General features: G+C 50.3%; 1 protein-coding gene across 1 annotated transcript; it reads right to left on the minus strand.

The window, feature by feature from the left end:
* Nucleotides 1-20503: 20503 nt before the first annotated feature.
* SYNDIG1 (synapse differentiation inducing 1) lies at nucleotides 20504-53290 on the minus strand. The gene is made up of 4 exons (XM_054169037.1): nucleotides 53166-53290; nucleotides 32181-32757; nucleotides 20640-20777; nucleotides 20504-20533 (listed from the first exon to the last, which is right to left on the minus strand). The coding sequence occupies exons 2-4, from the start codon at nucleotides 32658-32660 to the stop codon at nucleotides 20504-20506; spliced, it is 648 nt and encodes a 215-aa protein (XP_054025012.1). The 5' UTR covers nucleotides 32661-32757; nucleotides 53166-53290.
* Nucleotides 53291-70723: the final 17433 nt, after the last annotated feature.

Consider the following 70723-nt stretch of genomic DNA (forward strand, 5'->3'; position numbering starts at 1 on the left):
GGCAGCCTGTTCCAGTGCTCTGGTATTCTCACAGCAAAGAAGCTTTTCCTCATGTTGAGCTGGAACTTCCTGTGTTCCAGTTTGCATCTGTTGCCCCTTGTCCTACCACAGGGCACCACTGAAAAGAGCCTGGTCCCTTCTGGACACCCACCCTTCAGGTATTTATAAACATCACTAAGATCTCCTCTCAATCTTCTCCAGGCTAAACAGCCCCAGGTCTCTCAGCCTTTCCTCATCAGACAGATGTTCCAGTCCCTTCATCACCCTCACAGCCTCCCTTGGACACTCTCTATTCCTGTCCCTCTTGAACAGGAGAGCCCAGAACTGGACACAATGCTCTAGCCAGATGTGGTCTCACTAGAGCAGTGTAGAGGAGGAGAATATCCTTTCACCTGCTGGCCACCCCCTTCTTAATGCAGAAGAAGAATTCAGAAGGACCCAGCCCTGCATCAGGGTCTGGCCTACTACTCAGAGTATAGAGCTTAGAGTCATAGAATCATTTCAGTTGCAAAAGACCTTCAAGATCATCCAGTCCAGGCTGGAGGTTAGGAGGAAGTTCTATACAGAGAGAGTGATTGCCCATTGGAATGGGCTGCCCAGGGAGGTGGTGGAGTCACCATCACTGGAGGTGTTCAGGAGGCTTGATAGGGTGCTTGGTTGCATGGTTTAGTTGATTAGGTGGTGTTGGGTGATAGGTTGGACACGATGCTCTTGAAGGTCTCTTCCAACCTGGTCTGGTCTATCCTATCCTATCCTATCCTATCCTATCCTATCCTATCCTATCCTATCCTATCCTATCCTATCCTATCCTATCCTACTCTATTCTATTCTACTCTATTCTATTCTATTCCCTAACTTGACCAAGGCTGGTCCCTCAGCACCACATCTCTGTGTCTTTGAAAGCCCTCCAGGGATGGTGGTTCAACCACCTCCCTGGGCAGCCTGTTGCAGCCTTTGAGAACCTTTCCACCCTTTCATTGAAGAGGTTTCTACACTTTCTAAACTAGATGCTAACCAATCTAAACCTCCCCTGGCAACAGCAGGAGGGAAGGGCTGGCACAGGCAGAGATAATGACACACATTCTGCTGAATTTTATGTCAGGACCAGAAGGTTCTTTTATGACATGATTTTCTTCTTTACAGCTCCCAGCAGAGCAGCAAATGAATATATTAGACTGTAAACCTCTACAATGCAATCTATGTAAATCACAAATATAAAGGCATGCAATGTTCCCTTGTGGTGGTCCAGCATCAGTGTCATCAGCACTGTTGAAGCCAAGGGAGATCTGTTACTGCTTTTGCTGGCATGTCCTCACTAGCAGAGATAACAGAAAGGACTTTTCCCTTGCTTGGGTTGCATCCCCTCAGCCCAAGTGTGGGCAGAGTCCAGCAGCATGAGATTTAACAAGTGTAAGTGCAGGGTTCTATAGAATAGAATAGAATAGAGCAGAGTAGAGCAGAGCAGAGTAGAATAGACCAGGTTGGAAGAGAGCTTTGAGATCATCGAGTCCAAACTATCACCCAACACCATCTAATCAACTAAACCATGGCACCAAGCACCCCATCCAGGCTCTTCCTAAACACCCCCAGTGATGGTGACTCCACCACCTCCCTGGGCAGCACATTCCCATGCCCAATCTCTCTTTCTATGAAGAATTTCTTCCTCACATCCAGCCTAAACCTCCCCTGGCACAGCTTGAGATTGTGTCCTCTTATTCTAGTGCTGGTTGCCTGGAAAAAGAGACCAACCCCCACCTGGCTACAACCTCCCTTCAGGGAGTTGGAGAGAGCAAGAAGGTCTCCCCTGAGCCTCCTCTTCTCCAGGCTAAGCAACCCCAGCTCCCTCAGCCTGTTGAGGATGTCCTTGCTGACTGCAGAGGGGGTTGGGCTGGATGAGCTTTGGAAGTCCCTACCAACCCAGACCATTCTGTGATCCTGTGACTCTGTGAATCTGTGACTCCATGGGAATGCTTGCAATCCAGGATGCAGGTGGCACTCTTCCAGTGCTGGCAATGGCTGTGCCTCTTGCAACACCTGCAAGGAAATTGCCCACAGCCAACACTCTGTTTTTGCACTCTCCTCTGAGGACGTGGACTCACTTGTTGTGAAAGATGCTGCCTGAAGAAATGTCACTAAAGGAAGAGTGGCTTGGGAAGCAGTCAGGGAGCTCTGAGTGTGGAGCTGAGATGTAATTTCATGTTAAGAGGCATTTGCCTCCTGGGGAATGCTAATGGAGTCCGACTGGGTGTTGATTTAGTTATCTTTCTCTGCTAGGCTACCCAGATAGCATTCTCCACGGGCAGGTGGGCTGCTTGGTAATGCTCCTTCCTCCCAGGGGCTCAGAGGCTGTGAACTCTTGCCACAGACAGCTAATCAGAGAAGTCAGAGCATCCCTGGGGCGTGTGTGTGTGTGTCTGTGTGTGTGTGTATGTGTGGTAGTTTTAGGCTGTACCTTTACCATTTCCCCCAGATCTTGAACAGAAAGTGGTAGAATGTCAATAAACCACTATTGGATGTAAAAAGGAAACCACTGATAGTTCTAGACAATCCCATTGGACAGATTGCAAACATAAGCTGGTTGTGTAGGCTAATTTTTTCCTCTCTTTTTGGTCTCCATGCTCTGGGAAACACTAACTGTGCTTCTGCTGGCTCTTGGCTGGCCTTGGCTGCATTGCTTTGCTTTGGCCAAGTCTAACAAAGCAATTCTCTGCTCTTTCCCTTGTCTCTTTGTGTCCAGGGCTCTAAGGAGGGAGGGCAGGGAAGGGGAGGCTATTAGCTCCCCTGGGTTTTGGCCAGGTGCTGTTTATCAATTGTAAATACCTGTAAATATTGTAGCTGCTGTATATTTTGTACACATTCATTGCATTCCAGTGTAGCTTGTAGTTTTGCTTGTAAACACAGCTTTCATTTGCTTCCAGCTGGGCTGGGCTGGGCTGGGCTGGCAACTTTGATGTTGGGGAGAAATGTCAACCACAGCACAGGAGCCTCAGCGGGAGGGTGGCTGTCCCAGTCCCTCCTGCTGCAGAGGGGAAGGCTCAGCCTGTCTGTAGCCTGTCCACATGCAGCTGAGGTCACAGGAAAGGTGACCCTGGGAGCTGAGGAGTGAACTCACCAAGTGTCCTGAGAGCAGAGTAGAATCACAGAATCATCAGGGTTGGAGGGGACCTCAAGGATCATCCAGTTCCAACCCCCCTGCCATGGGCAGGGACACCTCACACTACAGCAGGTTGCTCACAGCCACATCCAGCCTGGCCTTAAAAACCTGATGCACATCACCAGAGATCTAATAGCTTTTCATGTCTTGTCCCATGGAAAATGATTTCCAGTGGGTTCTCATGAGGTTAGAGAACACCTGTGGCCATGAAAGAAGCAAGCTGGGAAGGTAACCATCCAAACAGATGTGCTGGCATTTGCTGGTGAAAAGACCTCTTACCATCTCCTGCAGAAATGCTCCCAAATACAGCACCCAGAGGACTTGGGCTTGCAGTCAGTAGTGACAGCAGAGGTGTCAGAACAGCAGTAATGAAGGAGTAAGGAGGAGAGGCAGCAAGTATGAGTCACTTATGTGTGATTTCAGCTCCTGAGAGGCACTGCTGCAATGCACCTGCTGAATAAACATGCTGCCCACCTGTACTGCACTTAGGAGCTCCAGATGTCAGCTGGGATGGCCACATCCCTGTTAGGAGGAGGTGGTGAGTATGAGGTAGGACCACCCTTGAAGGATGGCCCCTGCCCCACAGAAAGGCACTGACTTGAAGTGCTTCCCTTAGTCTTAGGGACATCAGGGGCCAGGTGTGCCAGGGGCTGTACAAGGGTGTGAGAACAGAGCCTTTCTCCTCCACTGGGTTGCCTCTCATTCTCTGGAGTGCCAGTGGATCATCTTTCTTTCTAGTAGCTGTCACTTTGACTGCTGAGCCTGAGGTGTTTCCACTCAACAGATGCCACCTATGAGGGATGCTCTAGGACATTATTGCTCCCAATGAGTTCAATCAGTGTTCTTGCACACAAAAAAAACCCTGTAGCTTGGAGAAGTAATCCAGCAGATCTAAAAGGGAGCCACTAAAAGTGACACATGACAATGCAGTGGATGATCTTTGAGGTCTCTTCCAACCTTGGTGATTCTGTGGTTCTGTGAAATGGGAGGTTATAGGTAGGAATGAAAACAAGCTGTGCCCCTGTGGAAAGGCAGCCCAGAAAGAAGAGGTCTGTTTCAGGCTGGGATGAAATTACCACACCCACACCCACAACCCCCAACTAATTTGGAGAAACTACTCCCAAAATAAAATTGCTCAGTTTGGGATGGAAGCAAATGCAAAATATACAATAGATGTACAATATGGAATAGAATAGACTGGAAGGGAAGAGACGAGGAAGAGAAGAGAAGAGAAGAGAAGAGAAGAGAAGAGAAGAGAAGAGAAGAGAAGAGAAGAGAAGAGAAGAGAAGAGAAGAGAAGAGAAGAGAAGAGAAGAGAAGAGAAGAGAAGAGAAGAGAAGAGAAGAGAAGAGAAGAGAAGAGGACTAAACCAGGTTGGAAGAGACCTTTGAGATCATGGTGTCCAACCCATCACCCCACACCATCTAATCAACTAAACCATGGCATATATACAATTCATAAACAACACAGAAACTCCTCAGAACCCCCTGGATGGATCCAGGGGACCTGTTCACCTCTTCCCTTACTCCCTCCCTCCTTCCTGTTACCCCACACAGCAGTCAAAACATAGATACCCCTGGCAAGGCCATGGAAGAGGGAGAAAGATAAGTTGCAAGCAGAAGCAGCAGCAGAAGAGAAGAGAGCAAGAACTGTTTGTGCCTCTCCTCTATATCCCATTAGCAAGCCAATGAATTATGTAGACCTTATCATTATTTTCCTTTTGTATCCAATGGTAATTTGATTTTAGTTTCAGTCCTTGCAGCCAGGGACGAGGCTGAAGTTCCCCCTTCAAACTGTAACACAGCCTTATTTCAAAGGATCACAGAATGGCAGGCTTGGAAGGGGCTTCTACTCCAACCCCCCTGCTAAAGCAGGTTTGTCTAAATCAGGTTGCACAGGAATGCATCCAGGAATGTTTGGAAAGTCTGCAGAGAGGGAGGCTCCCCAAGCTCTCTGTGCAGCCTGCTCCAGTGCTCTGGCACCCTCAAAGGGAAGGATTTTTTTCCTTAAGCTCAAGTGAAACCCCTTGTGTTGAAGTTGGTGCCCACTGCCTCTAACACTGGGCACCACTGAACAGAACCCAACCTACTCCCTTGTCTTCCACCCTTTTGATATTTATAAACATTGATCAAATTCCCTCTCAGTCTTCTCTTCTCCAGGCTAAACAGACCCAGCTCTCTCAGCCTCTTCTTGTCAGAGGTTCCAGTCCCCTGATCACCTTTGTGGCCCTCTGCTGGACTCTATCCAGTAGTCCCTGTGTCTTTCTTTAACTGGGGAGCCCAGTACTCCAGGTCTGGCCTCCTCAGAGGGGGAGAAGAACCTCCCTTGACCTGCTATCCACACTCATCCTAACACACCCCAGAATACCCTTGGCCATCTTGACATTGTGGGCTCATGTTGAACTTGTCCAGCAGCACTCTCAGGTCCTTCTCCCACAGAGCTGCTTTCCAGCAGGTCAACCTCTCACCTGTACTGGTGCCTGGTGTTATTCCTCCTCAGGTGCAGGTCTCTACACTTGCCCTTGTTGAACTTCCTGAGGTGCCCTTCTGCCCAGCTCCCCAGCCTGCCCAGCTCAGCCTGATGGGATGCCAGCCACTCCTCCCAGTGTGGTATCATCAAGCAAACTGGCTGCAGGGCCACTCTGTGCCTTCACCCAGGTGCTTGATGAAGGTATTGAACAAGACTGCACACCCAGTACTGATCCCTGGGGAACACCATTAGCTACAGGCCCTCCAATTAGATCCTGCATCATCCATCACAGCCCTCGATTCGCTGCCACATGACATTGACTTCATTCACATTGACTTCCCAGTGGCTGCTCTCAGGCTCAGGGGAATACACACAAAAGGCTGAGGAATAGCTTCACCCTCTCCATTCTTCAGGAGAACATTGTGTCTGTCTCTAATGTGGTTTGCTTGTTTACCAACTCAAAGTAACAACCTGGTGGTGGCAGATAGATGGGCAAGATGGATCTGAAGGCCTCTGCCATGCCTGATGTCTGTGATTTTATGAGTCATTTCAGGCAGAAAGGGGGAAAAAAAAGGAGGAGGAGATGGAATGTCTGAATGGAGCCAAGAAGACATGACATCAGATTTCTGTTTCCCTTCTTTGGAATTAGTATGAAACTGAATTATGCCTGGCCACTTATCATTAACAACAACAACAAATAATCTTTAACTTGCTGTCTTCAAAAATATGATTCCCCTCCCTCCTCAATCAATTCACCAGAGAGGAAGGGAAAAGCAAGCAAGAGGCTCTTTCTCTTGTCTATGCAAAGCAGAACAACTCAGTCTGCAGGCAAGTAATAGGATTTCAGGCATCACAAACAAATCAGCAGTGACTTGGCTGTATGCACGCCCAAGCAGCAGCTAAAATACTTAATGGCAGCCTTCAGCAGCACTTTTTGTTCTGGCTGCTTAGTTGAACATCCTGTCCTGCTGGGATGGCTAAAATGCCTGGTAGGATCCTCTTGGCATGGCTGTTTATGCCTTGCAGGGGTCTGCTCTCACTAGCTTAGTTAATTTGAAGGTGAGAAGCGAGAAGGGCAGCCAAGCTGGTGAAGGACTTTGAACACAAGTCCTGTGAGGAAGAGCTGAGGGAACTGGGGTTGTTTAGTCTTCAGAAGGGGAGGCTGAGGGGAGACCTCATCACCCTCTACACCTAACTGAAAGGAGGTTGGAGAGAGGTAGGAGTCAGCCTTTTCTCAGATGAAACAAGTGACAGGACCAGGGGAAACAGCCCCAAGTTGTGCCAAGAGAGGATCAGGTTGGATGCTAGGAACAGTTTTTCCACAGAAAGGGCTATCAGGCACTGGAACAGGCTGCCCAGGGAAGTGATGGTCACCATCCCTGGAGGTGTTTAAAAGATGTGTGGGTGTGGTGCTGAGGGTCGTGGTCCAGTTGTAGCAGCTTAGCAATTGTGAGCTCTACATGAGCTGTTGGACTTGGTGAACTCAAAGGCCTCTTCCAACCTCAACAGTTCTATGATTCTAACTTGAGTGTTTTCCTCAGCAGACTTTATGGCACAGTGAAACTAGCAATGACATGAAGTGGTATCCACCTGTAAAGTGCCTGAGGCACTTCATGAGCCCCACACAAGCAGGGGCTCACCCCCCTTCCAACACCTTCCTCTTCTTTCTCCACCACCTTGGAGCACAGGAGCTGTTCCTCCCAGCACAGCCTTCTCCCTCCTGATATCTCCCAACCCCAGTCCTGCTCCATGACTTTGCTGCAGAAAGGAAGGCTCACAGCTTCCCAAGAGTGACAGAAGGAGGAGCATGGCCCATCTTCTGCTTCTCCCACACCCCATCTCACTGAAGCTGCTTGAAGCAGTGCTTGGTTACAAGAAAGAGTGTGAGACAAAGGCACACAGAGACAGTGGCAAACAGCTGTAAGCTGCAGTCTCACCTGTAAACGTTTGCTGTGAGAGCACAGGGACACTGAAGGATAATTCACCTCCTCTTGAAAGACTCCCCTTTCACTTCTGACAGCTCAGTGACCCTCGAGGCTTAACACAAGGTGTGAGGAGATGGAGCCTTCCAGTGCAAGCACAGGTTGTCTTAGTTGACTTGCTCCTTCTCTACTGATTAAAATGCTGATGATGAAGGAGGGAAAGAGCTTCCCAGCTCATGTCAAGGTTGCTGCTTTGATCTTTCTTCTCTGCTTGTCTCCCCAGACAGACTTCATGGTTCTGTTATGTACGTGGTGTGTAGAATAAACAACAATAGTTGCTATATATAGCAGACTGTTGGCTTCAGTACCCACAGGGCTGGAGAGCCCATCCCAAAGATGTCATTTTTAAACATGACATCTCACCAGGGCTTCTTGTCTCCCCTCTGTCACCAGAGCCTCCTAAGCAAAATGAGAGGGCCACGGGAGATTGTTCCTCTGTGCTCAGCACTGGTCAGGCCACACCTGGAGTCCTGTGTCCAGCTCTGGGCCCCTCAATTCAAGAAAGATGTTGAGTTGCTGGAAGGTGTCCAGAGAAGGGCAACAAAGCTGGGGAGGGTTCTGGAGCACAGCCCTGTGAGGAGAGGCTGAGGGAGCTGGGGTTGCTTAGCCTGGAGAAGAGGAGGCTCAGGGCAGACCTTCTTGCTCTCTACAACTACCTGAAGGGAGGTTGTAGCCAGGAGGGGGTTGGTCTCTTCACCCAAGCAAGCAGCACCAGAACAAGAGGCACAGTGTCAAGCTGTGCCAGGGGAGGTTTAGGCTGGATCTTAGGAAGAAATTCTTCACAGCAAGAGAGCTTGGCCACGGAAATGTGCTGCCCAGGGAGGTGGTGGAGTTCCAATCCCTGGAGGTGTTTAAGAAGAGCCTGGATGAGGCACTGAGTGCCATGGTCTGGTTGATTAGTTAGGGTTGGGTGATCAGTTGGACTTGACCACCCTGGGAGTTCTCTTCCAACCTGGTGGATTCTGTGTCTGGCCCTCTTTGCAGAGCAGGCACTCTTTTCATCTTCCTTCTGGAGCCTTTGCTTCGCCCCCTCTCAAGCCCCACTCCTGAGCCAGGTTTCCAGCTGCCATAACCCAGCCTGTGTTCGTGGCAGGTTCCACAGCCACATTGCCTGCAGGAGCAGGGCAAGCATGCATCCTCCTGAGAGATGCTGCAAAGGCTCCCAGGCTGGACACTGGAATCATGGAACTGTCGGGGTTGCGAGAGACCTTTGCGATCATCGCCTCCAACCTCTCACCCAGAGCTCCCAATCACACCACTACTGCCACAACTACTACCTAAGGGGAGAAGCAGCTCACACATTTGCCAGCTTACAAATGGTGGCATTCCTGCATCTCACCCTTGATCCTTAGCAGCTGCTGAGGAGAATGGTTTTATTTGTTCTGTCGACAGATGCAAGCCCATACGGCGAAGACTCCGGGCTGGGAAGGTACAGGCTGGGAAGGTACAGGCTGGGAGATTGAAAGGGAAGCTGAACACACTGGGAGGGTGATTTTAATGTCAAGCATGCTGTCACCACTCAGTGTCAGACTGGAGAGAGCAGATGAGGCAAGTTCTGCCAAGGAGACTTGAGAGAGGTCGTGATTTTCCTTCCCGGGGAGCTATGACAGCGATCTCGCAGCTTAATTAGCCATTGCCAAAATATGTCACACTTGGGAGGAGGTAAATTGTTTTGGCCTTATCAAATCATTGCCAAACATGCTGTTTCCTTTGTGGTCACAAAAAAAAAATCCCCCACCCAAGCCACCCCCATTACAGACTCCAATCCACAAGGGAGCTGTTGCAGAGAGGGGCGGGCTGGGAGTTTTTTGCGGTAGTAATGGAGGGAGGTTCTCCTTCTCCTCTACTCTGCCCTGGTGAGGCCACACCTGGAATATTGCAGCCAGTTTGGGGCCCCCCAGTTCAGGTGAGACAGGGATCTGCTGAAGAGAGTCCAACAGAGAGCTGCCAGGATGATGGAGGGGCTGGAGCACTGCCCTGTGAGGAGAGGCTGAGAGCCCTGGGGCTGCTTAGTCTGGGGAGGAGAAGGCTGAGAGGGGACTTAATCAATGTCTACAAATATCTGAGGGCTGGGGGTCAAGAGGGAGGGGACAGGCTCTGCTCACTTGCACCCTGGGATAGGACAAGGGGCAAGGGATAGAAACTGCAGCACAGGAGGTTGCAGCTCAACATGAGGAGGAACTTCTTCACTGTGAGGGCCACAGAGCACTGGAGCAGGCTGCCCAGAGAGGTTGTGGAGTCTCCTTCTCTGGAGACTTCCAAGCCTCATCTGGATGTGTTCCTGTGTGACCTGTGCTGGATTCTGTGGTCCTGCTCTGGCAGGGGGGGTTGGACGTGATGATCTTAGAAAGTCCCTTCCAACCCCTACCATCCTGTGAGCCAGTGCAACAGCAGGGCTCTACAACAAAGCAGCAAATGCATGAAGACAGGAATGTCTGCTCCAGGTTTCGCTGTGGCATTTCACTGTGAGATTGTTCAGGTCTGGCTGACAGCCCCAAAATGAGAGGCAGCAGCTATTTCCCCCAAATCATGTCATGGCAAATGGGAAGTCAACATCATTATCTTCACACACACCTGAATCCAAAAGTGAAACAGAAGCTTCCCAGCTCCAACTGGAGCTGGAAGTCAGATCTACAATTTTCAGGTCACAGAATCACGGGACATTAGGGGTTGAAAGGGATATCAAAAGATCACCCAGACCACCCCCCCTGCAGAGCAGGACCATAGAATCTAGCACAGTTCTGCATCTCTAGACTCTGAAGAGAAGCAGAAAGGTCCCTGGCACCAAATGACAGGCTCACAGGGTCACAGGATGTCAGGGGTTGGAAGGGACCACTGGAGATCATCAAGTCCAACCCCCCCTGCCAGAGCAGGACCATACAATCAAGCTCAGGTCTCACAGGAACACATCCAGATGGGCCTTGAAAGTCTCCAGGGAAGGAGACTCCACGACCTCTCTGGGCAGCCTGCCCCAGTGGCCTGTGACCTTTACAGTAAAGAAGTTCCCCCTTGTGTTGAGGTGGAGCCTCCTGTGCTGCAGCTTGCATCCATTGCTCCTTGTCCTGTTGATCTCATCACTGCAAGCAGCAGACTTTTATCAACATGCTCTGCCATGCCTGCTCCTCATGGTCTTGCTCAGCTCCTCAGTGCTGGTCTGCTCACTTCCCCTTAGGAAAACATCTTCAGGACAGGCAGATTAATTTTCCCCTCTGACACAGCCACACTTCAGTGTCCCCATGCCAGCTCTTCCAGCACTGTAATTTGTATGGCTCTCACCCATCATCCCAGCAGCATTCAGGACAGCACAGGAGCAAAGTAATTTAACCTGTGGATCAGTAGTGATGTAACTGCACCCAGCAGGACTCTGTTTTTCCTTCCAAGCTAATTGTAGCAGAGCATTTGTGCTTCCTGCAGGACAGATTACTCCCTTCTACGTGTTCTCTTATATCTGGGAAGATCTTTCCTGGCAGGAGAGACATTGATACTAAGCTTGCATTACAGGGATGGGCTGCCTGAAGTCTGCTGCTGTCATTAAAGCCTTTTCAATTCTGCTTGCAATTAATTCCCAATGGATTTTGAAGATTGGATCCTTCTTTTATCCTGGGCCAGGGTGAATGGGAAATCTCCAGTTCAGGGTGAGCTGGACCCGAGGGGCAGAGAGAGCAGCACTGAACCCTGGCACTAAGCACCCCATCCAGCCTCTCTTTAAACACCTCCAGTGATGGTGACTCCACTACCTCCCTGGGCAGCACATTCCAATGGCCAATTAAGAGTCCTACTGCAAAGGACAGGGAAAGTCAGGCTGCACAATGACCTCACTGTCTTAGCCATGGTCCCTTTCCAAGGTCATTCTATAGATGGCACTCATTTCACAGAAGCACAGGATGGTAGGGAAGGGACCTCAACTGCCCTGCTAGAGCAGGACAGCAAGTGTGTGTGGATCACACAGGAACACATGCAGGGGGGTTTGGAAAGTCTCCAGAGAAGAAGACTCCACAATACCGAATCACAGAATGGTCAGGGTTGGAAGGGACCTCAAGGAGCAGCCACTTCCAACCCCCCTGCCATGGCCAGGGACACCTCACACCACAGCAGCTTGCTCACAGCCACATCCAGCCTGGCTGCAAACACCTCCAGGGATGAGGCTTCCACCACCTCCCTGGGCAACCTCATCTGCAAATGAAGAGAAAGCAAGACTCAGGCTCAGCCCTTCTTGAGGCAAGCTATGCCACAAACCACCTCCATGCCAAATCTAGTAGGGGCATCTTCAGATGTATTTACTGTTGCTTTATGCACTTACATAGAAAGGAAGCCCAGCTGAAATCCATGCCATTAGTAAATGTGATACAGGTTGAGTCATCATATAAATCCAGGAGAGTCCAGGTACTTCCAGGAGTGGGTGAGTGCTGTTACTGCAGGATTTCTACCACAGCTTGTTCCTGATGCCAGGAAGAGCAGTGTCCCTTCTCAGCATATTGGCAGAACTGCCTGATGAAGTAAGGAACTTGGAGAAACCATGGATATTGCAGAAATTCACTACTTTTACTCAGCTCCTCTTTTCTGACTGCTGGAAGTGGTCATCTGCCCAAGCATAGGGTGTCTTGGATGGCCAGCAGTTCTGGAGGTAAGAGATCCTAGAGCAAGGAGTGATTTGCAAAGACCAGCCCCACCAGGAGATGGAGGGATGCTCTTATCACCTTGGCAAGATGAAGGCCCTTCTGCCCTGGTGACCCCAGTTCCCTCAGTGAGGGGGAGACACTGTTATGCCCCATTTAGACACTGTGTGCAGGGCTGAGTTGGGTCTCATGTTCACAGGGGAGCACAGGAACCCTGAGCTCATCCCATGCCACAGTGAAAAGCTACTCCTTGAGCTTTACCTTGAATCGTGCCCGAGTAACATTTCTTTCTTCCCTGCTTTCACTGTTTCTGATAAGTCACTTTCAGAGATGTTAAGAGAGCAGTCTGGAGGAGAAGGTCTTGGGGGTATCAGCTGATGAAAAAACTCAAGATGAGCCAGCAGTGTGCACTGGCAGCCCAGAAGGCAACCAAGTGCTGGGCTGCATCAAAAGCAGTGTGACCAGCAGGGCAAGCGAGACGATTCTATGCTGCTCTTGTGAGACCCCCACCTGGAGTGCTGCATCCTGTCCTGGGGCCCCCAACACAAGAATGGCATCAGACTGTTGGAATGGGTCCAGAGGAGGCCATAAGATGAGCAGAGGACTGGGGAACCTCCCTCATGGAGACAGGCTGTGAGAGCTGGGGCTGTTCAGCCTGGAGAAGAGAAGGCTCTGGGGAGACCTCATAGTGGCCTTCCAGTACCTGAAGGGCCCTACAAGAAAGCTGGGGAGGGATTTTTGACAAGGGCTTGTAGTGATAGGATGAGGGGGAATGGCTTTGTGCTGGAAGAGGGGAGATTTAGACTGGACATTAGGAAGAAATTCTTCCCAGTGAGGCTGGTGAGACACTGGCACAGGTTGCCCAGGGAGGCTGTGGATGCTCCCTCCCTGGAGGTGTTCAAGGCCAGGCTGGACAAGGTCTTGAGCAACCTGAGCCAGTGGAAGGTGTCCCTTGCCATGACAGGAGGGCTGGAACTAGATGATCTTTAAGATCCCTTCCTACCTGAACCATTCTATGTACAGAGAAGATAAACCTTGACTTGCAGTTCATGAGCCAAAAGCAGGCAAATAATCTTCCCAGTTCTCTGGACTGAATCCAACACCCTGAAACACTTTTGAGTTTTCTTGCTGTTTAATAAAGAAATGAAGGGGAACTAATGCTGCTCATTCCTTTTGCAACCAGAAAAGTGCTGGGAACCTCTCTGAGGATGATGTTTTCCAATCAGCAGGGACATAAAATGTGTGTTATGGTTTTGCTATTATTATACAACACAGAAGGGAAGGGAGTCATAAGGCATCACTTCTATGCCACAACTGTAATCATCATGTCTGAAGGCTTGCAATAAGGTTGATGGGGGGAATATTATGGTGATAAGAGAGCAAAGTGAGATATGGGAGCACCCACAGCCTCCCTGACACAATGGAACAGGTTGCCCAGGGAGGCTGTGGATGCCTGCTCCCTGAATGTGTTCAAGGCCAGGTTGGATGAGGCCTTGAGCAACCTGAGCTGGTGGAAGGCATCCCTGGCCATAGCAGGGAAGTTGGAACTAGATGATCTTTAAGGACCCTTGCAAGCCACCCCATTCTGTGATTCCATGGTAACAGTAAGAGCCAATGCCCACATAATTTAAATACTCATTTTCATTGTGGGGTTGCTGAAAGGCCAGGGAAACAATACATTTTTGTTCCTGGCTCACAGCATCACAGAATTAAGCAGGTTGGAAAAGACCTCAGAGATCATCAAGTCCAACCTATCACCCAACACCATCTCATCAACTAAACCATGGCACCAAGTGCCTCATCCAGGCTCTTCTTAAACACCTCCAGGGATGGTGACTCCACCACCTCCCTGGGCAGCACATTCCATTGGCCAATCTCTCTTGCTGGGAAGAACTTCTTCCTAACATACAGCCTAAACCTCCCCTGGTGCAGCTTGAGACTGTGTCCTCTTGTTCTGGTGCTGGGTGCCTGGGAGAAGAGACCAACCCCCACCTGGCTACAACCTCCCTTCAGGGAGTTGTAGAGAGCAAGAAGGTCTCCCCTGAGCCTCCTCTTCTCCAGGCTAAGCAACCCCAGCTCCCTCAGCCTCTCCTCACAGGGCTGTGCTCCAGACCCCTCGCCAGCTTTGTTGCCCTTCTCTGGACATTTGAGCATCTCAACATCTTTCTTGAATTGAGGGGCCCAGAACTGGACACAGGACTCAAGGTGTGGCTTGACCGGTGCTGGGTACAGGGGCAGAATGACCTCCCTGCTCCTGCTGGCCACACTGTTCCTGATGCAGGCCAGGAATAGCCACTGAAGGTCACAGCCTTCACCTTGTTTAACAAAGGACAGCTTTCAAATAGAAATGAGACACTGTGAAGTGAAAAGGTCCAAGTGATGCTCAGGGTGAGTCCAACTTAAGCTAAGCAAACCTGTCACAGCTCTGGTTCAGCCTGAGACTGCGGTGGATGCACTGAATTGCAGGGGCAATTTGGACAGCCTTTGGCCCAATGCTGTGATAAGGTCCCATAAGGTCATTGAAGTTATTGCTTTACAATAGCTTCTGTATAAGTGCAAGCTCCTAATTAATTGCTTAATTAGTTGTAGTCTGTAGAAACCTGCTCAGAACGATGCCATCTGTGCAGCAAGGTCAGGGAACGAGGACACGTTCAGCACAGTTACTGAGTGTAATGTCTTGAATGAAATCCAGAAGTCCCAAGCTGGGACAATTACTATTTAAATGAGCTCACAGGTCCACAGTGTCTCTAGATACCAAATCCCATGTCCTGGGTTGCCACAGCTGGGAGGATTTGCAAGTTACTCTGCCATTGTCAGCCCAAGGTGCACCTTCAGCTGTCATAGCCTGCCTTTGCCGTAGTGAAGGCAAGTGGTGGGAGCAACTGCTGGGCTCTGAAGAGTGGGTGAGGAGTTATCCAACAAGTATTGGTCCCCATTGTGAAGGGGGGAGCTGATTCCTTCTAGAGATCCCCCACCAGATGACTGTCTTGGTTTAAGGAGCTAGGCAGGCTCTCCCACTGCTCAGCCTGTCCCCACAGGGGAGCTGCTCCAGCCCTCTGATCATCTTTGTGGCCCTCCTTTGGACCTGCTGTAACAGTTTGATGTCCTTCTTGTGTTGGGGGCACCAGAACTGGATGCAGTACTCCAGGTGGGGTTTCACAAGGGCAGAGTAGAGGGCCAGGATCACCTCTCTTGTGCTGATGGTGACACTGCTTTTGATGCAGCCCAGCACACAGTTGGCTGCCGAGGCTGCAAGCACAGACTGCTGGCTCATGTTGAGAGAGAGAGATCACTAGATTCAAATCTTCACTAAGTGTTTTGCTGCAGCTCATCTGAAAGGGATCTGTAGACTGCAATCAAAACTGATCAATTCACTTTGCTGTGCAGCTGAACAAAGCAGTAACTCAGTCTTCCCCAGCCCAGCTGGTGAGAGATAGCAAGCTGCGTAGTCAAGACTAGAACACAGCCCTGGGTCTCTAGAACAAGATGCTGAGAAGAAGAAGGGGGGGGAAACAAAACAAATAAACAATACCAAACCCTGAGTATTCTGCAGACTGACAAAAGGTTATCCTTAAGTCTTTGCTGTTGAAAACATCCCTTCATTTGCTGCTGCTGCTGCTGCTGCATAGATTAAACTTCAGATGTGCATGCTTGCTTTCATTTGTTGCTGTTTTGGAAAAGGGAGCTGTCACAGCCCCAAGATGAAAGAAGAGTGGATTATATAAGCAGCACCCAAAGAAGAGCTCTAGACACAAACTCTGTCCTCTCTTGCTAAAGGAGAACTCAAGGGAAATCACTTTACCACCTCGAGGGTGAGGAGCTGCAGCATGTCACCAGGCTTCGGAAGCAGCAGCAAAGCTTTTTGACTTCTCTGACAACTGCAGCAGACCATTGGGGTGGTGAGAACAGAAGGGACCAGGTTCCATTCCCATGCAGTGCTACAGGCTGGGGTCAGAGTGGCTGGAGAGCATCCAGGCAGAGAGGGACCTGGGGGTACCGGTGACAGTAGGGTGAACATGAGCCAGCAGTGTGCCCAGGTGGCCAAGAAGGCCAATGGCATCCTGGCCTGCATCAGGAACAGTGTGGCCAGCAGGAGCAGGGAGGTCATTCTGCCCCTGTACACTGCACTGGTTAGGCCACACCTTGAGTCCTGTGTCCAGTTCTGGGCTCCTCAGTTTAAGAAAGATGTTGAGTTGCTGGAAGGTGTCCAGAGAAGGGCAACAAAGCTGGGGAGGGGTCTGGAGCACAGCCCTGTGAGGAGAGGCTGAGGGAGCTGGGGTTGCTTAGCCTGGAGAAGAGGAGGCTCAGGGGAGACCACATTGCTCTTTACAACTCCCTGAAGGGAGGTTGTAGCCAGGTGGGGGTCGGTCTCTTCTCCCAAGGAACCAGCCTCAAACTTCTCCAGGGGAGGTTTAGGTTGGATGTTAGGAAGAAATTCTTCCTAGCAAGAGAGATTGGCCATTGGGATGTGCTGCCCAGGGAGGCGGTGGAGTCCCCATCCCTGGAAGTGTTTAAAAAGAGCCTGGATGAGGCACTTGGTGCCATGGCTTAGTTGATTAGATGGTGTTGAGTGATAGGTTGGACATGGTTTAGCCCCAGCCTTGGTTAGAGCTAGGGAATGGTTGGACTCAATGATCTTAAGGATTCTTTTTTCCAACCAAAACAATTCTATGGCTCTATGATTGTGCAATTCTCACCCTCCTGTAAGCCTGTCAAATAATGAGCCAATAGGCAAGCAACAAAAAGTAACAGGGGGATGAAAAGAGGATGCCAGGAGGGAATAATGTCCTGTACTCTTGGAGCATGACTGTACTGATACATCTCTGGGCTCTGGCTGGCTCAGCACAACGTGAGAGGCATCAATGGCACAGAACAATTCACGTTCAGAGTCTGCCACTGCTAATAAAAGAGACCACCTCTTCTCCTCCAATGTGTCAAGCTGGTCTCTCCCCTGTCCCAACATTTCCTTGTAATTAAACACCTGCATAATGAATCCAGCTCTCCAGGGAATGTTATTTGCCAGCTACCTGTCCAATTATTTAAAATTAGCTTCAAGGCTAAAGCAATCAGGTCATTCATTAATCTAATCCCCCCCACCACCCCTTTTGTCTTTTCTCTTCATGACTTGGAAATGTGACCACAAGATCAAAAGGCCAACAAGGAGTAAAGAGGAAATTACCCAAGACACTTATGAAGTTGCTTGGCCCAAGACATGGAGCACAGAGCACTGAAATCAGTAGCTGCTGATCCCCAGCACACCCTGCAGTCCCTTTTCCTGGGAGCACAGACATCTCTTTTCCCAGGAGTCTTCTACCCCAAGGGGAAAAGCTGGCATGAGCAAACTCTAGCCACACTCAAACTGAGCCACCTTCCACCTCTAGAGAAGAGAGGTGCTGGTAGTTAATAAACCTCAAGGATCATCCCATTCCAAGCCCCCTGCCATGGGCAGGGACACCTCACACTACAGCAGGTTGCTCACAGCCACATCCAGCCTGGCTGCAAACACCTCCAGGGATGAGGCTTCCACCACCTCCCTGGGCAACCTGTGCCACTGTCTCACCACCCTCATGGGGAACAGCTTCTTCCTAACATCCAATCTGAATCTACCCATTTCTAGTCTTGTTCCATTCCCCGCAGTCCTATCACTACCTGATATCCTGAGAAGTCCCTCCCCAGCCTTCTTGTAGCCCCCTTCAGATCCTGGAAGGCCACAATTAGGTCTCCTTGGAGCCTTCTCTTCTCCAGACTGAACAGCCCCAACTCTCTCAGTCTGTCTCCGTAGCAGGGTAGCTCCAGCCCTCTGCTCATCCTCTTGGCCCTTCTCTGCCATAAGGCATCCTGTGTCACTCCACCCAAGACCAGGCTTTCCATCTCCTCTGAAAGAAGAATCACAGAATAAAATCCTGGAATCATTAAGATTGGAAAAGACCTCTAAGATCAAGTTCAGCCTTCCACCCAACACCTCCATGACCACTGGACCATGTCCTGAAGTGCCACATCTACTTGATTTTTTTAACTCCTCCGGGGATGGTGACTCCACCACCTCCCTGGGCAGCCTGGTCCAATCTTTGACCACTCCTGCAGGAAAGAAATTCTTCTAAATATCTAACCTAAAGAAGCTGCACACCTTGCATGTCCTGAGTCAGTTATTTTTTCCCCCAGGCTAAGAGATGTTCACCCAAATGTCCACAATCAGGGGCTGGGGCATTTATTTCAGAGCTGCTCTTCCAAGACAGAAAGACCCAACACATTCACACAGTGCTGGATGTTCCTGGCTATCTCAGCAGGTAGCTTCTCTCTGTATCACAGCTGAGCCATGTTATTTTATGCTGGCACAGTCTGTGCTGTTCAGTATTCACCACCTCCCTCTGCCTGGCCACTCTGCCATCTGTCTGATGGGAGCAAGGGGAGGAGTGTGGACAGGCAGGCAGCAGTGACCAGCCCTTGTCAATATAGCTTTGCCCATGCCTGGGCCATGCACATATTCTGTGTACCCTGTGGGGTCTGCTGGCCTGGGGCATCACCCTCCAAACATTTGCCTTTCCCTCTGAGCCTGCACAGAGTCAATCTCTGTCAAGGGAGGACTCCAGCTCCACACAGACCTGTCCTAGTTAGGATGGAGGTTATCTTACCAACCTATTTAGTGCTCAGAGCTGCAAGCAACCTGCCTTGGGAACTTGCTACATGTGAGTCACAGAGTCAGAGGAAGCCCCTTACAGTGTCCATGCAATCTGACCTTTAATCAGTCTTACCAGAGGAAATCTCCAACCTGCAAGACCTACCTGGAGGAGTAAGCTGGCCCTGCTCAAGCTACTGCATCCCAAGCTGGTCATCACAGCTTCTTTCCCAGTCTCCACTTCCCCATCAGATGTAAGCTGCAGCACAGGAGCTTCCACCACAACACAAGGGGGAACTTCTTTACTGTAAGGGTCACAGACCACTGGGGCAGGCTGCCCAGAGAGGCTGTGGAGTCTCCTTCTCTGGAGACTCTGAAGGCCCATCTGGATGCATTCCTGTGTGGCCTGAGCTAGATTGTATGGCCCTGCTCTGGCAGGGGGGTTGGACTTGATGATCTCTTTGGGATCCTTCCTGTGATCCTGTGAGGCATCAGAGTATATTTCCCTCTCCTTCATGTCCTTTATTGGGGTGCAAATCCAACTCCCAACAACCAGACTTCCAGTGTGACTCCTTCTCTGCCACACTACATTATCTGCCACGCTGACAAACTCAGCCACTACTCTGCAGGGACTTCTGAAGTCATACTTGTCAAGAATGAAAACAAAACATTGCACCAAGAGATGATTGTTAGTTAGGTCCAGGCTGGAAAGCACCGAGCCAGTCTCAGGAAGGAAACAAACCAAAACATTTCTCTGGTTAAAAATGTTTTTCCATATTGAAGCTGGGCAAGAACAGACTGAGCAATTTTGTTGTTCTGGGGGAAAGGAAATAGTTCCTGGAAAGCAAATAAGCTTCTACAGAACTGAAGCTATTTCTCTGTTCCTGGAAACATAGTGCCTGGCTTGCTCTCCAGCTTGGGAACCAAGAAATCAAGTTCTCTTGAGGGGAAGTGTGAGTGTTTGAGGTAGGAAGGATGTTTTGCACTCAAAAGTCATGCCCACAGGAAATCCCTCTCTGGACATGCTACAATCTGACCTGGAACTTGACCATTGTCACCTACAACCTAAATTGTGTTGTGGATGGAAACTCTCTCACAAGACAACCACCACTGCAACAGAGATATATCCAGGTGGGGAGCACACCTCCTTGTTTAGCCACCTCCCTCTGCCTCTGGCCCACATTTGGGCTCTGGTGAAATTTCCCTCCTGGTGTAGGGTGGTGTAAAGACTCTGTGGGTGCAAAGCTCTGAATGAGCAGATGAGGTTGGAAAGATTACCTCATGAGATAGGTAAAAGGCAGCGATTCCCAGTGGCCAGAAGCAGCAGAGCATGGAGAACACAGTGAGGAAGGAAATAGTTCCTGGAAAGCAAATAAGCTTCTACAGAACTGAAGCTATTTTCCTGTTCTGGAAAACATAGTGCCTGGCTTGCTTTTCCAGCTTTCTTGAGGGGAAGTGTGAGTATTTGAGGTAGGAAGGATGTTTTGCACTCAAAAGTCATGCCCACAGGAAATCCCTCTCTGGACATGCTACAATCTGACCTGGAACTTGACCATTGTCACCTACAACCTAAAATCTGTGGTAGATTCCTCCCTCTGGAAACTCTCTCACAAGACAACCACCACTGCAACAGGGAAATACCAAGGTGGGGAGCACACCTCCTTGTTTAGCCATCTCCCTCTGCCCTGGAGGATGTCTGGCCCACATTTGGGCTCTGGTGAAATTTCCCTGCTGGTGTAGGGTGATGTAAAGACTCTGTGGGTGCAAAGCTCTGAATGAGCAGAAGAGGTTGGAAAGATTACCTCATGAGATAGGTAAAAGGCAGCGATTCCCAGTGGCCAGAAGCAGCAGAGCATGGAGAACACAGTGAGGCCGAGATGATCTCTCGGTGGCATCATCAGGAAGTTGTCTTCGCTTTCGGTGTCACTGGAGTAATCACTCTGGGAAAGCAAAAGAAAGGGAAATGAAGAGGTGCTGGTTAATTATAGCATTTTTCCTTCTCTGCTGTGGACCAAGTTTGTGATCATCCACCTGGAGCTCTGTGTCCAGTTCTGGCCCTGCTGAACCTTCATACAAGCAGCCTCAGCTCATCGATCCAGCCCGCCCATGCCCCTCTGTTGAGCCTTCCTATCTTCAAACAGATCTAGACAGTGATGCTTCCTGAGCAAATGAGGGCAGAAGACAGGACAGGGAGAAGCCAGTGTTTGAGATAGGATACTGAATGATGCGAACAGTCCATTTCTGAAAGGACCATGATGTGGGAGCAGGAATCCATCCAGCACAGAGCAGAGCTCTCTGTACACAAAGCTGAGCATGGGGTCCTTGCTTTGGACTGTGTTTCACACCACAGTGATGCCAAGAAGGACCACTAGATTAGAGTGTTAAATCAACAGGGGGAGGTTGTCCTTCCCCTCTACTCTGCCCTGGTGAGACCTCACCTGAATACTGAGTCCAGTTTTGGGCTCCCCAGTTCAAGAGGGACAGGATCTGCTGGAGAGAGTGCAATGGAGAACTGCCAGGATGATGAAGGGACTGGAGCACTGCCCTGTGAGGAGAGGCTGAGAGCCCTGGGGCTGCTTAGTCTGGAGAAGAGAAGACTGAGAGGGGATTTAATAAGTGTTTATCTGGGGGCTGGGCGTCTCAGGAGGGAGGGGACAGGTTCTGCTCAGTTGCACCCTGGGATAGGACAAGGGGCAATGGATGGAAACTGCAGCACAGGAGGTTCCACCTCAATATGAGGAGGAACTTCTGCACTGTGAGGGTCACAGTGCCCTGGAGCAGGCTGCCCAGAGAGGTTGTGGAGTCTCCTTCCCTGGAGCCTTTCCAGCCCCATCTGGATGTGTTCCTGTGTGACCTGTGCTGGATTCTATGGTTCTGCTCTGGCAGGGGAGGTTGGACTTGATCTCTGGAGGTCCTTTCCACCTCCTAACACCCTGTGACCAGCAAGCTGAAAATAACCCTCCTCTGTCATGCAGCACAGGGGAGAAGGAAGGTGAGCCACAGTGAGGGAAGGAAAGGTGCAGCACTGCAGACATGCACAGGCTGGGTCAAGTTCTGCTGCAAGCACAAGGAAGCAATCAGGGTGGGGGGAAGAAGCAGCGTGGAGTGATGCCGCAGGACGGCAACGCAGGCAGAAGGCAGAGAAGCCAACCTCACTTGTGAGAACCATTTAAGAAGCAATTTCATCATCACAGCCAGTAATGCCCACATGAGGAGACAATTTCTCTGATCAGAGAGCTCTTTCTTTTAGCAGGCAAGCCAAAAGGAGCCCCAGCACCTGAGAGCAGAACAAAGGAGGAGCAGAGCCGAGGGAGGCGCAGGTTTTCCGAGGGAGACAGCGATGAACACTCGGCTGCAGACGTAATGGATTTTCTGTTACACGAAGCCCTCTCTTAAATGGAGGCTAGCCAGCCCTAAGAGCTGTGTGCTTTACCTCAATCAAGGCATTGTGAGTGAACAGAGGTTCTGCAGACAGCCTGCCGTGGGCTGCCTTCATGGTACTGGAGGCTGAGCTCAATAGGCACATCATAGTCCCTTCCAGTACTAAACCCACAGCTGCCAGCAACCTTTGATGAATATTCAGGAAACAGCCCCTTTGCTATTGCTCCTTTTTTTTTCCCCCTTTCCCCTTCAAAGCCAGCAAATTCAGCAACACACAGGCTGCATACAAAACTAATTTCTGGTGTGGCCCTGTGGGATCTGCTTCAGATCCAGATGGTCCATCCAGTGGTCTGTTTCTGACCAAGAGCAAGGCATGATGCAACTCCGAGATAATTTGTCGCTCTGCTTCCCTCCACAACAGTGCCTGTTTCAGTAATGCAGTTAAACATGCTCCTCTGGCCATCACTCTGCAGTTAAACATGCTCCTCTGACCATCACTCTGCACCCCTCTGCTCTTCTGCAAGCAGTCAGAGTTCACCTAAAGGCAGCAGATGTCAAGGGCAGCATGCTGGATGGATAATGCACAAGGGCTGTAGTTTGTTTACTGCTCTGCCTCAACATACTTCACAGAATCACAGGATGGTAGGGGTTAGGAGGGACCTCTGAGCAGCATCTAGTCCAACCCCCACTGCTAAAGCAGGAGCACCCAGAGTCAATCACACAGGAACATGTCCAGGTGGGTTTGGAATGCCTCCAAAGAAGGAGACTCCACAACCTCTCTGGGCAGCCTGCTCCAGTCCTCTGCCACCCTCAAAGGGAAGAAGTTTTTCCTTATGTTTACATGGAACCTCCTGGGTTAGTTTGTGTTCTTTGCTCCTCATCCTGTCCCTGTGTACCACTGAGAAGAATCTGGCTGCATCCTCCTGACATTCACCCTTCAGATACTGATCAGCATGAATGAGATGCCTCTTATTCTCCTGTTCTCCAGGCTAGACAGCCCCAGCTCTATCAGCCTCTCCATGTCAGTCCATTTTCCTGTTCCAACGACCCTCAACATCTTTGTGGCTCTCAGCTGGACTGTCTTCAGTAGTTTTGTGTCCTTCTTGAACTGGGCAGCCCAGAACTGGATGCAGTATTGCAGATGAGGCTTCCCCAGGGCAGAGCAGAGGGGGAGGACAACCTCCCACAGCCACACTCTTCCATACCAGAATACCACTGGCCTTCTAGCCATAGGGGCACATTGCTGGCTCATGGTAAACTTCTTGTCCACCAGCATTCCCAGGTCCTTTTCAGCAGAGCTGCTCTCCAGCAGGTCAGCCTCCAACCTGTACTGATCCATGGGGTTGTTCTTCCTCAGAGGCAGGACTCTGCCTTTCCTTGGGTTTCTCCCTGCCCACCTCTCCAGCCTGTCTATGCCTGGCTGAATGGCAGCACAGCTTGACAGGGTGCCAGCCCCTCCTCCCTGTTTGGTATCATCAGCAAGACCCCCACAGACTCACCACTGAGCAGCATCTTGCTGATGCTTGCTTAAGAGGACTCCAAAACCTGTTGAGATAGTGGATTTGTGTGTGTGTGTGTGTCTTGGTGCTGCATTATTTACTTCTTTTGGTTTGCCTGTTGCCTTCTTTCTTTTCACCATTTGGAGCTGCTGCAGTTGCTCCCTTTCAGCTTGAAAGGAATTGAGATGAGCCATTATCTACTCAGTCTGACCTGGTCCAGCTCCTTCTGTTTCCCAGCCTCCAGCCTAAATTGCTTTGTCAGTCAAGCAGTCAAGCCTTGCAAAATGGGCTCACAGAGGTCTCTCCTCTCTTGGAGAGTTTTTCATATGTAACCTTGCAAGACTGAAATGTAAAACCCCTGGATGCAGCTGTCCAAACCCCTTCTTTCTCCTGTCCCTCTGGATTTTGTTCATCTCCCTTCAGATGTTTCCTAGATGCCCACAGCCACAGTCTGCCCAGAGCTCATCAGGAGCTTGTATGTAACACATTGCCACTGGAAGAGGATTACTTCAGTGATAAACAGATCCATACTAAACCAGGCCAGCTGCCAGTGTCCTAAATCACACTGGGAGAGCAGCAGTCATAGACATAAAAGTAAATATCCCTGATCTTCAGAGAAGCATTGGGGTTGGGGAAAAAACCTTAAGATCATCAAGTCCAACCATTGTCTAACTCTGCCAAGCCTGGTCCTAAACCATGTCCCACAGCACTGCACCTCTGTGGCTTTTACACACCTCCAGGGGTGGCAATTCCACCACCTCCCTGGGGAGCCTCTTCCAGCATCTGAGAACCCTTCCAGTGAAGAAGTTTCTTCTGACATCCAACTTAAACCTCCCCTGGGGAACTTGAGGCCACTTCCTCTTGTCCTTTGGGTGAGCGACACTCTCTGAACTCAGGTGGGAGGCACTTATGTATCCCCTCTGCAGGAAGGGCCAGCAGCCACTACAGGGAAGGGGCTTCCAGCAGCTTGCACTGTTGAGAAGGGTAAACCTGTGGTGAATGCAGTGCACTGCACTGATGTTACTCTTCATGGCATGGCACATTGCTCTAAAGTTCCCACTCAGGGAGAGGAAAGCCTCCACACTTTACAGAAATTAGAACCAAGTTTTTTACCATGAGGGTAGTGGAGCACTGGAACAGGTTGCCCAGGGAGGTGGTTGAGGCCCCATCCCTGGAGATATTCGAGATGAGGTTCAACAGGGCAACCTGAGCTGGTTGAGGATGTCCCTGCTGACTGCAGGGGAAGTTTGGAGTGGATGACTTTTGGAGGTTACTTCCAACCCAGACCATTTTATGATTCTACCTTCCTGCCATTAGTAGAGGAGCAGGTGGTCCACAAACAGTCTCAGCATTGCTTGTTGAGAAACATTTAAGCTGAAAGAAGGGAGATTTAGACTGGAGATTAGGAAGAAGTTCTTTACAGTGAGGGTGGTGAGACACTGGAACAGGCTGCCCAGGGAGGTTGTGAATACCCCATCCCTGGAGGTGGTCAAGGCCAGGTTGGACAGAGCCTGGAGCAAGCTGGTGTAGTGGAAGGTGTCCCTGCCCATGGCACAGGGGGTTGTAACTAAATGACCTTTAAGGTCTCTTCCAGCTGTTCTGTGACTCTCTGATGAGGGAGGTAGCCCAATCACTCAGCCACTTCAGCAGGAAGAGGAGCAGTACACTCCTCAGGCTGGGGATGGTCCTATTTTTGATTGTCCTCTTCTTGCTTCAGAGCTGACAGAGCTCTCTTTATGGTTCAGTCCTCAAAGAACTGTACCCCATCCCCATCTTCTGCAAGTGACAGCATGCAGCTCATCCAGAGCTCCTGCCTCTTCCAGGCTGGAGCCCAGGGACCTCACTGCATGGTGTCACTCTGAAAACTCAGGGAAATGATAATGAGAGACGAAATCTCCTGGGGCTTGGCTGCTATTAACAAGATTCATAGGAGGGCACTGCTAGTCTGCTGAAGGTGACTTCCCAGCCCTGCTCCCCTCACCTAGGGGCTGGCTAATAAAGGTTAATATCACTTGGCACAGCTCAGCATCTCCAGACTCCAGTGGCTTCTCCTTTAAGGGAGAAAAAGAAATCAAATGCAAATGAAGTGTAATCACTCTTGTTAATCATGTGCCTGTGAAGAAATGCAGGGACATAAAGTGTGTCCTCTGGGGTCAGACCACTGGCCCATGGAGCCTCAGGCTCCGACTCTGACAGCAGCAGCAGGACATGACAGGAACCTGAGCAATTTGCAGCCCATCCCCTGTGCCCCCTCGAAATGGTTGTGTAAAAGGTATTAGAAAGAAAAGCTTTGCCAATGCCTTTTAATGCCTGTTCACAGGTTCCTCACCCATGAATATATCTAATCCCTCTGGAACTTGTTGATCCATCAGAACCTCCTGTGGCAGCAGCTCACCAAGTGTTCACTACCCGGTGTGTGAACAGCAATTTTCTGTTATCTGTGTCAAGCCAGGCTCTCACTAAGCTCCTTCAAGTGTTCCCTGCTCCTAATAGTGAAGGTTTGGTGGGTGCTGGGTCTGCATTCACCTCATCTTTTATCTCCAGGATCATGTGCAGCTGGCTTGTGTGCCTCTTGTCCACCTTCACCCCTTCACCCATGCTGCACAGCCCTCTGGAAGGGGGAACCCAACCATGCTAAGCTCCTCAAGGTGGTGCCCATAAATGCTTTCCAGATGCCTACTGCCAGGGAAGGCTGAGAACACTGCAGCTCAGCTCTTGTCACAGAATCACAGTATGGTAGGGGTTGGAAGTGACCTCTGGAGATCACTCAGTCCAACCTGCCTGCTAGAGCAGGTTCACCTAGACCAGTTTGCACAGGAACATGACCAGGTGGGTTTTGACAGGCTCCAGAGAAAGAGGCTCCACAACCTCTCTGGGGAGCCTCTTCCAGTGCTCTGGCACCCTCCAAGAAGCTTTTTGGAGTCACCATCACTGGAGGTGTTCAGGACGAGACTTGATAGAGTGCTTGGCTGCATGGTTTAGTTGATTAGGTGGTGTTGGATGATGGGTTGGACGTGATGATCTTGAAGGTCTCTTCCAACCTGGTCTGGTCTGGACTATTCTATTCTATTCTATTCTATTCTATTCTGTTCTGTTCTGTTCTAATTTATAAGTGAAACCTTGTGGCCACTGCCCCTTGTCCAGCCAGTGGGCACCAGTGAGAAGAGCCCAGACCCATCCTCTTGACCTCTGCAGAGCCATGCAAGCCTGTGCAAGCTGGAAGCACTGAGAGGAAGCATTCATACTGTGGGACTCAGCATCCACAAGCCTCTCCAGGGCCTCTTCTTCACATTGCAGCAGAGCTGTGGCTAGGAGGTGCTTGGGAATGCTGGGGAGAGGGGGGTTAGATGGAACAGAGCATGGCTTAGAGTCACCTTCCATCTCTATATTTTAGCTTGGAAGTGGGGATGGTTTAGCTTGAAAGCACTAAAATTCCCTTTCTTCTTCCACTCCTCAGAACATTCTATTTATTTCCTGTTCAGAGACTGTTTCAGGCATTGCTGGGGAAAAAGAGGAAAGATTAAAAAAAAAGGGGGGGGGGGGTTTTGAAGAGAGAGCTCAGATGTATTCTTTTATGCCACACACACATGAATAATTCCATTTGCTGCCATCAATAGCTTGGGTTTCTCTAAATGAGGCATCTGTCTGGGGGTTAGGAGGAAAACTAGCCCGAGTGCAAGATGACAAATGATGTTTGGGGATAAAAGATGCACTGCATTTACACAGGAGCTGCAAGGGAGAGGTGTTTCAGCTGGCATCTCCTGAAATATTTCGCTGCTGCCACCTCTGACAAGTTGTCTATTAGTTGTGGTGTCAGGAACTCATAAGATATGTATAAGCCTGCCAGAGATCCCTGCTTAGGGAATCATCTGATTTCAGGCATGGGCATTGAAGAGAGAAGTTTAAAGCTTCTACACAGTGAGCAGCTCTCTGCTTTCATGCCTGGGAACTGCTGGAGCAAAGCAGGGCTCCCTGGGCATACGAGAGCTGCTTGCAAGATGTTTTCCCCTCCAGACAACTGTAGGCAGCCCGAAGAACATGCAGACAGAAGTGGCTGACAGCTGGCTGAACATGAGCAGGCAGTGTGCTCAGGTGGCCAAGAAGGCCACCTGCAGCTTGGCCTGGATCAGGGTTAGTGTGGCCAGCAGGACCAGGCGAGCGATGGTGCCCCTGTGCTCAGCACCGGTGAGGCTGCACCTGGAATATTGGGGTCAGTTTTGGGTACCTCAACACAAGAAGGACATTGAGGTGCTGGAGCAGGTGGGCTGGACTAGGTGATTTTCAGAGGTCCCTTCTGTTATGGGTTTAAGAACCATGGAGGTTCATTGCCCTCCTCTGCACTGGCTCCAGCACCTCCACATCTCTCCTGTATTGAGGTGCCCAAAACTGGACACAATACTCAAGGTGTGGCCTCCCCAGGGCTGAGTACAAGGAGACAATCCCCTCCCTGCTCCTGCTGGACACAGCATTGCTGATACAAGCCAGTCCTCAACCACCCTAGGTAGATGCTCTGCAGTAAGAGAGGCAGTGCCAGAGGGACACGGGGGATGAGAAGTGACTAACAACCCCCAGGCTGTTCTGTCTCCCAGAAGGCATCTCACTGAGGTGCGTGAGTTGGGAATCCACTTGCCATGCCTCGAAGAACAGATGATAGCCCTCAGTTTTCAAGACACAACAGCTCTTCTGCACAATGCTCCCCTCCACTACCATTTGCCCAGAGGGGCTATTTTAAGAGTTTCCTCCTGGAAAAGCAGGTGAGTTGCAACAACAACACAACCCACTCCTCTGACAAGGACTGAGCTCTCATCTGCTCTTACCCTCTGCAGCTCCCACCCCTCCATGAGCTGTAGCCTGACAGTCAATGTGGCAAGATACTCAGCAAGGTGCTGTGCCTCCTCAATGGCACAATCAAACCCTTCAAGGCTCTCACAGCGGGGAGGTAAAACCTTGCACACCTCTGCTGTATCTCTCTCTCTCCCTGTTCTCCTTTTACCTTCTGCTCTGAGTCCTGGTGCTAATCCTTTCCAGCCCATTTTGGGTCTATTAGTAATTTCAAGAAAAGCCTTTGCTTCTTGCAAAATGGCTGGGGGGAAGAATCACAGGATCAATGTTAGGGGTTGGAAGGGACCTTGAAAGATCATCAAGTCCAACACCCCCCCTGCCAGAGCAGGGTCACCTAGAGCAGATCGCACAGGAATGCATCCAGGGGAGACAAAAAGGGGCATGCTGTGTGATTCAGGGGCTGTTTATCTCAGCTGGACAGGTAGACACGTTTTTCTGCAGTTAAGAATCTGGCATGGTTCATCCCCCTGCTCAAACACTTTTCCTCCACTGCAGGCTCAACACATGAAGCCATGACTCTAATGAACCTCTGGACCAGCCAAGCCCAGGGGCCCCTCATGCATCTGGCCACACAGGTGCAGCATCCCTGGGATCCCTTCCAGCCTGGCATTCTGTGATCCTGTGCCATTGCAAGGGCACTTTCAAAATGCCACCAAGAAAAGGGAAAACACTTTTGCTATAAAACATTCTTCCCTTGGCCTCCTTATTTCCCTGACCCTTTGTCACCTATTTTCCTTGGCCTCCTTATTTCCCTGACCTTTTCTCACCTATTTTCCTTGTCCTCCTTATTTCCTGGACCTTTTGTCACCTGTTTTCCTTATCCTCCTTATTTCCCTGACCTTCTTGTCACCTGTTTTCCTTGTCCTCCTTATTTCCCTGAGCCTTTTCTCATCTATTTTCCTTGTCCTCCTTATTTCCCTGACCTTTTCTCACCTGTTTTCTTTGTCCTCCTTATTTCCCTGACCTATTTTTTTCCAGCCTATTCTCCAACAGTTGGCTACAGGAAGCCTTGCTGGATTTGGATTGACAAGGAGAAGATATTTTCCTCTTATCATTGGGGTGGGTTTGTTTTGTCCCTGCCTCAATGTCAGGCCAGATGTGCCAATAACACCATTAAACACTTGCAATCTCTGCTGCATCACTACTGCCTGAGAAGAAACTAGGGCAAAAGAGCCAGCAGCTGGGGATTTTGTTTTGATTAAGCAAAGGAAACTTCCCACAGCCAATTTGGAAGTGCAGTAGCAGGGTGTGAGTTGAACTCAGAGCCTCACATGCCTTAGAGAGGAACTTCTGGTTTCCCTGCGGCACCATTGAGTGCCACGCTACTGCCACAGGCTGGGGAGAAGACCTCTTTCTTCTTACCTTATCAATACAGAGAGAAAAAGGAATAAAAGAGAAGCCAAGACTCTTGTTGGTGGTGATCACTGAGACACTGGTAATTAAAAGAGCTGAAAACAGAGGGTTTAGGACTCAAGAAACCCCTGCAACAGAGAACCGTGAGCAAATAGTCCTAGAATGGTTTGGGTTGGAAGGGACCTTAAAGATCATCTAGTTCCAATCCACCTGCCATGGGCAGGGACACCTTCCACTGGATCAGGCTGCTCAAGTCCAACCTGGCCTTGAACACCTCCAGGGAGGGGCCATCCACAGCCTCCCTGGGCAACCTGTTCCAGTGTCTCACCACCCTCACTGCAAAGAATTTCTTCCTCATCTCCAGTCTGAAGCTCCCCTCTTCCAGCTCAAAGCCACTGGCCCTCATCAAGCCCTTGTGAAAAGTCTCTTCTTCTCAGCTTGGAGCTGCAGCTATGGCCTTGCTCTAGGCAGTCAAATAGTCTTTGCTAGGTTAGGGGTTTGTGAGCAGTGCTGGAGAAAGCTTTGGGCTCAGCAGCAATGATGCACACCCTCCATTTCCACAGCCACCGGCAAACACAAATCTCTGTTACTCCCAGGCAGCTGGTTTCAGCCAACACCAAAATGACTTTTTAAAGAGGGGGGAGGGGGGGGAAATTCATCTTTTAAGAAAGAATTAAATTGATTTCCACAGTCTGCCCCATGTGGAGAACAAAATGTATCTCACTTTTACTGTGAGCAATCAATGAAGCAGGGGAACCTGAAAGAAAACATTGCATTTGGCACTTAATGAGGTGTTTCACTCCATCAGAAAATAACCTTTTATTTCACAGACACAGGATTCATTGCAGCTTGGAACCCCTCAGACTTCTGCCTTTGTGTTCATTCAGAGGTAGGAATGTTCCATCTTTGAACTAGTATGCAAAACAGTCTGGTTCCAAACCCCCTGCCATGGGCAGGGACAACTTCCACCAGACCAGGTTGCTCAAGGCCCTGTCCAACCTGGCCTTGAGGACCTTCAGGGAGGAGACATCTCTTGGGCTTTATGCCCAGTTCAGAACAGGAGGAAGTAAGAGATGATGTTTGCTGGCAGAGTAGGACAAGATCCATGTATGTGGACAAGTGCTCTTGGCCCCAACCTTACTTGATGTATAAACACAGGTTGTGAGCAGCCCGGTCAGAGAATAGAATCACAGAACTGTCAGGGTTGGAAGGGACCTCAAGGATCAGCCAGTTTCAACCCCCCTGCCATGGGCAGGGACACCTCACACTACAGCAGGTTGCTCACAGCCACATCCAGCCTGGCTGCAAACACCTCCAGGGATGAGGCTGCCACCACCTCCCTGGGGAACCTGTGACAGTCTCTCACCACCCTCATGGGGAAGAACTTCTTCCTCACATCCAATCTGAATCTACCCATTTCTAGTTTTGTTCCATTCCCCCCAGTCCTATCTCTCCCTGACACCCTAAAAAGTCCCTCCCCAGCTTTCTTGTAGCCCCCTTCAGATACTGGAAGGCCACAATTAGGTCTCCTTGGAGCCTTCTCTTCTCCAGCCTGAACAGCACCAACTCTCTGCTAGGGGTAATGGGAATTGTGCCATTAGCATCCACAGAGTTGAGACTCTCCCAACAAATAAATAGCAATCACTGACTGTCCTGGCCAGAGGAGAGAAGGATACAGCTGATCCCCTAGAGGCCAGCTCTCAGAGGTTGTACCCTTAACCCCAAGCATGCCCTCCTTCCCCCAAAACTTCCCAGTGTATCACAGAAGAATCACAGAATTGTCCAGACTGGAAAAGACCTTCAATATCATCAAGCCTAACCTACCACCCAACACCATCTGATAACTAAACCATGGCACCAAGTGCCTCATCCAGGCTCTTTTTAAACCACTTCCACCACCTCCCTGGGCAGCACGTTCCCATGGCCAATCTCTCTTGCTGGGAAGAATTTCTTCCTCACCTCCAGCCTAAACCTCCCCTGGCACAGCTTGAGACTGTGTCCTCTTGCTCTGGTGCTGGTTGTCTGGGAGAAGAGACCAACCCCTACCTGGCTACAACCTCCCTTCAGGGAGTTGTACACAGCAAGAAGGTCTCCCCTGAGCCTTCTCTTCTCCAGGCTAACCAACCCCAGCTCCCTCAGCCTCTCCTCACAGGGCTGTGCTCCCTCCCCAGCCTTGTTGCCCTTCTCTGGACACCTTCCAGCAAGTCAACATCTTTCTTGAGTTGTGGAGCCCAGAACTGGACAGAGGATCCCGAAGTGACATCTAACCTCTAGCTCCTGGAAGTCCTCCTCTTCCTCCACATCATAGGAGAGGGTGTGAATCTTGATGTCATCTGCCGAGAGGTCGATGAACTTGCTGTCTGGGTAGTCCAAGCTGTCTTTGGTGGGGGAGCGCTCCTCGATGAAGGTGGTTTCGCAGCACTCCGAGCCCAGGCTCTCGCCCCACGAGCGCAGCACGTTCTCGGAGTAGAGGATGATGTTGGGCCGGTAGTGAGACTCCACTGTCTGCTGCAACATGTTGGGGTCCAGGAGCTGCTGCACAGGGTCATTCCTGCTCTTCTCCAAGCAGCTCGGGGAGGAAAGGCTTCCTGCTCTGTGGCTCTGGTACTGAGGGGTGGGGTAGACAGAGACCAGACCGTCCCGGCTCTCTGCCACTAAGTTCCTCGTGTTAATCAAACCATTCCTTTTCCCAGCTTCAGCAATCTTACTGTGCATTAGCACACTGTTCTGCTCAACCAAGCCATCCATGCTGGGAGGTCTCTGAGGCAGTGGGGACCCAGTGGTCTCTGGTTTTTGCTGTACCTTACAGACAGTTCAGGCTGGGGCGGTGGCTCCCATTTTCCTGCTGAAGGAAGGAAAGAGATATCGAGGTGAGGACAAAGGCAATGAATGAGAGCTTAAGGTACCAAAATCAGCTTGACTTTGGTATTAGCTCAGGAGGAAATACAGGCCCACATATAAGCACACCCTGCCTCACCTGTCTTGCTTGGAGAGGCAATAAACCACTGCCCTGTGGTGGTGAAGACAAGTGGACGACAATGCAGGGTGACAGAGGACTTCTGAGGTGTCTTACTAATGGTGGGCCCCAGCAGAGAAGGGTTATGATGCTTCCTCTAGCCTCCCCCAAGTCCACCACTGTTCCTGTGTGATTTATTCTAGGAGATCCTGCTCTAGCAGGGGGGTTGGATCGGGTGATCTTCAGAGGTCCCCTCCAACACCTACCATTCTGTGGTTCTGGGGACAATGTCCCTGTCCTCTGAACACTCTGATAAGAGAGGTGGGAAAAAGAAACAGGGACAAAAGAACTGTCTTCAATTCTCAGACACTGCAAAAGGCAGGCAGCTGGTGTGCCCAGCAGCCATCCTGCCCCCTTGGCATGTGCTTTACCACCCTTAGAGAGCCAGGGTGAAGGAAAAGCAGTGCTCTCCAAAGGGACCGAAAAGTGACCATCTGAGGGCAAGACCAAACATGACTCAGAGGACTTAAAACTCCTCTGGATGTGGTCTCAAATCCCCTGTGTTGCTCTCTGTGTTCTACATCTTCCCATGCCTCTGAGGGATGGCAGACTGAAGGGCTGTGACAGGGCTTGTCAACAGGACCATTCCCATCCAGATTCACCTGGCACCAGGGGAGGTTTAAGCTGGATGTGAGGAAGAAGTTCTTCACAGCAAGAGAGAATGGCCATTGGGATGTGCTGCCCAGGGAGGTGGTGGAGTCACCATCCCTGGAGGTGTTTAGGAAAAGACTGGATGAGGCACTTGGTGCCATGGTTTAGTTGATTAGATGGTGTTGGGTGATAGGTTGGGCTTGATGATCTGGAAAGTCTTTTCCAACCTGGTCTATTCTATTCTATTCTATTCTATTCTATTCTATTCTATTCTATTCTATTCTATTCTATTCTATTCTATTCTATTCTATTCTATTCCATTCCATTCCATTCCATTCCATTCTATTCCATTCCATTCCATCCCATCCCATCCCATCCCATCCCATCCCATTCTATTCATGGAGGGGTAGTCCCTTGAGCCCAGGGAGCTGGTTGTCTCCTTTTGACTAAGAACCACTCCCTCCTCGCAGGCTAGACCACCAGACCACCAGCCTGACTCTGCTTTGCATTGGTTGCACTAGGGTCTGACTGATCACAGGGACAGTTCAGAAGGCTGAAAGTACTTCTTTCCAGACCCAAACAGAGCTTTGCTCAAGTGCAGCCACATGGAAATGCTGAAATGCCAAGTGTATCTTCCCCAGCAAGAGTGAGCTCAGAGCTTTGTTTCTGGGCCTGATAATGAAAATCTCAGAAATGCCCCTGGCCTCAAAGTGTTTCTTGTCACAGAAGCACAGAATCATTGTGGCTGGAAAAGACCTCTAAAATCATCAAATCCAGCTATCAAAGCAACACCACCATGGCCCAAATGGCCACGTTGACACAGTTTTTGAACGGCATCACAGACAATGACTCCACCACCACCCTGGGCAGCCTGTTCCAATGCCTGACCACCTGCCAGAGTTAATCATCTCAGTACCAAGGCTGGACAAGGGGAGGACCCTGCCTGACCTCTGAATCCCTCACCCTTTGACTCCATGAACTCCCTCAGGGCAGAGAGAGGATGGGTGAGAAGAGCACAGAGAAATGAATGAAGTTAAAGTTTGATGCCAAACCACATCCCTCAGAACCTCATTTCTGCACTCTAGGCACATCTCCAGGGATGGTGATTCCACCACCCTCCTGGGCAGCCTGTTCCAATGCCTGACCACTCTGTCAGTAAAGAAATTCTTCCTAATATCCAATCTAAACTTTTCCTGGTGCAGCTGGAGGCCATTTCCTCTCATCCTTGATCCTATTAGATCCTCTGGGGCCAAATTCTTAATAGTAGGATTACCTGTCCCCAGTGTGCTGTCTGGGGGAGAGCAAGAATGAGACAGCCAAACCACCCATACATATGTATTAGCTTTACCTGATGCCTTGTTTCTGGTTCTCTTTTCTTCCAGAGATCACAGAACCATAGAACTCATCAGGTTGGAAGGGACCCTCAGAGGTCATCTTGTCCAACCCCCAGGAAGTGAGCAGAGACATCTTTAGCCCCCTCTATCAGAGCACTGCCCAGCAAAAGCCTAACTCCTCTAAATAAAGCCAGACAACAAACATCTGCAGCCTCCCTTTAAGGCTTGCAAGAGGCATTTAAACCATTGCTGAGAGCTGGTCGTCTTCTCACGCTAGAAATGGAAACAGAAAGTTGTTTAACAGAGAGAGGGAGCTTCCCTAAGTCTGTTGCAATGTTTGTGTTCACAGCATTAGGTTTAGCACACAGAAAGTATCTTCTGTTGTGTTGTCAAAACAGCCAAGTGCTTGTGCTTTGTGAATTAGCAGGGAAGGTGCACCAGTGAAAAGACACCACAGTGGCATCCTGGGGAGCCCAGGCAATTGCTCCTGGGGAGCCCAGGGGATTGCTCCTGTAGAAGAATGAACCAGCAGTGTGCCCAGGTGGCCAAGAAGCTCACAGGAACACAGCAGGTCAGGGGTTGGAAGGGCCCTCTAGAGATCATCGAGTCCAACCCCCCTGCCAGAGCAGGAGCAGAGAATCCAGCACAGGTCACACAGGAATACATCCAGATGGGGCTGGAAAGGCTCCAGAGAAGGAGACTCCACAACCTCTCTGGGCAGCCTGTTCCAGTGCTCTGTGACTCTCACTGTGAAGAAGTTCTTCCACATGTTGAGGTGGAATCTCCTGTGCTGTAGTTTCCATCCATTGCCCCTTGTCCTGTCAGAGGGTGTAAGTGAGCAGAGCCTGTCCCCTCCCTCCTGACTCCCAGCCCTCAGATATTTATAACCATTTATTAAATCCCCTCTCACTCTTCTCCTCTCCTGGCCTGTATTAGAAGCAGTGTGGCCAGAAGTGCAAGGGAGGTGGTCATCCCTCTGCATCCTGCATTGGTATGGCCACACTTCAGATGTTGTGTTCAGTTCTGGGCACCTCACTACAAGAAAGGCTGGAGGGGCTGGAGTGGGTCCAGAGAAGAGCAGCACAGCTGGTGAAGGGTCTGAACAGGGCTGGTGAGGAGCAGCTGAGAGAACTGCCCTGGTGAGACCACAGCTGGAATGCTGTGTCCAGTTTTGGGCTCCCCAGTTCAAGAGAGACAGAGACCTGCTGGAGAGAGTCCAGTGAGGATGATTAGGGGACTTGAGCTTCTCCCCTGTGAAGAGAGACTGAGAGCCCTGGGGCTGTTTAGTCTGGAGAAGAGAAGGCTGAGAGGGGATCTGATCAATGCCTATCAGTATCTGAGGGGTGGGTGTCAAGTGGAGGGCACCAAGCTCTTCTTGGTGGTGTGCACTAATAAGACAAGGAACAGTGGATACAAACATGAACACAGAAGGTTTCAACTCAACATGAGGAGAAACTTCTTTACAGTGAGGGTGACAGAGCCCTGGCGCAGGCTGCCCAGGGAGGTTGTGGAGTCTCCTTCTCTGGAGACTTTCAAACCCCACCTGGATGCCTTCCTGTGCAGACTACCCTAAGTGACCCTGCTTTGGCAGGGGGGTTGGACTTGATGATCTCTTCCAATCTCTAATGTCCTGTGATACTGTGATCCTGTGAACTGGGATTGTTTAGCCTGAGGATAGAGGAGTCTGAGGAGAAACTTTCCTACTCTTTACAACTCTCTGAAAGGAGATTGGAGTGAGGTGGGGGTTGGTCTCTTCTCCCAACTATCAGGTGATTGAACAAGAGGAAATGGCCTGGAATTGTGCCAGGGGAGGTTTAGGTTGGAGATTAGGAAAAATGCCTTTCATGGAAGAGTGGAAGAGGCTGCCCAGGCAGGTGGTGGAGTCACCAGCCCTGGAGGTGTTCAAGAGGGGATTGGACGTGGCACTTGGTGCCATGGTTTAGTAGTCATGAGGTGTTGGGTGACAGGTTGGACTTGATGATCTTTGAGGTCTTTTCCAACCTTATTGATTCTATGATTCCATGATGAGAGAGCTCTTTTCCTACCAGAATGTGACATGCATCCATGCCTGGTGCTAACTGAACAGAGAACTGTGGCCCTCTTCCTGCTCCCAGCTGAGCATCAGCAGGCTGTGTCGGCACAGACACAGCACCGGTGTGAGGTGGAGCTGCTTTTGGAAGAAGCAAGCAAAGTTCAGCAGGTGAGAGGCTGTGTGGGAGGCCAACATGTTGACATTGGGCTGGTGTTTGCAGCACAACAATCTTCCATCTGTCACTCTGCAGCGAGTGCTGGCAGTCTGCAAGACATCCCGTGGGCTGCTAAGCTGTCCCAGTTTGTTCCGCTTTAGGAGATGCTGAAGACTGGGTGGGACTCAGTCAAGATCTCCTTTGGGGAACTCATTGGGGTTGTGTGGGACCTCTTCCTTGGGAGATCACTCTGCTGTGCCTTCCACAGCTTAACCACAAGCCTTGACCCTTCTTCCTTCTAACCCTCCCAAAAGTGCATCCTGGCAGCAGAAGCTGAGAACTCAGGAATTGAAGAGAAAGTGGTCAGGAGACTTTGCTCAGTTCCCCCTGAGCCAGAGAGACTTCATCCAAAACTGTAACCCATCTCATTAGCGTTCTTAGCCCTGCTGTTTGTCCCAGCAAACTGAAGTGCTCAGCAGAAAGCTGCCACAGACGCAGCAGGAGCTGGAAGAAGATGCACAGAGCAGGTCCCTTCCTGGAAAAGTGGATTAAGAGGTCAACAGTTGGCCACTGCATCAATGACTGCAGCAAAGCCTGGCCCAGGCCTCACCCCTCCATGTGGTGATATCATTCCAAAGCTCTCATTTTTAAGGCAGCTCCATCACAAGCCCTTGAGCTGCGCTGTCAGATTCCCTTCACGTCGTCTCTGCGCTCCCCCAGCAGCCAGGCAACGTTTGGCTCTGGAGATAGAGGTCTCACTCCAAGTGTCCCTCTGACACTTGGACTACCCTCCTGCAAAATGCTCACTTGGAGTGGGTGCAGGTAAGGCTCTTCAGGCACAGTGACACCAGAGGTGCAGATGGAGACTTGCTCCTCATGGAGTTTTAGGTGGTCATGATGAAAGAAGATTAACTCCCCCCTCTTTAAAGCTGACTTGCAGAGGGACACTCCAGAATCAAGGCAAATGAAAACCATCCTTCAAGTCCTCTCACACTGCTCAACAGCAGGAGGCAAAAAATAAGCCCAAGCCACAGAGGGCAGTGTGCCATAGACAGCAAGCCTCACTTACTAGGTAGGAAGGAGCCTGTGGCTTTACTCAGTCCTAGCACAGATCTAAGCATCCATCTGGCTGGTGCTTACCTGCTGTGCATTTAAACAAGGCTTGTAAAACAATCTCCAGGATTCTGAGTGACAGAAGTGGGGGGTAGGGGGAGGGGAGAGAAAAACATCCAAACTGAGGCAAGGCCAAGACAGAAGGAGCATCCTTCTCACACAGAACTCCTCCAGCAATAGGGCTAATGCATTGCTCAAGACATCCTCTCCAGATTCCCACATAGCAGTGCAACTGGCATGCCTCAGGGAAAGTCATGAGAGAGAGAGAGAGAGACATGGATGGCAGCTTGCAACCAAGGGAAATTGTTTAACCCTGGAGTCACAGCAATCTCCAGCTGGTTGCCCACCTTAGCAGAGCCTGACCCAATGTTCTCAGTCCTCCAAGCCCTGCATTGCTTTAATGGCAAGGAGCTGGCCAGACACTCAGGCTTTTTTTTCCTCCCCATCATAATACCTTCCCAGAAAAGAATAATACTACTAAGGTGGCATTGATTTTATTTTGCTCTTTTCCTTTGTTCTTTTGTTGTTGGGTGGTTGTTGTTGTTGTTGTTGCTCTTGGTTTGGGTAAGTTCTGGAGTGCCTGGCCATTAGGTTTAAATCAATAGCACCTTGATTGCTGGTGTGTTGTGATGCAGAGCCTGAAACAAGGTCAATTGCTCTCTAGGGAAAGTGAGGGAAAAAAAGTTGTGGTGCCCAGAAATTCTTCACCAATAAAAGCAGGATTAGGAGTGTTGACAGGCACAAATGAAGCTTCATGTCCCCATGGATAAAACACAGCCTCCCCTGGGTACTTTTCTTCCCAACCCACTGGCTGAAGGGAGTTAAATCAGATTTGCAAGGCCTTTTTAACCAGCTGCTAACTCAGTGCTGGTGGAAGAATTAGACTCCCAAGTGTGGCAGTGTCTAGAAAATTTCCCACAGATCTTGAGCCAGATGTGGTAGAATGAAAAGAAGTTATTCTGGGGGACAATTTCAGCCCACCACAGCTAGACCTCACTCAGAACCATGGAATCATAGAATGGTCTGGGTTGGAAGGGACTTCCAAAGGTCATCCAGTCCAACCCCCTCTGCAGTCAGCAGGGACATCCTCAACTAGATCAGGTTGCCCAGAGCCCTGTTGAGCCTCACCTTGAATGTGAGATGGAGCCCAAACCACTCCCCTGGGCAACCTGCTCCAGTGTTCCACCACACTCATAGTGAAGAGCCTGTTCCTAATATCCAATCCAATATCCACTTCACCTACAGCAGACACCCTAGGATGTTTCTTGGGGGAACTTCATTGCAGTCATGCCTCATGCACAGGACCACTGTGCTCAGTCTCCCTTTGGACTAATGACACCCCTGTAGAACACAGACAAGAACCTCTTAGCACTAACCTTCAGATCACAGAGTCACAGAATGCACTGGATTGGAAGGAAGTGGCCTGAAATTGTGCCAGGGGAAGTTTAGGTTGGATATGAGGAAAGATTTCTTTCCTGCAGGAGTGGTCAGGCATTGGACCAGGCTGCCCTGGGAGGTGGTGGAGTCACCATCCCTGGAGGTGTTCAAGAAACCTGTGGCCATGGCCACAGGGGACATGGTTTAATGGTCAAGATGGTGTTAGGTTGATGATTGCACTCCATGACCTCAGAGGTCTTTTCCAGCTGAAGCAGTTCCATGATTCTAAGTTTGACCTTGATTGTGACCAGGGATGGTTCCTCAGCACCTCAAGTTCAGATGGAGGAGCAACATTGAGTGGCACATGGCCTTGAGTGATGCTTAGGGGCAAAAGGCAGCTGAGTCTTTAGCCTGCTTGGAGCAGGACTCAGTCACCATCCTTTAGTAAGGACATTCATTGACCTGATCTGGGTCAGGCTGACATGTCTATGACTCCCAGGCAGGTCCTAAAACTCTGATTGCCTCCATTTCCAGGTCAGGCTGCAGGGCAGAGGATCCCAGATGGCAGCACGACTGAGCAGATAGCTTCTGACAGCCCACCTGAGGCACCTGGAGGACGTCACCTCTGCAGGGAGCCAACACTCCAAGCAACAAAAAGAGCCACTCTCATTACCACAGTGAGATTCCAGAGTGAGGCTGACAGGGAAATGAAACTCATCAGAGCCCTTTAAATAAGAGAGCTGTTCAATCTGCTTCGAGATGCAGAGTTAATTTAACTGGTTTGCTTCAGGTTTCATTTGTCTTTGGACAGCTTGAATTTCTTCCCAGAAATCACTCACTGCCACTCAAGCTGACCAGAAATAATTCTGCATTTTCAGACCTGAATCAGGCTGGAATCAGAGGAGAAAATCAAGTTCCAGCTACTGAGAAATAATAGCTCAACCTTCAATCTAATTTTTACTTCAGGGGTTATGCATTTTCACCCAGGTTGCTGGTACTGAAAGCTAAGCCATTTGTTATTATAACCTCCATTATTTTTTTCCCCTATTCATTCCCTTTGCTTGTCTCTCACTTCCTCACTTTCACCAAGAAGCTGCAATCAGTGCCAAGATATTTAGTCTGCAGTGCTGTGGTTTATTAAGCTATCACTTGGGTTACAGTGGAGCCCAGCTATGGTAGCTGCAACGACAGCTACGCTCTGCTGGGTGTTCTGCAGACTCCTGCTGTGATGACAGTGGCTGACAAACTAATTAAGCAAAGGTTGTTAGACAGAGAAATGCAGCTAAAGGCTGTGCCCTGGGCTCCAGCAGACAAGGAGCAGAAGCCAGCTCTGCTACTGCCCACGGTCCTGAGGCTCCTTCATTCTTCTGTGACCCAGCAGGATGCTGTTGTCCTCCTGCGCCCATGGGGGTCTCCCCTCTACACAGCTCCAGCACAGGCTTAGGGAGTTTTAGCCTTCTGGAGATCCCTGCCAGGTACCAAAAGTCCTGTGTGAAGAAGCAGCTCAGTTCCCCAGCCATTGCCTCACAGCAGAGAAGAAAGATACTGCTTCATGCAGACCAGGCATAGAGTCACAAAGTCATAGAATCATAGTCACAGAATCAGAGTCACGGAGTCACAGAATCAGAGTCATAGAGTCACACAATCAGAGTCATATAATCATAGGATCATAAAATCATAGAGTCATAGGACCATAGAGTCATAGAACCATAGAATCATGGAGTCACAGATTCACAGTCACAGGATCACAGAATGGTCTGGGTTGGCAGGGACTTCCAAAGTTCATCCAGTCCAACCCCCTCTGCAGTCAGCAGGGACACCCTCAATAGGTTGAGGGAACTGGGGTTGCTTAGCCTGGAGAAGAGGAGGCTCAGAGGAGACCTCATTGCTCTCTATAACTACCTGAAGGGAGGTTGTAGCTAGGTGGGGCTTGGTCTCTTCTCCCAGGCAACCAGCACCAGAACAAGAGGACACAGTCTCAAGCTGCACCAGGGGAGGTTTAGACTGGATGTTAGGAAGAAATTCTTCCCAGAAAGAGAGATTGGCCATTGGGATGTGCTGCCCAGGGAGGTGGTGGAGTCCCTGTCCCTGGAAGTGTTTAAAAAGGGACTGGCTGAGGCACTTGGTGCCATGGTTTAGTTGATCAGACGGTGTTGGGTGAGAGGTTGGACTTGATGATCTCTGAGGTCTTTGCCAACCTGGTTAATTGTGTGATCCTGTGAAGAGCAGGCAGCCATCTGGTGAGAGCTGCAGCCTGGTAAAATCCACACTGTGAGAAGTTTGGAGGTTGCCTGGTGCAAGCTTTCAGATACAAGGGAGTTTGAATACAGAATGCTGCACCACGGTCTGAGGCATTTCAAACAGCTGGAAATTGAAACAATACATCTGGACCTTTTGCTTGAGAGAAATCACAAGGGCAATGTGTGGATCTGGAGAGCTGATTACGAAGTAAATATTTAAGGAAAGGAAGCACAAGAAAAACCACCCAACACCCCACCCCCCCCAAACCTTTCCCAGTTGTATTTTTCCTCTTTGATTTAGCTGGGCTCATTAAAATAGGTTTTGTTTTCAGGGAATGCTGCTATTTCAGCAGCTGAAAGTCCTTTTGACCCATTAAGTAAACTACAGGGAGTTTCAGAAGGCAATGCAAGTAACTCACACTGGGAGCATGAGGAATGCCTGCCTCAGTCAGGGCTAAATGTTTAATTTCTGACAGTTGAAGTGGAAAAGAAATAAAAGAGAAAAAGAGAGAGACCTCCATGCTATTTTAGTATCAATATGCAGCAGAGCCACTCAGAGGCATGGAATCATAGAATCATAGTATCATAGACTCATAGAATCAGAATCATAGAGTGGTTTGGGTTGGAAGGGACCTCCAAAGGTCATCCAGTCCAACCCCCTCTGCAGTCAGCAGGAGCATCCTCAACAAGATCAGGTTGCCCAGGGCCCTGTCCAGCCTCACCTTGAATATCTCCAGGGATGGGCCCTCAGCCACCTCCCTGGGCAACCTGTTCCAGTGTTCCACCATCCTCATAGTAAAGAACTTGTTCCTGACATCCAATCTAAGCCTGCTCTTCTCTAGTTTGAAGCCACTGCCCCTTGTCCTGTCACTGCAGGCCATTGCAAACTCTCTCTCCATCCTTCTTGTAGCCCCCTTCAGGTACTGTCAGGCTGCTATTAGGTCTTCCTGGAGCCTCCTCTTCTCCAGGCTGCACATCCCCAGCTCCCTCAGCCTGTCCTTGTAGCAGAGATGCACCAAGCCCCTGATGATTTTCTTGGCCTGCCCTGGACCTGCTCCATCAGGTCCATGTCCTTCCTGTACTGAGGGCTCCAGACCTGGATGCAGTACTCCAGGTCAGGTCTCACCAGAGCAAAGTGGCAGAATCACCTCTCTGGCTCTGCTGGCCACACATCTTTTGATGCAGCCCAGGATGTGATTTGCCTTCTGGGCATGGACCTGTCATGCCCTGAAGAGGAGAGGCTTGAAGTAGAGTGCAATGCCCAAGGTCACATCAGACACTGTAGCAGAGCTGGAAATAAAACCCAAGTCTCTTGATTGCCTGTCTAGAGGTATATTTAAATGTGGAAACAATTACCATATGCATATTAGAGATGCCTGAATAATTGCTTGCTTGATTCAGTAGCTGAACCGAAGAACAGGGAGGGGAGAAAGGAGAAATTACCTTGTGTTGACCTAAAACATAAAATGTGATCTCTGCAACAGAAGATTTCCCTCTGAGCAGGTGGGAGCATCTTGCCTGCCTGGGCCAAAATGGAATGCAAGGTTGGGGGAGCTGCTTTCTTCTCTTGTGCAACAAGTGAGAGAACAAGAGGAAATGGCTCCAGGTTGTGCCAAGAGAGGCTCAGGTTGTCTATTAGGAACAATTTCTTCCCAGGAAGGGTTCTCAGACATTGGAACAGGCTGCCCAGGGGGGTGGTAGAGTCAGCATCCCTGGAGATGTGTGGCTGTGGTGGTGAGGGATGTGGCTTAGTGGCAGTGGCTTGGCAGTCATGGTGTGATTGTGAGCTCTAGGTGAGCAGTTGGACTTGCTGACCTCAGAGGTCTTTCCCAACCTCAAACAGTTCTGTGGCTCTATTTATTTCTTTTCAATTGAACAAGCTGTCTTTTAGTTCACTTTGCCTCAAGTTGCCTCCAACACAATAAAAACCCCCACACATGCAGGCTTTTCTAGCTATCCTCCTTCTTGACTAACTCTGAAAGCCTCAACTCTTTGTTGAATTCAATCCAAATCCAGAACTCCCTTCAGTTGATGACAAAACTTCGTGTTCCAGGAGATGAGTAACTGACCTGAAGAGCAGCAGCTGTCTGGAATGTAAATCACCCAACCTGTTGTGGAAGGCACTGGTATAGAATCACCTCTCCACCTGCACAGCTTAGGGGGATTGGTCTGTGAAGTGAGAGCACTCCAAAAGAAATATCAGACTCTGTGTCTCCTTAAGTGAGAAATTAATTTCACCAAGGCAGCCAGGGAAAGCTCGGTGTCAGAAAGCTGCTATGAGCTCCCTAACCTCCTCTGAGTACTTAATTCTATGATTGAGCCTTGACCAAGTGGCTGGTGAGCTCAGGGTGAACCTGTAAAAAAACCTGGATCCTGTCCTAATTCTGCATCTGCACACCAGCAAAGGCTTTGCACAGAATCACAGCAGGGGAGGGGCTGGAAGGGACCTCCAGAGATCATCAAGTCCAACCCCCCTGCCAAAGCAGGATCACTTAGGGCAGCTCACCCAGGAGTGCATCCAGATAGGTTTTGAAAGTCTCCAGAGAAAGAGACTCCACAACCTCTCTGGGCAGCCTGTTCCAATGCCTGAACATCTGCCAGAGTTAATCATCTCAGTACCAAGGCTGGACAAGGGGAGGACCCTGCCTGACTTCTGAATCCCTCGCCCCTTGACTCCATGAGCTCCCTCAGGGCAGAGAGAGGGTGGGTGAGAAGAGCACAGAGAAATGAATGATGTTGAAGTTTGATGCCAAATCACATCCCTCAGAACCTCATTTCTGCACTTTAGGCACATCTCCAGGGATGGTGACTCCACCACCCTCCTGGGCAGCCTGCTCTGACACCCTCACAGGAAAGAAGTTTTTCCTCATGTTCAAGTTAAAACTCCTGTGTTCTGGTTTGTGCCCCTTGCCCCCTGTCCTATCAGTGGGCACCACTGCAAAGAGCCCAGCCCTGTGCACTTGTCCTCCACCCTTTAGCTATTGATAGGTATTGATAAGAACCCCTTCCAGGCTGCTCTTCTTCAGGCTAAACAACCCCAGCTCTCTCAGCCTCTCCTCTTAAGGGAGATACTTTGGTCCTCTCAGCATCTTTGTGGCCCTCCACTGGTCTCTCTCTCTAGTAGTTTCCTGTCTCTCCTGAAGGGAAGTGTCCAGAACTGGACACAATGGTCCAGGTATGGCCTCCCCAGGGCAGTGTAGAGGGGGAGGAGTCCCTCCTTTGACCTGCTGGCTCAGAGATGTTAAAGGCCTTTTCCAACCTAAAGATTTTATGGCTCTTTCCAGCCTCATGAGACCCCTCTAAGTGCTGGTTCCCATTGCAAACTGGAGATCCTGAGCCATGAGGAACGAGTCTTGCTTTGTAAGAAGCATCTCTCCCAACAGAAGGCTAAGCTGACATCTCTTCTCCCTTCATCCATCCCCAAAATGCTGTTCTGTAACTCTCTGGCTGTGTCCAGTGCAATAAACCCAACCTTCACTCACTGAATAGAGTGCTGGGTAATTAAACAGCACAGGTCACTACCTTCCAGCAGGGTGGTCAGGCTGAAGGATCTGTTTGCCAGCTTGAAGAGCAGAAAATTGTGCTGCCTTTCCTTCTTACTTTCCTTCTTTCCTTCTTTCTTTCTCTCCTTCTTTCTTTCCTTCTTTCCTTCTTTCTTTCCTTCCTTCTTTCCTTCTTTCTTTCCTTCCTTCTTTCCTTCTTTCCTTCTTTCTTTCTTTCCTTCCTTCTTTCCTTCTTTCTTTCCTTCTTCCTTTCCTTCCTTCTTCCTTCCTTCCTTTCCTCCTTTTTCTTTCTTTCTTTCTTTCCTTCTTTCTTTCTTTCTTTCTTTCTTTCTTTTTCTTTCCTTCTTCCTTTCCTTCTTCCTTTCTTTCTTTCCTTCTTTCTTTCTTCCTTTCTTCCTTTCTTTCTTTCTTTCTTTCTTTCTTTCTTTCTTTCTTTCTTTCTTTCTTTCTTCCTTTCTTTCTTTCTTTCTTCCTTTCTTTCTTTCTTTCTTCCTTTCTTTCTTTCTTTCTTTCTTTCTTTCTTCCTTTCTTTCTTTCTTTCTTCCTTTTTTCTTTCTTTCTTTTTCTTTCTTTCTTCCTTCCTTTCTTTCCTTCCTTCTTTCTTCCTTTCTTTCTTCCTTTCTTTCCTTCCTACTTTCTTCCTTTCTTTCCTTCTTTGTTTCTTTCTTCCTTCCTTTCTTCCTTTCTTTCTTTCTTCCTTTCTTCCTTCCTTTCTTCCTTTCTTTCTTTCTTCCTTTTTTCTTTCTTTCTTTCTTCCTTCCTTTCTTTCTTTCCTTCCTTTCTTTCTTTCCTTCCTTCTTTCTTCCTTTCTTTCTTCCTTCCTTCCTTTCTTTCTTTCATTCTTTCCTTCTATCTTTCTTTCTTTCTTCCTTCCTTCCTTTCTTTCTTTCTCTTTCTTTCTTTCCTTCTTCCTTCCCTCCTTCCTTCCTTTCTTTCTTCCTTCCTTTCTTCCTTCCTTCCTTCCTTTCTTCCTCCCTTTCTTCTTTTTGAAGCAAGTGAATGCAGCTGATCTCTGGGGTGTATAATTACATCCTTAATTGTTCAGAGTGTCCTCAGTGAGAGGAAAAAAAAACCTCCTTCCCAAGTGAGTCCCATGACTCTCCTTCATGGAGTGCAGAGCACTCCTTGCCTCTGCTCAAGAGCTGCTCCAGCTTCTGGGGAAAACCTGACTCAGACTCACCATTATGGTGCCAAGTTTGGGAACAGAGCTATTACTCTTGTGGGTTTTAACCATTAGACATGTTTTGCAGAGTGGAAACTTACATAACAAATAATCACAGATTCATTTCAGCTGGGAAAGTCCTTCAAGACCGTCAAGTCCAACCATTGTCTATCTGAGCCAAGGCTGGGGGCTAAACCCTGCTGTCCCTCAGCACCACACCTCTAGATCTGAAGAAGAGGAGGCTCAGGGGAGACCTTCTTGCTCTCTACAGCTACCTGACAAGTAGACAGGTGGGGGTTGGTCTCTTGTCCCAGGCACCCAGCACCAGAACAAGAGGACACAGTCTCAAGCTGCACCAGGGGAGGTTTAGGCTGGATGTTAGGAAGAAATTCTTCACAGAAAGAGAGATTGGCCATGGGAATGTGCTGCCCAGGGAGGTGGTGGAGTCAACATCCCTGGAGGTGTTTAGGAAGAGCCTGGATGAGGCACTTGGTGCCATGGTTTAGTTGATTAGATGGTGTTGGGTGATAGGTTGGACTCAATGATCTCAAAGGTCTCTTCCAACCTGGTTAATTCTATCCTATCCTATCCTATCCTACTCTACCCTATCTTTTCAACACCTCTAGGGATGGGGATTCAGCCACCTATCTGGGGAACATGTTCCAGTCTTTGAGAACCCTTTCAATGGAGTTTTTTTTAATTAATCTCCAACCTAAACCTCCCCTGGTGCAACTAGAGGCCATTTCCTCTCCTATCACTCATTACTAGGGAGGAGAGACCAACCCCCACCTGAGTTTCAATCCTCCAGGTCAGGGGAAGCTATCTGATGTGCTGCCCCATAGAAATCTGCATCATGTTAGAGTCCCTGACACACACACACACACAGAGCAGCTCTATGAACCTCAGGACCCTGAGCCAGGAACATGAACCTCACAGCATCAGCCAGCCCTCTTGGTCTGCCTGTAGGCTGACTCCAGTGCCTCTGGCACTCGTTCTGCATGTCACACACCAACACTGTGCTCTAGGCTGGGATCTGAGATATTCCTGAAGCAGGCAGGACAAATAAAGGTGAGAAAGGGCAGGACAGGAAGACAGCCTGGTGGTGGAGACTTGTGCAAGATGAAGGTATCCATACCACCTGCCCCAAGCAAAGCACCCCAGGGGTTTAAGTCACTTCACTTGAAAAATGCTTCTGTGGTGCTGTGAAATTGCTTGTGCCAAGTTCATCAGGGTGAGGATGATTAGATTAAGCAGCCACTGCTGGGACAACAAACTCAGCCTTGCTTCATGAGGCTCTAGAAGAACAACAGAGCCAGGAGTGCACTCTGGGGCAAAAGCTTTACAGAGCAAGTGACTTAGACATAGCAAGACCAGCAGCTGAAGGGCAGGCAGGCTGGGCAGAGAATACAGAATACAGAATTAAGCAGGTTGGAAAAGAACTTCAAGATCATCAAGTCCAAGCTATCACCCAGGACCATCTAATCAACTAAGCCATGGCACCAAGTGCCACATCCAGTCTCTTCCTAAACACCTCCAGGGATGGTGACTCCACCACCTCCCTGGGCAGCACATCCCAATGGCCAATCTCTCTTTCTGTGAAGAATTTCTTCCTAACATCCAGCCTAAACCTCCCCTGGCACAGCTTGAGACTGTGTCCTCTTTTTCTGGTGCTGCTTGCCTGGGAGAAGAGACCAACCTCCACCTGGCTACAACCTCCCTTCAGGGAGTTGTAGAGAGCAAGAAGGTCTCCCCTGAGCCTCCTCTTCTCCAGGCTAAGCAACCCCAGCTCCCTCAGCCTCTCCTCACAGGGCTGTGCTCCAGACCCCTCCCCAGCTTTGTTGCTCCTCTCTGGACATGTTTGAGCAACTCAACATCTTTCTTGAATTGAGGAGCCCAGAACTGGACACAGGAGTCCAGGTATCCAAGTGCTCAAGAAACACCAAGAAATATCATGGGGCAAATATTGCCCTTTACAGACCTTTCTTAACCCCATACTCATCCCTCCCTGCAGAAAGCAGAGCTGAAATGAATAATGGGGCCCATTAGACTCAGGGCACTGCCAAACTCTGAAGAAAACAAATCCTATAAGCTCTTCCCTCTGGGATGCCAAACACAGAACCATAACATTGCTTTGGTTGGAAAAGACCTCCAAGATCATCAAGTCCAACCATCAACCTAACACCACCATGGCCATTAAACCATATCCAAAGGTCTATGTCCACACATCTCTTGTACCCCTCTGGGGATGTTGACTCCACCACCTCCCTGGGCAGCCTGTTCCAATGCCTGACCACTCTTGCAGGAAAGACATTTCTCCTAGGACCTAGGGAGTTTGGCTGGCAGCTCAACACTGCCTCCATCATCTTGCAAGACACACACAGTGGAGAGAAGAGAGATCATTTTCTTGCAGAAAGCACAAGAATAGGAGCTGGAAGGGAGCTGGATGGGTAGGTGGTGTGGGGACACTGCACACTGGGAGAGGACTGGATCAGCAATTGCCTGCAGCAGAGAGCTGCTGTGGGAGATGTCCTGAAGGAGCACGCTGAACACAGCTGTCCTGCACGACCTGACACCATGCTGGATGTCTTGTGGGGCCCAGGATGGGCAGGACACACTCCCCATACCCCCTCCCCTTAAGAAGCTGGACTTTTTGATCATGCCCTGACTGTCTTCCAAGCAAATCATCCGTTTGCAAGCACCATTTCGGAGATCTTCCTTCTCCCTGGGGAGTTTTAAGGGTCCTGAGCACTCAATCAGAGCACATAAACCCCGTTTAAATCTCTGCTGGAGTGATGCCAGTTTGATGTGAACAGCCACTTCATTCTCCTCATGCCTCAGTGAGCTAAAGGCTCAGAGCTTAAGGACAGAAAGGCAGCATGGATTTGGATGGATGGTTAACGAAGCAACTTTACACCTTCAGGATTTATGCAGATACATAAACACCAAATAAACATCTAGAGGGCTGCCATGCATCCAGCTGGCAGTGTTAAAGGATGGACTCACACCTCTGCACCACCCATTGGAAGATACAGCCTTTGGTGGTGCAAGAACAATCATTAGTTTGTCACTCTCCTGGTACAGTCCCAGAACCATGGAATGGTTGGGGGTGGAAGGGACCTTGCCCTGTGAGGAGAGGCTGAGGGAGCTGGGGTTGCTTAGCCTGGAGAAGAGGAGGCTCAGGGGAGACCTTCTTGCTGTCTACAACTACCTGAAGGGCGGCTGTAGCCAGGTGGGGGTTGGTCTCTTCTTCCAGGCACCCAGCACCAGAACAAGAGGACACAGTCTCAAGCTGTGCCAGGGGAGGTTTAGGCTGGATGTTAGGAGGAAATTCTACACAGAGAGAGTGATTGGCCATTGGAATGTGCTGCCCAGGGAGGTGGTGGAGTCACCATCACTGGAGGTGTTCAGGAGGAGACTTGATAGGGTGCTTGGTGCCATGGTTTAGCTGATTAGGTGGTGTTGGATGATAGGTTGGACTCGATGATCTTGAAGGTCTCTTCCAACCTGGTCCATTCCATTCCATTCCATTCCATTCCATTCCATTCCATTCCATTCCATTCCATTCCATTCCATTCCATTCCATTCCATTCTCTCATTCCATTCCACTCCATTCCATTCCATTCTCTCATTCCATTCCATTCTATTCTCTCATTCCAACCCCCTTCACCATGGTCAGGAACACCTTCCACTAGAGCAGCTTGCTCCAAGGCTTTGTCCAATCTGGCCTTGAACACTTCCAGAGAGGAAGCATCCATGAGCTCCCTGGGGCAGCCCTCCCTGTTCCACCCTTACTATAGAGTATTTCCTCCTAGTATCCAGTCTGTATTATAGCTACATCATGACACCAAAATCAAAGCATAACATCTTTGGATTTGTAGGTGCTGCACATTGGATCAGCTCCACCTGAATCCTCAGGGTCACAAACATTTGCATCTGAAACTTTTGCATTGTTTCTGCTCAAAACCACCTCTAAGATCCTCAAGTCCAACTCTTACCTAGCTTGACCCAGCCTGGGGCTAAACCATGTCCCCCAGCACCACATCTCTGCTTGTTTTCAACACCTCCAGGGATGGGGATTCAAGAACTCTCTCTGGGCAGCCTGTTCCAGTCTTTGAGAACCCTTTCAGTCAAGAAATTCCTTCTTAACATTCACTCCACATTCTCTGCACTGCACTGTGAAGAGGAGCATTTTGCAGTGATTTTTAACTCTCCAAGTAGTTTCCAACTTTCACTAGAGGGAAAGTCTTCAGAAACATTTGATTTGATAGCCAGAGAATGTGGGTTGAATGTCAAGAAGGAACTTCTTGACTGAAAGGGTTCTCAAAGACTGGAACAGGCTCCCCGGAGAGCTTCTTGAGTCCCCATCCTCAGAGGTGTTGAAAACAAGCAGAGACGTGGTGCTGAGGGACATGGTTTAGCCCCAGGCTCGGTCAAGCTAAATAACAGTTGGACTTGAGGATCTTAGAGGTGTTTTTGAGCAGAAACAATTCTATGATTCCAAGATTCTATGATGTTCTGATTCCCTGATCCTGTGATCCACTGACTTTGATCCTCTGAGCAGCTGCACGCTCACACACTTACACATTCACATTTGTCAGAGCAAAGAGCACCCAGCATGCAGAGGATTCCCTTCCTCTTTAAACCTTTGCACTTCTTTTCCCAACGTTTTTGGTTGCTTCCTAATGGTAGGGTACAAACAGTCACCTGCAAAAAGCAGAGTCTTCAAAGCAAAGAAAACAAAGCATGGAAGTCCTGATAGTTGTATATATTTAACCTGCAATCCTAATGACCACACACAGGCAGTATGAAACAAACCTCCCCCGGACAGAAGCGTTTCTAAGCTGTCTGCAGATATGAATTTAAGCAGAGAGAAAGGCAACCAACCAACCAAACCCCCCACTTAGTCAACTATGTTGCAGCTTTACTCCAATCCTCCCCTCAGAAGAGGAAGCTTCACCAAGCTGAACATGTGGTGGTGGTGGTGCCCATACCCACCAGTGCTGCATTACATCTGCATTTATATAACAAAGAGCCTTCCCCCTGCTCTGATTTATTCCAGAGCATGTGGCCACCACTGGTGGGGGGACCACTCCTTTGCCCAATTCAGGGCACGAAGCCTCGTTTAATTCCCTGCCAATGTCTTAATCCTACGTTGAGCCTGGCAAGACCCTGCAGTTATCAACCTGCCAAGGAAATGTCACCTTGGCCAAGCAAGTGAGCTGTGGCTTCTTCCTTGGGAGTGAGGTGGTTTAAAACTAGCATGGAGAGCGTCTAAAGGCAGCCCCTCCGAAGGTGATTGCTCATTAACGATAGTTAAGAGCACGCCACTTTAATGCATGGATGTGGGGAAATGCTCTCCCTGCTAGCTCTCTCTCTCTCTGCATTTCATAACACACAGTAATCCCCCTGAAAGGAGCAGTTAACTCATCTTCTCGGGTTTAAGCATATCAAAGCATTGTTTAATTGGCGTTAATGCCCTCTCGACGAGGGATTAATGTCCAATTATCTGGGATTTAAATATTTAATCTCCCTGGGAAGTTTTTGAGCGGGTTTGGGTTTGTTTTGGTGCTTTGGCTCTTTTTGTTGTCTTTCTCTCTCATTACACACTGAGGCTGCAGCTTCCCCTCCAGATATTTTGAAGACCCAGTTCAACAGATTGCTCTCCAAAACAACTTCTGCCACTAGGGCAGCTCCACGTTCTTATGGGAGGACGAAATCTCCACAGACCTTTGCACCTCTCCTCCTGCAGCACGCTCTGGACCAGTGAGCACTACCAGTCCTCTTCTAGGGCAGCTTTCATTTCTGCAGCATCCATTCCAGAAACCTCTCGATGCCTTTGCCCGTTTCTTCCTACCGATGGTTTCTCCTTGATCCCTCGTGGGATGCTCTAGTGGTACCCAGAAGGATGGGGGACTTAGCCAAGGTCACCCCTCTCTGCCACAGAATAGCAGGGACCACTCTGGTCTCCTCTCCTTAACCATTCTCTCCAACTTAGCTGGCAGTGCTCGCAAACTAAAGGATGGGAAGAAGAAATTCAATCCGGCGCCTCTTAAGCAGGTGAGGGTGAGGGGAAGAGGGGAGCTGCTGCTGCTGCTGCTGCAAGGAGCCCAACCTCCCTGCCACCTGCACCCCCGGCTCCGGCTGTGCCCAGGAGCCTCTACGGGGCTGCAGACCCCCGCAGAGCCCCGCTCTCTCCCTCCCCGGTTCGGAGGCTGCCCTGGACCAGCAGAGTGGCAGGGTGCTGGTAGGGAAAGATGCTCTGCTGCCTGGAACTGGAGGGGATTCCTCCTGGGGAAGGGAAGGGGAAAGAAGGGCTCCACGCAGAGTTTCCCTTCCAGCGCTCCCCATCCAAACCTTGTCACGGCACTGGAAAACCCTGACAGCCTCCCTCCCCCCTCCGCCCGCCAGTCTCTCCGCGGTAAAACCGAGCATGCTTAATTTGGGCTCTCATCACAGCCGGGGAAGCACCGCTGCAGGCGGACTCCCCCCACACTTCACTGCCTGCCAGGGGTCCCCAAGTCCCTGAGCTCCCTGAGGGGCTCCCCTGGGGACTTCGCTGCAGCGGCGTCTGCGGGAACAACAGTGCCAACCCCCCCACACACACTTCCATCCTCCTCTCCGCCTCCGCTCCGGAGGATGGAGGGAGGGAATTTGGTGCATCGCTTCCCGGATGGGATGGGGTGGGATGGGGTGGAATGGGATGGGGTGGGAGGGGGGAAATTGTCACTCACCTCCCTCCCTGCAAGGTGACCCGCAGCACGATACTCCCGCCGAGGGCTGCAGGAGGGGCTTCGGTGCTGCCCAGCTCAGCGCCCGGGAGCAGTTCCAGGCAGCATCCCGGGGGCGGGGAGCGGCGACGGCGGCGGAGGCGGGGGGTAGGACCGGGGCCGGCGGGGCTCTGCTGCCTGCACCGCCTGGCTGCACTGTGCGCTCAACTCGCGGGAAGGAGGAGGAGGAGGAGGAGGAGGAGGAAGAGGAGGAGGGAGAGATGGAGGGAGGGAGGCAGGAGAACCAGCCTTGCGTGGCAGCGCAGCCAACTTTGCTCCTGCTGCAGGAGCAGCCTCACAGCCTCCCGTGTGCAATTCCCTCCCCACCCCCCAGGTAAAATCCTCCCTGCGCTACTCCCCCCCACCCCCATCTCCTCCCCCCTGAGCCTTCCTCCCAGCCAGGGTGGGCTCCCCCGCTGCCAGGTCCTCTCACCACCTCCAGCCGGGTGCCAGGCTGTTCCCCCAGCCCTTGCCCTGCCGCAGAGACTCCCCGGGACTGATCCCGCAGCCGCACGGGCGAGTGCGAGCACGAAGAGTGACACTCCAACTCCCCAGGGGAATGGGGAAGCTCCAGCAGGTCTGCAGAACTTTATTTCAACCGAGGGGGTTGGGGTTTTATTATTTTTTTCTTTTAATGTAAGTGGGGAGCAGGCCAGGCTGCCTGCTGCAGTGCTGAGGGAGTGTTCCTTGCCTTTCCTAATCACTGTAAGCAGAGTTCATTCATCCCTCTTCCCATCCCCAGCAGGCCTGCTAGCCAAGTCATTTGCCTAAAAGCTTCTCTGCCACCACTCCTTTCTAGATGCTTCAACATCTGTGGCTCAGAATGCTGTTGGAAGGTGGCATGCCCAGTTTAGATCACTGCTTGCCTCTGCCACTGCAGGGAGACACACACAAGGCCTCCTAGAGTCATAGGAGGGTTGGGTTGAAAGGGACCTTAAACTTTGTCCAGTTCCAACATCCCTGCCATGGGCAGGGACACTTCCTACTAGATCAGGTTGCTCAAGACCCCACACAACCCAGCCTTCAACACCTTCAGGGAGGGGGCAAGCTGGGCAGCCTGTTCCAGGGTCTCACCACCCTCACCAGAAAGAATTTCTTCCTAATCTCCAGTCTAAATCTCCCCTCTTCCACCTCCAAGCCATTCCCCCTCATCCTATCACTACAAGCCCTTGTCAAAAGTCCAAAAGTCCCTCTCCAGCTTGCTTGTAGACCCCTTCTTCACTGTGAGGGTCACAGAGCACTGGAACAGGCTCCCCAGAGAGGTTGTGGAGTCTCCTTCTCAGGAGACTTTCCAGCCCCATCTGGATGTGTTCCTGTGGGACCTGTGCTCGATTCTGTGGTCCTGCTCTGGCAGAGGGGTTGGACTGGATGATCTCTGGAGGTTCCTTCCAACCCCTAACATCCTGTGACCCCCTTCAGGTACTGGAAAGCCACTGTTAGGTCTCCCCAGAGCTTTCTCTTCTCCAGGCTGAGCAGCCCCAACTCCCACAGCCTGTCTCCAAAGGCCAGTAGCTCTGGTCCATGCTGCTGTGTCTCCACCTCTTTCCCTGGGTTAAGGCTGTCTCACCACCCTCATGGGGAACAACTTCTTCCTAACATCCAATCTCAATCTACCCATCTCTAGTTTTGTTCCATTCCCCCCAGTCCTATCACTCCCTGACAGCCTAAAAGTCCCTCCCCAGCTTTCTTGTGGCCCCCTTCAGATACTGGAAGGCTACAAGAAGGTCTTCTCGGAGCCTTCTCTTCTCCAGACTGCACAATCCCAACTCCCTCAGTCTGTCCTCATAGCAGAGCAGCTCCAGCCCTCTGATCATCCTCATGGCCCTGCTCTGAACACCTTCCAGCACCTCCAGATCCTTCCTGCAATAGGGGCTCCAGAACTGGACACAGCTCCAGCTGGGGTCTCCCCAGAGTGGAGTAGAGGGGGAGAATCACCTCCCTTGTCCTGCTGGCTCTGCTTCTCTTGATGCAGCCCAGGATGGGATTTGCTTTCTGGGCTGCAAGTGCTTACTGCTGGCTCCTGTTGAGCTTCTCATCCCCCAGCACCCCCAAGTCCTTTTCTTCAGGGCTGCTCTCTTGCTAAAAACCACCCAAGAAGGATCTTATCAGTGCTCTATTGTTCCCTATTGGCTCTAAGTTTGCCATAAACTGGCTTATTCCTGCTGCTGGTAAGCCAACATCTGTGCCTGACAAACCCCATGAATGTTCTAGACTGGGGACAGAGTGGCTGGAAACTGCCCAGTGGAAAAGGACCTTAGGAGTTTAGTCAACAGCAGCTTGAAGATGAGCCAGAGTGAGCTCAGGTGGCCAAGAAGGCCACCAGCAACCTGGCTTTGATCAGTGATAGTGTGGCAAGCAGAAAGAGGGCAGGGATAGTGGTCCTGGAGTGGGTACTGGTGAGGCAAACACCTCAAATCTGGTGTTTGGTTTTGGGCCTCTCACACCAAGAAAGACATTGAGGTGCTGGAGTAGGTCCAGAGAAGGTCCAACAAAGCTGTTGAAGGGTCTAGAGCAGCTGAGGGAACTGGGGTTGTTCAGCCTGGAGGAAAGGAAGCTGACAGGAGACCTTCTCACTCTCTACAACTCCCTGCAAAGAGTTGGATCCAGCTGGGGATCAGACTCCTTTCTCTTGGAACAAGTGATAGGACAAGAGCAACCAGCCTCAGGTAGTGCCAGAGGCAGTTTGGGTTGGACAAGAGGAACAATTTCTTCCCCCTGAGGGGTGTCAAGACCTGGAATGGGCTGGCCAGGACAGTGGTTTCCAAGGGGTTTCCATGTCATAAAGCCACGGAGATGTAGTGCTGAGGGGCAGGATTTAGTGGTGACCTGGCAGTGCTGGGTTAATGATTGGCCTTGATGATGATCTGAGAGGTCTTTCCCAACCAAAATGATTCTCTAATTCTGTCATTCTGATTTGGTTTAGATATCTACAGCTTGCCTTTGTCTACCTGATATCCTGCTGAGTTTTCAGAGATTCATGGAATCAACCAGGTTGGAAAAGACCTCAGAGGTCATCAAGCCCAATATGGAGCAAGGTTTTCATAGAATCAGCCAGGTTGGAAAAGACCTCAGAGGTCATCAAGTCCAACCTTTTGGAGCAAGGTTTTCATAGAATCATAGAATCAACCAGGTTGGAAAAGACCTCAGAGGTCATCAAGTCCAAGCTATTGGAGCAAGGCTTTCAAAGCCAAATAGAAAAGGGGGCTTGGGGTGAGGTGGATTGCAGCAGACTTGTTTGGGGTTTCTCTCCAGGTCTAGCCAGCATCACTGAGGATCCTCTTCAGCAGCAGGCAAGCCTGCACAATGCATCCCTAATGCACCCTTAATGCACACTGCCAACACAGTCCCCAGCTCCTTGGGAAAGAGCTGTGGGTGGAAAGACATTGGGGAGATTCATGCTCTGTGTCTAGCAGTGGCAGCTAACCATTTCTTCTTGTTCCTAAAGGCAATTTTCATCCCTCCAGGGCTGATGCAGGAGCACCTTAGTGGGAAAGCTGCTGTGCAGACAGAAGTGCCAGAGAGCAGCAGGAAGAGATGTTTGAAAGGGGCACGGCAGAGAAGGAAGGGAAGTCCACCTCCCTTGGGTCTGATGACTGCTGGAGGCTCACTGCAGCTGCTTGCTGTTCTAAGTTTATGCCAGCAACCAGCTAGAACAAACTCTGTAGCAGCCAGGGATCTCTCCTGGCTGTGAAAACAGGGATTGGAGTAATTGCTCCCCAGAGCCTCTGAGCGGGGCTGAGCTGCAGCCTGAGCTCCCGAGAAGCTAGCGCTCGAAGCGATAATGGATAATAAGAACAAGAATAATCCCTGCAAAGCAGAAAAGTAGGAGGTAAGGGCCACCTAGAGCAGAAAAAGAGATGGGAGGGCAGCCTAGGTTAGCCTAGGAGCCTCCAAGGATCCTGTAATCTCCTGCTGCCTGTGAGGAGGTAGGGATTTGAGAGCCATCAAGGTGGGAGGTAAACTCAAAATGCCACCTGGCAGCAGCAGCTATCAGAGAAGTACAAAGAGCTTTTCCTGCAGCACAGGGGTTCCCAGAAGTAAAGGAAGGGATCAGACCTGGATGCTGAGCTGGAGGTAGGGAGAAGTCTCCCTGCACTTGGAAGCTGTGTCCTGCACAAGGTCTCTTCCTCGTGTGTGCAAGGTGGGTAAATGAATTCACCTGCAGCTTCTGCTTCTGGTGTGGTGTTCAGGCAGAGCCCAGTTACCTGCCAGAAACTGGACAAACATTGCAACAGGCTACCCAGGGGAGTCCTGGGCTCACCACTGGGTGGGCTAAAAAAGGTGTAGGCATGGCACTTTGGGACATAGCTTAGTGGGCATGGTGGTGCTGGGTTGGTGGTTGGGCTTGGTGATCTTAAAAGTCTTTCCCAGCCTTACTGATTCTATAAGTTCTACAAGTCCATTATGGGGAAATCATTTCACTGCTGGGTGCTCTGATCAGGGCTGTTACAGGGACTTGCACTGACCAACAGATTGACCACTGCCTCCAGTGGAAGCACTCTTAAGTAACAGCACCTGGTTGGAGAATCACAGAGTCCTGCCTGACTGCTCCTCAAGTCCTCTGGATGCTCTTTGGCACCAATAACAGCCACTCTCCAAGAGCCCTTGGAGGCAGAGCTGCTCTGAAAGCCTCCTGGACAAAACCACCTGGGAAGCATCACTGTGTGGGAGCAGGAGAGGGTCCCCATCTGGAAAGCACATGTCCAAAGGCTGAGGATGCCCAGTGTGATGTATGCTCTCACAGGCCCCCAGGACACCTCGAGTAGGAAAGTGGAAAGACTGTGCCTTGCAAGTGCATCTCTGGACTCTAAGAAGAGCAGCAGCACCACCTATCACCAGAGAAGGAAGGAGAGAGGACAGACAAAGTGCTGCTCCTTCTCAGTGCTCCTGGTATGACATTGAGCCCCTAGCTTTCAGATGACCTGAGAGAAAATTCCTTAGAACCTGGATTAAACCTTTCACTGTTGGTTGTTGCTAAAGGCTCCTGCTGGCTCTGTGGGTGGCTCCTTATTTATCTGTGATCTAGTATCCCCCACTGCAGAGGAAACAACATGTCACTTAATGTCTCTAAAGACACAACTGGGTGGTAGACTGTCCCCCAGGCTCATCCCAGGCTCAACAAGAAGAGACTGCAGTTAACTTGCTGATGCTTGTTGGTTCGTGTGAGACAGCCCAGTCACTGAGCCCAGCCTTAACAGCTTGGAGGTGTGGCTGTGGAGGGAGCAGAACTATCAGAGAGCGATGGAAGGGATGGAAAGGAGAAGGTTTGGGGAGAGAAGAGCTGAAAGCTGGTAAGCACAGTGACAAAGAGCCAGGGAAAACAAACCCAAACCAAACCCAGTGAAACAACACCAAACCCAACCCAACCAAAAACTCCAAACCACCCCAGGTCTACAAGCCTGCAAGACCTGTTCGTTGTTCAGAGGGCAGCATTGGGCTCTAGAACCCTGTGCTAATAAAGTGTGCAGGGCTTCTGACTTGCAGGTCTGCATGTAGAGGTTCTGTCTGTCAAAAACCCTGGCACCATGGGTATGCTGCTGTGAGGGGCTGCACCACATTTTGCTCTCTCATAATCCAGAGTGAAGGTACAGAGCAGTGAGGGAGTAGCTCAAAAGCTGTAATCTCTTCCTACCAAAGGGAAGAGGAATCACAGAATCATTAAGGCTGGGAAAGACCTCTGAGATCATCAAGTCCAACCTTCTACTGAACACCTCCATGACCACTAGACCATACCCCAAAGGGCCACATCTACTTATTTTTTGAACACCTGCAGGCATGGTGCCTCCACCACCTCCCTGGGCAGCCTGTTCCAATCCCTGACCACTCTTCCAGGAAAGAAATTCTTCCTAATACCCAACCTAAACCTCCCCTGGCACAGCTTGAGGCCATTGCCTCCTGTCCTGTCATTAGTTACTTGGAAGAAGGGGCCCACAGTGTCCTCACTCCAGGCTTGGGGAGACCTTGTTGCTATCTACAACTACCTGAAGGGAAGTTGTAGACAGCTGGGGGTTGGTCTCTTCTCCCAGGTAACCAGCACCAGAACAAGAGGACACAGTCTCAAGCTCCTCAAGGGGAGGTTTAGGTTGGAGGTGAGGAAGAAGTTCTTCACAGAAAGAGAGATTGGCCATGGGAATGTGCTGCCCAGGGAGGTGGTGGAGTCACCATCCCTGGAGGTGTTTAGGAAGAGACTGGATGAGGCACTTGGTGCCATGGTTTAGTTGATCAGATGGTGTTGGGTGATAGGTTGGACTGGATGATCTCAAAGGTCTCTTCCAACCTGGTTAATTCTATTCTATTCTATTCTATTCTATTCTATTCTATTCTATTCTATTCTATTCTATTCTATTCTGTTCTGTTCTGTTCTGTTCTGTTCTGTTCTGTTCTTTTCTATTCTATCCTATCCTATCCTGCTCTTTTCTGTTCTGTTCTGGGCTGCCTTGCTTCCCTGGGCCTTCTGAGGTAGCCAGGAAAGCACAGGCTGGTGTTAATTGAGATGTGGCCATCTGTCAGACAGGAGACAAGCCAAGGCCACCATGGTGTGATATTTCCAAGGGAAGGGACCAGTCAGCAGTGACATTATTTAGGTGTTGCAGCCCTTGGACAGAGCCAGGCAGATATCTGTGTTGATAAATGTTCCCTTGGGCTGTGGTTAGGGATCCCCTGAGTTGTTCAGCATCTCACATTAAATGCTTTCTCATCCACTGTGAAACTGCAGCAGAACTGCCTTGGTGAACTGAGGCTCTTCTTTGGAGCTGAGTGCCATGAAAATTGACCTATTAAGTATGGCTCAAGCTCCCAGCATGCAGGGCCCTGGTAAGACACAGCCCTTTCCCCAAGGACCTGATGCTTTCTGTAGACAGAACATTGAAAACAGGGGAGGGAAGGAGGCATCCAATACCATTGGAGACTTAGATTTATAAGAGCATGTTGATGCCTAACTGGGCACTTCCCTGCTCCTGCTGGCCACACTGCTGCTGATCCAGGCCAGGCTGCTGGTGGCCTTCTTGGCCACCTGAGCACACTGCTGCCTCCTGTTCAGCTGCCTGTCAACCAGCACCTCCAAGTCCTTTTCTGCCAGACAGTTTTCCAGCCACTCTGCCTCAAGCCTGGAGTGTGCATGGGGCTGTTGTGACCCAAGTGCAGGACACAACACTTGGCCTTGTTAACTCTCACACAGCTCACCTCAGCCCTTGATCCAGCCTGTCCTGAGCCCTTTGCAGAGAGCCTTCCTACCCTCCAGCTGATCAAGACTCCCACCCAATTTAGTGTCATCTGCAAACCTACTGAGGGTGCACTCAATCCTCTTGTCCATATCATGGCTATAGGCATTAAAGAGAACTGGCTCCACATCCTACCAAAGCCCTTAGATGTGTTCTGGCCATTCCCTGCTTGCCCTATGCAATGCAGGAAGCTTCTTCCTCAGTATAACAATTCACCCTTAACCTACAACACTGACTCATGCACATACTGTGTTCAGAGTGTTGTAGCACATAGCATGGCTCTTGTGGCACCCTGCTACAACCATAGAGTCACAGAATTGTCAGGGTTGGAAGGGACCTCAAGGCTCAGCCACTTCCAACTCCCCTGCCATGAGCAGGGACACCTCACACTACAGCAGGTTGCTCACAGCCACATCCAGCCTGGCCTTAAAATCCTTCAGGGATGAGGCTCCCACCACCTCCCTGGGCAACCTGTGCCAGTCTCTCACCACCCTCATGGGGAAGAACTTCTTCCTCACAACCAATCTGAATCCACCCATTTCTATTTTTGCTCCATTCCCCCCAGTCCTATCACTCCCTGACACCCTGAAAAGTCCCTCCCCAGCTTTCCTTAAATCAGCTGTATTTCTTCTTTCTTTTGGTCTTTCTTTCCCAGCAGTGAGGGGATCACCTGTAGCTTACAGTTCTCTACTGGTTTCCTTGTATACCATAGAATGGTTTTGGTCAGAAGGGACCTCCAAAGGTCATCTAGTCCAACCCCTCTGCAGTGAGCAGGGAAATCCTCCATGAGATCAGGTTGCCCAGACCCCCACTGAGCCTGAGCTTGAATATCTATCTCTAAGGATGGGACTTCAGCTACCTCCCTGGGCAAGCAGAGTTTGGGATGTGTTCCTTTGTGACCTGTGCTAGATACTATGGTCCTGCTCTGGAAGGGAAGTTGGACTCAGTGATCTTTGAAGGTCCCTTCCAACCCCTAACATAGAATTATAGACTCATAGAACCAATAAGGTTGGAAAAGACCTTAGAGATCATCAAGTCCAACCTGTCACCCAACATCTCCTGCCTACTAAACCATGGCACCAAGTGCCACATCCAATCCCCTCTTGAACACCTGAACATCCTGTGAGCCTGTGATTTACAGTGGATAAGCAAAACCTTTCCCATGTGAAGGCAACACTAAAGGCAGTCAGGGACAGCTCAGGCCTGGGGTGCTCAGCTAACATCTCCCAGCCACAATCAGTGCAGGGTTGTGCTTCCAAACGAATTGCATGCTTCTGTCCTGAGCATCTGGGCAGGGAATCAAAAGTGATGAGCCAACAGAGAAGCAGTGAGCTGCTCCTGTGAACAGTCACCATCAATAAGGAGAAAGACCAGGAGAAGCACTCTTTGAAATTCAAATCACAAGGAGCAGCATTTAAAAGGGAAGTCAGGAGCAGCAGAAATACCAAGCACCACACATTAATTGCCATGCATGTGACAGAATCCTCCCTACCGCTGTTCCTTAGCAGCATTAAATTTCTCCCCATATTATTAATGCCATACCTGGGATGAAGTAATTAAACTGGCAACCTATTCCTTATGAACCAGAGGCCAGGCTTTCAGCTGGTGTAAATCAGAGGAGCTCCACTGCAGAGACTTGGATTTACAGCTGCTTGGGGAGCTGAGCCGTTGTGTCTACAAAGGGAGAGCTGAAATCAAAGTCAAAACCATCATCACTGCGTGTTGTTCCATCTTCCCTAGAGGAAGGATAAGTCCCAGTGACAGGACAAGGGGCAAAGTTGAGGCATAGGAAGTTCCATGGAAACAGGAGGAGGAATTATTTCCCTGTGAGGGTGACAGAGCCCTGGAACAGGCTGCCCAGGGGGGTTGTGGAGTCTCCCTCTCTGGAGATATTCAAGAATCACCTGGATGTGTTCCTGTGTGACCTGGTGTAGGTGATCCTGCTCTGGCAGCGGGGATTGGACTGGATGATCATTCAAGGTCCCTTCCAGCCCCTGAAAGTGATTCTGTGATTCCCTGCTGACCTGGAAGCACTCAGAAAGCACACTGCAAGAAACCTGGGAGCTCCTCCCTGCAGGAGGAGTTGATTGTGTCTTTCCTGGCCCTGGCATTTTAAATCAGCTTTCCTGAGACAAACTCTGACATAAATTGCTGGCTGAGCTTGGGGCTTTCAAAGGATAGACTAGACTAGACTAGACTAGAATAGACTAGACTAGAATAGAATAGAATAGACCAGGTTGGAAGAGACCTTCAAGATCATCATGTCCAACCCATCAACCAATCCAACACCACCTAAACAACTAACCCATGGCACCAAGCACCCCATCAAATCTCCTCCTGAATACCTCCAATGATGGTGACTCCACCACCTCCTCAGGCAGGCCATTCCAATGGGCAATCACTCTCTCTGTATAGAACTTCTTCCTGACATCCAGCCTAAACCTCCCCTGGTGCAGCCTGAGACTGTGTCCTCTTGTTCTGGTACTGGCTGCCTGGGAGAAGAGACCAACATCCACCTGTCTACAACCTCCCTTCAGGTAGTTGTAGAGAGTGATAAGGTCACCCCTGAGTCTCCTCTTCTCCAGGACAGAAGAGCTATTCCATCCAGGGGATGTGCACAGACCCTTGTACTTCATGCTGTGATGTTTGAGAACACAATGCTGTGCCCTACAGATAACTCCTGCAGGTGAAGTTGTGAGGCTACAAAAGCCCAGCAAATAGCTATGGTTGACCAATGCACTGGAACAGAACCCAGCTACAACAAAGACAAGACTGGAATCAAGTTTCTACAAAGACTCTAAAGCTTGGTCTCTTTCTTGAACTCAAAATAAGGTTCAAAAGATGGTTCAAAACTTTGTAGCTCCAAACTTTTCCAAACCAGTCCTGCCAGCACCAGAACAAGAGGACACAGTCTCAGGCTGCGCCAGGGGAGGTTTAGGCTGGAGGTGAGGAAGAAGCTCTTCATAGAAAGAGAGATTGGCCATGGGAATGTGCTGCCCAGGGAGATGGTGGAGTCACCATCACTGGAGGTGTTTAGGAAGAGACTGGATGAGGCACTTGGAGCCATGGTTTAGTTGATTAGATGGTGTTGGGTGATAGGTTGGGCTTGATGATCTCAAAGGTCTTTTCCAACCTGGTCTGGTCTATTCTATTCTATTCTATTCTATTCTATTCTATTCTATTCTATTCTATTCCATTCCATTCCATTCTATTCCATTCCATTCCATTCTATTCCATCCCATCCCATCCCATCCCATCCCATCCCATCCCATCCCATCCCATCCCATCCCATCCATCTGGGTGTTGATGTGAAAGGTGCAGTGAATGCAGTTGGAGCCACCATGGTGTTGCTGGAAGCCAGGCTGGGCATAAGGTAACTGTGGCTAAAGAGGAACAGGAATACAGACCTTTGCAAACATCCTTCTTGTTGGCCCCCTTCAGGTATTAGAAGGCTGCACACCCCAGCTCCCTCAGCCTGCCTTCATAGCAGAGATGTTCCAAACCCCTGATCATTTTTGTTGCCCTCATCTGGACCTGCTCCATCAGGTCCATGTCCTTCCTGCTGTACCATTTGCTCTCTCAGGGGCTCCTTCTTTCTTCTCCTTTGGTCTCCAGCTCATGACTGAAGGTCAAGGGGCAGAAGAGCTTTCAGCCTTTCTTTGGAAGGTGATTATCCAGTGCAAAGAAACGAAGGTGTTGCTTAAAAGTGCCAGGGACCCTAGCAGCAAAAGAGTTAATATCTAAAACAACTGGGATGTGCTGACTGGAAGATCTTGTGACTGCCTTCTGCTCCTCCAGGGACTGTGTTAGAGATCTGGATGAGCAATGTCTCTTTCTGTTTAGTAGTCAGCTGAGGAGAAACCAAGCTGTCTCTTTGAGCCCTGCAGGGATGGGGATAGCAGCTCCTGTGCAGCCCAAAATCTGCTGCAAGTTACCTTCCAGGCAGTAAGAGGAGTTTGACTTGACACCATCAGTACCAGCCTAGCATGGCTCTGCCAGCTGTGCTCTGACTTCTGGTCCTCCCAGCCTCTGACAGAGTGGGAGGAGGAGGAAGGAAACCTCGTAGCTTCTTTCTATGATCTGTTCCCTTCACAGTCAGTGGTTGGTTTTTATCAGACACTGGTAGTTATTTTAGCATTAAGCATTACCTGTCTTTTGAAAAGCTCTTCAGACCAAAGAAAGCATCTGGAATCAAAACATCTGCAAAAGATGCTCCTCTTTTTTAGCATGCTTTCCACAGAGACAGTGGAGTTCATCCTTAGCTGCTGGATCTGCCTGGAATTGCCTCCAGGAGCAAGTAGATTTCTGGAACAAAACCCACCTGACTGACAGGAGCAACCAGCAGAGCTGGAGAGGATGATGTGACTGACTGCTGGTGCTGAGCCACTGCCTGCTGTGTTGGCAGGCCCTGGCATGGCTGGCAGGTGAAGCACAGAGAATGTAGGTGAAGCTGATGTGCGTGACTGGCTGTGTAACTTGAGTGGCAGCTACCTACTGAAGGTTTCAGCCAAGCAAGGAGCCCACAAGAATAAAGCTGGTGACTGAAGCAAGCCCTGGAGAGTCCTCTGAAACAGTCACAGAACCACAGAATGATTGAGATTGGAAAAGACCTTTGAGATCACAACTCCAACTGCTTGCCTAGAGCTCACAATCCACCACTACTGCCCAGCCACTACCACTGAACCACATCCCTCAGCACCACAGCCACACATCTTTCAAATCCCTGCAGGGATGGTGACTCCACCACCTTCCTGGGCAGCCTGCTCCAGTGCCTGAGAGCCCTTTCTGGGAAGAAATTCTTGTTGATATCCAACCTGAATCTCCCTTGGCACAACTTGAGCTAATTTCCTCTTGTCCTGTCATTTGTTGCATGTGAGAGGAGATCAGCTCCCCACCTGCCTCCAACCTCCTCTCAGGGAGTTGTGGAGGGTGGTGAGGTCTCCCTTCAGCCCTCTTTTCTCCAGCCCAAACAAGCCCTGTTTTCTCAGCCATTCCTCATGAGATTTGTGTTCAAGACCCTTCACCAGCTTGGTTGCTCTTCTTTAGGCATGCTTCAGCACCTCAATGTCCTTTTTGTAGTGAGGGCCCCAAAACTGAGCACAGAGTTCGAGATGTGGCCTCACTGGTGCCAAGTGGAAGGGAACAATCACATCCCTAGATCTAATGCCCACACTATTCCTGATTCAGGACAGGATGCCACTGGCTCCCTTGGCCACCTGAGCACACTGCTGGCTCATCTTGAGCTGGCCATCAGTCAGCACCCATAGGTCTTTCTCTGCTGAGCAGCTCTCCAGCCACGCTCAACCCCAGGTGTGTAACACTGCCTGGGGTTGTTGTGGCCCAAGAGCAGCACTTGGCACTTGACACAGGGTGGTGGAATCACCATCCCTGGAGGTATTTAGAAGATGTGGTGCTGAGGGATGTGGTTTAGTGGTGGTAGCTGGGCAGTGGTGGTGGAGTTGTGAGCTCTGGGCGAGCAGCTGGATTCAGCAATCTCCAGAGGTGCCTCCCAACCTCAGCAGTTCTGTTCTTTTATCATTTCAGACTTCTCTGGGACAAGGCTAGAGCTTTTTCCCTTTGTCTCAGGTATTGTCTGTGCTTGTACAGTGCCTCAAGCTGCTTCTCTCTCCTCTGGCCCCAGCCATTATGGTGGTAATGAGAATGACAACAGCAGCAGCCGTGCTGTGTATGCTAATGGCCATGCACTCGAGCCAGAGCGGGCTGCAGGGCTGCTGGGAAAGATGAAGAGGAAAGAAAACTAGCAAGGGGGAGATATGACAGGAACATTTAATGATAACTAGATAAGCAGGGGAGAACTGACAGGCCACAGCTTTGGTGGAGAAGTGCAGTCCTGCAGGAGGGATACATTAGAAAGACAACAAATGTGCTGCAGAGTGAGGATCTGCTGGAAACAGGGAATGTCATGAGGAGAGTTGGGAGGGGTTCTTTCCATTCTTCTGTCTCTTTAATTCTTAAGAAGGCTGAAAACCATTAACAGCTTCTCAAAGGAAGGATGGAGAGTTAGAGAACCTCCTTTGACCTGCTGGCCATGCTCTTCTTTAAGCACCCCAGGAGACCATTGGCTTTCTTGGCCACAAGAGCACATTGCTGTTCCATGCATAACTTACTGTCCACTAGGACTCCTAGGTCCCTCTTCACAGAGCTGCTTTCCAGCAGCTCAACCTCTAGTCTGCACTGGAGCGTGACTTGAAGGTGTCCAGAGAAGGGCAACAAGGCTGGGGAGAGGCCCTGAGCACAAGCCCTACGAGGAGAGACTGAGGGAGCTGGGGTTGTTTAGCCTGGAGAAGAGGAGGCTCAGGGGAGACCTTCTTGCTGTCTACAACTACCTGAAGGGTGGTTGTAGCCAGGAGGGAGTTGGTCTCTTCCTTAGGAGCCTGGAGCAGCATGGAACAGGCTCCCACCACATGGTTACAGCAGCAGGAGCAGGGTCTCAGGCAGTCGAGGGCAGGAGAAGAGAGAGAGAGAGAGGCAGGCAGTGGCTCCCCTTAAAAAGGGTTGTGGAGAGGAAGTGGGAGAGGGACAGACTTTGATCCAGGGACCAATCTCCCTGAGAGGGGGTCCAAGTCTCTCTGCCCACTTGGGTCAGGTTTCTTAGAATCATAGAATCATCAGAGTTGGAAGGGACCCCAAGGATCAGCCAGTTCCAACCCCCTGCCATGGGCAGGGACACCTCACACCACAGCAGGTTGCTCACAGCCACATCCAGTCTGGCCTTAAACACCTCCAGGGATGAGGCTTCCACTACCACCTTCTTTGTCCTCCTGGAGCTAGGTTCTGTTCAGCCCATTCCCTCCTGGGCTGGGTGCAAGCTGGCACACCATGTTGCAGCTCCATCAGGTGAATCCCTGCAAGACCTCACTTGCCAGAGGCTTCCTCTGTGCTTTGGGCAGTGCAGCCATGCATTAAGCACTGCCCAGCAGAAGGAATGGGCTCCCTGCTTTTTGGGCAACCCAATGCTCATTTCATTGCTGTGTGCTCATCTCTCCCCTTGCCCACCTCTTGCTAAAAACCCCCAACCCTGCTGGGGTGGCTTTTTGGTTGATCCACAGTTTTGTTGTGCTTGAGACCAACTCTTCATCTTGGAAATGCATTTATTCCTGGTCAGCCACCACTGCCTGGTGCTCTGCAATAAATCAGCAAGTTGAAGCCATGAAGTTGTATTTGATGTGTGGAGGGGCCATTGTGGCATGGAGGAGCATGCTTTTGATCCTTAGATGGTAATAAAACATTGGGCTAGCACTCAGGGCAGGCATGAAAGTAGTATCAAAGGGCCTGCAGTGTAAGCAGTAAACCATGAAATATGGGCAGAGCATGATTTCTAAGCTTAAAAGTGCAGGTGAGAGCTCCTTGGCTCTCAAAGAGATGAACACCTGGCCAGGATCTCCTGGTCCTTCTGTCAGCAGAGGTTTGGGACTTCCTTGCCTCCTCACACCCTGGTCTCATCCTCCCTCTGCAGTGCATCACTCAACTACAGAGCAGGACAAGCAGCCCTGTGTGGAGAGGCTGAGGGAGCTGGGGTTGCTTAGCCTGGAGGAGGCGCAGGGGAGACCTTACTGCTGTCTACAACTCCCTGAAGGGAGGTTGGAGCCAGGTGGGGTTTGGTCTCTTCTCCCAGACAACCAGCACCAGAACAAGAGGACACAGTCTCAAGCTGTGCCAGGGGAGGTTTAGGCTCAGGTGAGGAAGAAATTCTTCCCAGCAAGAGAGATTGGCCATTGGGATGTGCTGCCCAGGGAGGTGGTGGAGTCCCCATCCCTGGAGGTGTTCAAAAAGGGACTGGATGAGGCACTTGGTGCCATGGTTGAGTTGATCAGATGGTGTTGGGTGAGAGGTTGGACTTGATCATATTGGAGGTCTTTCCAACCTGCTTAATTCTGTGTTCTGAATTCTATCTTTATATTGCAGGAGCAGGAGGAGAAAAGGCACTGAGCTACAGACAGACTGGGAGGGAAGCAGGACACAAAGAGGAGGGTTGGAGAGCTGAATGGACAGCACACAGCTGGATGTTAAGAACAATTTTGTTCACCAAAAATGGTTGTCAGGCACTTTCCAGGCTCCTCAGGGATACATAGAATACATAGAATACATAGAATAAACCAGGTTGGAAGAGACCTTCAAGATCATCGCGTCCAACCCATCAACCAATCCAACTCCGCCCAAGCAACTAACCCACAGCACCAAGCACCCTGTCAAGTCTTCTCCTAAAAACCTCCAGTGATGGCGACTCCACCACCTCCCCAGGCAGCCCATTCCAATGGGCAATCACTCTTTCTGTATAGAACTTTTTTCTAACATCCAGCCTGAACCTCCCCTGGCGCAGCCTGAGACTGTGTCCTCTTGTTCTGGTACTGCTTGCCTGGGAGAAGAGACCAACATCTGTCTGTCTACAACCTCCCTTCAGATAGTTGTAGAGAGTAATAAGGTCACCCCTGAGTCTCCTCTTCTCCAGGCTAAGCAACCCCAGCTCCCTCAGCCTCTCCTCGTAGGGCTTATGTTCCAAACCCCTCACCAACTTTGTTGCTCTTCTCTGGACTCGTTCCAGCAAGTCAACCTCCTTCCTAAACTGAGGGGCCCAGAACTGGACACAGTACTCGAGGTGCGGCCTAACCAGTGCAGTGTACAGGGGCAGAATGACCTCCCTGCTCCTGCTGGCCACACTGTTCCTGATGCAGGCCAGGATGCCATTGGCCCTCTTAGCTGCCTGGGCACACTGCAGGCTCATGTTCAGTCTACCATCGACCAGCACCCCCAGGTCCCTCTCAGCCTGACTGCTCTCCAGCCACTCTGACCCCAGCCTGTAGCTCTGCATGGGGTTGCTGTGGCCAATGTGCAGAACCCGGCACTTGGATGTGTTAAATCTCATGCCGTTGGACTCTGCCCATCTGCCCAGCCTGTCGAGGTCCCTCTGCAGAGCCTCTCTACCCTCCAGCAGATCAACTCCTGCGCCCAGCTTGGTGTCGTCAGCAAATTTACTGATGATGGACTCGATGCCCTCGTCCAGATCATCAATAAAGATGTTAAAGAGCATGGGGCCCAGCACTGATCCCTGGGGCACACCACTGGTGACTGGCTGCCAGCTGGATGTGGCACCATTCACTACCACTCTCTGGGCTCGGCCCTCCAGCCAGTTCCTAACCCATCGCAGTGTGCTCCCATCCAAGCCATGGGCTGACAGCTTGGCCAGGAGCTTGCTATGGGGAACGGTGTCAAAGGCCTTGCTGAGGTCCAGGTAGACTACATCCACAGGCCTCCCCACATCCACCAGGCAGTCACCTGATCATAGAAGGAGATCAGGTTGGTCAGGCAGGACCTGCCCTTCCTAAACCCATGCTGGCTGGACCTGATCCCTTGGCCATCCTCTAAGTGTTGTGTGATTGCACTCAGGATGACCTGATCCTTGGTGCTATTTAAAAGGTGTGGAGAGGTGATGCTTAGGGACATGGCTGAGTGGTGGACTTGGCAGTGTTAGGTTCATGGTTGAACCTGATGATCTAAAAGGTCTTTTCCAACCCCAGTGGTTCTATGATAGTGGACACTGGAGAAGAGTCCCAGCCTGTTCTACCCTCTAGAACCTCTCCTGGGAGGTCCCTGCAGGAATGCTGTCTGAGTCTGGTTTCTTGCATCATTATATTTCTGTGTCTGAGGGTGGAAGAAAGGGAAGGACACCAGGCTGGGGGAATCTGAGGATGTGGAAATCATAGAATCACAGAATTGTCAGGGCTGGAAGGGACCTCAAGGATCCTTCCAACCCCCCTGCCATGGGCAGGGACACCTCACACTACAGCAGGCTGCTCACAGCCACATCCAGCCTGGCCTTAGAAACCTCCAGGGATGAGGCTTCCACCTCTTCCCTGGGCAACCTGTGCCAGTGTCTCACCACCCTCCAAAACCTGGGCTCTGTGCCTGGTTGGAGAGGTGCTCCCTGGCCAAGGCATTGCTTTTCACACCTGTGGAATGGAGATAATACTCCTGGCTGGTAGTGGAAGTCTTAATTGATTCATACATGGAAGACACTATATTAATGCAGCATTATCATCCCTGGAGAAATAATGAAAGGCTAAAAATAGTGCAGAGCTTTTGTTATTTTCCTTTTATGTTCAGTTCCTGTGAATCAGTTTGTTGGGGGCTTTTTTTGCTGGTTGGTTGTTTTTTTTTTCTCTTTTCCCCCTGGTTAGGAAATCCTAATTAACATTTTCATTTCCATTTCATTAACGGGTCCATGTTTGGGCACTCTGCAAGCAGCCACTAATCATGCAGTCCCCAGGTGAGGTGAAGGTTTCC

Source organism: Dryobates pubescens, chromosome 2, assembly GCF_014839835.1.
Source record: "Dryobates pubescens isolate bDryPub1 chromosome 2, bDryPub1.pri, whole genome shotgun sequence".
NCBI lineage: Eukaryota > Metazoa > Chordata > Aves > Piciformes > Picidae > Dryobates > Dryobates pubescens.

Bases quoted from the DNA above. Each gene is read 5' to 3' on its own strand.
- SYNDIG1 (XM_054169037.1), bottom strand. From the start codon at position 32,660: ATGGATGGCTTGGTTGAGCAGAACAGTGTGCTAATGCACAGTAAGATT. The intron at 20,778-32,180 runs GTTAGATGTCAC...TTGCTTTCCCAG, and splicing joins AGGACTTCCAGGAGCTAGAG to AGTGATTACTCCAGTGACAC. The intron at 20,534-20,639 runs GTAATCTTTCCA...AATGTGGGCCAG, and splicing joins CCTTTTACCTATCTCATGAG to ACATCCTCCAGGGCAGAGGG.